General features: G+C 39.7%; 7 protein-coding genes across 18 annotated transcripts in view; 2 read left to right on the plus strand and 5 right to left on the minus strand.

Moving 5' to 3' along the window:
* gata2b (GATA binding protein 2b) overlaps window positions 1–2,533 on the minus strand; it is an 8,651-nt gene extending 6,118 nt beyond the window's left edge. For both annotated transcript variants that reach the window (XM_039799054.1, XM_039799053.1), the window contains exons 1-3: window positions 2,377–2,533; window positions 1,718–2,135; window positions 479–1,060 (exon numbers count right to left, since the gene is read on the minus strand). In XM_039799054.1, the coding sequence (XP_039654988.1) occupies window positions 479–1,060; window positions 1,718–1,943 (808 nt within the window). In that variant the 5' untranslated portion in view covers window positions 1,944–2,135; window positions 2,377–2,533. The remainder of the gene's footprint in view (window positions 1–478; window positions 1,061–1,717; window positions 2,136–2,376) is intronic.
* A 12,252-nt stretch (window positions 2,534–14,785) lies between these two features.
* si:ch211-157b11.8 (fibroleukin) lies at window positions 14,786–18,767 on the minus strand. The gene is made up of 6 exons (XM_039799056.1): window positions 18,185–18,767; window positions 17,074–17,269; window positions 16,608–16,685; window positions 16,413–16,525; window positions 16,014–16,276; window positions 14,786–15,455 (listed from the first exon to the last, which is right to left on the minus strand). Exons 1-6 carry the CDS (start codon window positions 18,464–18,466, stop codon window positions 15,113–15,115), a joined length of 1,275 nt encoding a protein of 424 aa, XP_039654990.1. The 5' UTR covers window positions 18,467–18,767; the 3' UTR covers window positions 14,786–15,112.
* A 4,516-nt stretch (window positions 18,768–23,283) lies between these two features.
* Window positions 23,284–31,668, plus strand: LOC120557902 (ras-related protein rab7-like). Its single transcript, XM_039798595.1, has 6 exons — window positions 23,284–23,648; window positions 27,630–27,693; window positions 29,174–29,300; window positions 29,485–29,728; window positions 30,873–30,976; window positions 31,145–31,668. Exons 2-6 carry the CDS (start codon window positions 27,641–27,643, stop codon window positions 31,238–31,240), a joined length of 624 nt encoding a protein of 207 aa, XP_039654529.1. The 5' UTR covers window positions 23,284–23,648; window positions 27,630–27,640; the 3' UTR covers window positions 31,241–31,668.
* A 4,450-nt stretch (window positions 31,669–36,118) lies between these two features.
* Window positions 36,119–41,297, plus strand: arpc4 (actin related protein 2/3 complex, subunit 4). The gene is made up of 6 exons (XM_039798001.1): window positions 36,119–36,246; window positions 39,911–40,029; window positions 40,128–40,239; window positions 40,387–40,482; window positions 40,699–40,869; window positions 41,140–41,297. The coding sequence occupies exons 1-6, from the start codon at window positions 36,244–36,246 to the stop codon at window positions 41,143–41,145; spliced, it is 507 nt and encodes a 168-aa protein (XP_039653935.1). The 5' UTR covers window positions 36,119–36,243; the 3' UTR covers window positions 41,146–41,297.
* A 395-nt stretch (window positions 41,298–41,692) lies between these two features.
* pfkfb4b (6-phosphofructo-2-kinase/fructose-2,6-biphosphatase 4b) lies at window positions 41,693–59,568 on the minus strand. Of its 9 annotated transcripts, none has more exons than XR_005638985.1 (15): window positions 52,319–52,475; window positions 50,954–51,070; window positions 50,767–50,863; window positions 49,955–50,021; window positions 49,730–49,804; window positions 49,583–49,639; window positions 49,107–49,228; window positions 48,817–49,024; window positions 48,563–48,709; window positions 48,373–48,477; window positions 48,129–48,258; window positions 47,834–47,896; window positions 45,307–45,371; window positions 44,944–45,027; window positions 41,693–42,795 (listed from the first exon to the last, which is right to left on the minus strand). XR_005638985.1 is itself a non-coding variant. In XM_039797998.1 (14 exons), exons 1-14 carry the CDS (start codon window positions 52,431–52,433, stop codon window positions 42,751–42,753), a joined length of 1,428 nt encoding a protein of 475 aa, XP_039653932.1. In that variant the 5' UTR covers window positions 52,434–52,475; the 3' UTR covers window positions 41,693–42,750. The 9 variants fall into 9 exon arrangements, 4 of the variants coding, with proteins under 4 accessions (XP_039653932.1, XP_039653934.1, XP_039653930.1 ...); XR_005638984.1 differs by having other exon boundaries at window positions 41,693–42,810; XR_005638983.1 differs by having other exon boundaries at window positions 44,944–45,371.
* Window positions 59,569–61,298: 1,730 nt separating this feature from the next.
* si:dkey-197j19.6 (neural Wiskott-Aldrich syndrome protein) lies at window positions 61,299–66,194 on the minus strand. 3 transcript variants are annotated; one of them, XM_039798171.1, is made up of 9 exons: window positions 66,060–66,194; window positions 63,078–63,224; window positions 62,821–62,907; window positions 62,642–62,726; window positions 62,434–62,509; window positions 62,264–62,348; window positions 61,950–62,097; window positions 61,623–61,828; window positions 61,299–61,504 (listed from the first exon to the last, which is right to left on the minus strand). In XM_039798171.1, the coding sequence occupies exons 1-9, from the start codon at window positions 66,156–66,158 to the stop codon at window positions 61,364–61,366; spliced, it is 1,074 nt and encodes a 357-aa protein (XP_039654105.1). In that variant the 5' UTR covers window positions 66,159–66,194; the 3' UTR covers window positions 61,299–61,363. The 3 variants fall into 3 exon arrangements, with proteins under 3 accessions (XP_039654105.1, XP_039654104.1, XP_039654106.1); XM_039798170.1 differs by having other exon boundaries at window positions 61,596–61,828; XM_039798172.1 differs by lacking the exon at window positions 61,623–61,828 and having other exon boundaries at window positions 61,381–61,504.
* Window positions 66,195–67,018: 824 nt separating this feature from the next.
* Window positions 67,019–70,098, minus strand: part of LOC120557642 (MAP kinase-activated protein kinase 2-like) — a 5,720-nt gene continuing 2,640 nt past the window's right edge. The window contains exons 3-10 of the mRNA XM_039798173.1: window positions 69,982–70,046; window positions 69,811–69,890; window positions 69,607–69,733; window positions 69,344–69,419; window positions 69,079–69,203; window positions 68,123–68,208; window positions 67,953–68,033; window positions 67,019–67,848 (exon numbers count right to left, since the gene is read on the minus strand). Of these exons, the coding sequence (XP_039654107.1) occupies window positions 67,615–67,848; window positions 67,953–68,033; window positions 68,123–68,208; window positions 69,079–69,203; window positions 69,344–69,419; window positions 69,607–69,733; window positions 69,811–69,890; window positions 69,982–70,046 (874 nt within the window). The 3' untranslated portion in view covers window positions 67,019–67,614. The remainder of the gene's footprint in view (window positions 67,849–67,952; window positions 68,034–68,122; window positions 68,209–69,078; window positions 69,204–69,343; window positions 69,420–69,606; window positions 69,734–69,810; window positions 69,891–69,981; window positions 70,047–70,098) is intronic.

Below are 70,098 nucleotides of genomic sequence, written 5' to 3' on the forward strand. Positions count from 1 at the left end.
CATTTGATAGGATCATCAAGAGTTGTGAGATAATAATATTATAGATCTGCTTAAAGTTGGCTCAGATTCATAAACCGCGTGTGTGTTTGTGTGTGTGCATTATCAAGACTATTTACAGAGTAGGCTAGTAGGCTATCTGAATTATACATGTGGCATATAAAAACAAAACGATTCAAATGGTTCGCTGTAACGTCAATAAACTAATCTTTGAGTATACCAGATAGACAAATATTATGTGCAGTATTGAGTGCCACAGGATATTTAAAAAATGCATTACGTTAGGCTACTTTGCTTGACTACTTTTAGTTTTAGCTTAGTTTAATTGCCACTGACTCGCTATAGAAAAGCAGACCTGTGATAAAATCGTTATATAAACTCAACTCAGAGACATCTAAGTCCAAATACTGTCTGAATATTGTCAGATTGAATTTCTTTTGTTTTGGGGCTGTAGTCTCTGGTGTGTTTGCAGTGCACTCACCGGTGCAGGACCGTGTCTTGCCTTTGTTCCTGGAGGTGTAGTTGGATGATGCTCCCAGCAGGCTACCCTGGTGAAACAGACTGCTGCCGTACTCATGTGCTGCTGGGAGAGAGTAAGGATATGTCGGAATGGGATGGTGGGTGGAGGGGGTCTGAGCGCTCATGGAGGCCAGGCTGCTCCTCAGCGGGCTGGAGCCCTCCATCTTCATCCCCTCCGATAACGACACTTGGTACTTGATAGATTCCTTCTCGTCCATGGTGGCGGTGGGAGACGCGGCCCCCGGGTCTGGTGATACGTCCTTTGGTGGTGTAGGGGGGAAAGTGTACAGATGCGGGCTGGAGTGGGACGGCGGCGTTAACGAGGATGCGGAGACCGTGTTTGAGTTGCTGCTGCACGGGTAGACTGCGGAGAGGCCGCCGGGGGACGCGGAGCCGGGGTGGTGCAGGCTGGGCTTGCTGAAGGGGCTGACGGCCCAGGCGTTGTGGTGGTGAGCCGACAGGGCTGCTTTCCCTCCGTCCAGCCAGGAAATCCCCGGGCTGTGGATGAGATGAGGCCGGCAGACCTGACTCCCCGTCAGACGAGCTGAGAAAAAACAAACAAAAGCAGACCTATTACAGCTACAGGTGATGAAACTCATGAAGATATGTGGTATGTATATGTGGTAAATTTGCATGCTATCGCATGCAAATTTGGATTCAAAACTAAGCGAGACTTGTTGATTCACTGGACACACTGGCCTGATTTAAACGTGTAAATAAATGCACAAAAATAGACCAGAATTAAATCAGTATGTCCTAGACCAAAAAACAAAACAAACACATTAGCCTAATTTAAGTATATATAATAATTAGGCAGCCTAATTTAATCTCAAGATATTTGTACTGGGATGAATGCCTAACAAATCTCGAATCATAAAAATTGTAGACTAATGTAAAATGTGACATGTGAACCAATTTATCTGACCCATAATCTAGCAGTGTATTTATGCAGTAGGCCATAAATGATTTTACATTTTAATTTACGTTTCAAAGGGCAGAAATCTGTCAGGTGTTTAATAATATGATATTAGGCTACTGACCTGACGGGCATCATAAGGACAAACCTAAACCACGTAGGCAATTGATTTCAGAAAACAAGTAGTATAATATGGCGTTACAGCTGATACTACAAGCCAACGACGAGTTTCTGTCTTGTAGCCTAAAGTTAAAGTTGCACCCTTGTGTTATAGCTCCATCTTACCGTGCGCTTGGCTGTAGGACACTCTGGCCCTGGCAGAGTTGTGGTAGTACGGGTTTCCTTGTGAGTCCAGGTGATTAAAGAAAACATCCACCTCATCCGGAGGCAGGAGCTGCGCCGTGGGCTCCATGTAGTTGTGCCCCAGGCCGTGGTGGTGAGAGTCCGGGTGTTGTCCGTTCAGCATGGCATGGTGATGCATCCAGCGGGGCTGATCAGCAGCCACTTCCATCTTTGTGGCTTTCTGTAGCGCGCTTAATGAGTAAACGAATATCCAGGGAGAGTTCACAGGGTGGTCTAAAGTAGGCCTATGTGTCTTTTACGAGATCTCCACTGTGTCCATTTACAGTAGACTTTGGATTTGTTCCTCTGACTTAAATTCCTCTTTTCTCCTGGACATCGAGTCGAGTTTGACACTGGAAACCTGAAACACGCAAACATCAGATGTTAATATTTTAAAGGCAGGGGCGATGAGCATCAGTTCTCTAAACGCAAAGCTCCTGTGGTGCATGTAGTGATGCAATTTAAGATGAAGAAAATCATCCCACCCACCATATTTACTACCACATCTTTTCTACTTACTCATCAACAAGCTATAGGCTACGCCTTTTCACAAATATCACTCAATAAGATGCTTCACTCAACATGACAATAGCACGCCGTACCTTTGCCAATGCTATATTTATCCACAGCGTCCGATCAGCTCGCGCCTCTTTGGAAAAATGTCCCTTTTTTTGTTGCTTCAGGTCCTCTCCAGTTCTCGCTGGTGTTTGTCAGAGTGAACTCCGTCCACTGGGACTATAAGCAACACGTATACTGTGGCTGACAGCGCGGGGCCAGGCTTGTCAAGCTCATGGGCGGAGTCTCTATTAAAGCTTTGACTCAGCCAATTGCACACCACCTCTACAAAACCTCCGAGGCGCCCCACACACACACACACACACCAGAAGATGCTTCTATAATACTGATATGGAGAAACATAGCCTGGCTGCTCGGGGCCAGGCCTATGACTTTGTTGTAGGCTACTTTATGGAATTGAAAGTTTCATCACCAGTGTATTATTACCTGCAGCATGATATAATATCCATTTAAAATGAATAGGCTGTTTTCAAACATAGCCTATGTTTGAAAACAGCCTATTATATAGCGTAGCCTATATCCCATATCCCTATATCCCTAAGCCTACAGCCTAGTCTACGCGGGGCCTATTTTTCATTAAGGGCACAACGTTGCAACCACAGACAAATGATTATACAAATACTATAACTGGTAAAATTGAAATTAAATAAAATTGTCACTGACACATGTAAATGAGCCAGTTTTGCAACTATGTCAGTATATCCGTCTTTTAGTCTTTCTGCATATTTTTGGTGTGTATAGACTGTATGTGAGACAATGGTTCATTACCAGCACAGTTACACCCACTGCCTCGAACTCTTAACTTTTAACAGTGAAATAAATGTGAAACAGTGTCTTAAAGATGTGCAGCAATGTCCCCTAAATAAAACACCCAACTTTAATCTGCACAGAAATGTCTTATGAGAAAACAGTGTGTATATTTCTTCTTGTTTTTATACAAGGTTAATGTTGCATTGTGCACTGTCCCTGTATAAAGGCAAGGTATTTCTGGCCGGATTCCTTCTGCTCTTGGTCGTTTATGTTCAGGCTACACTTTTTAAAGATCTCTCTCTCTCTCTCTCTCTCTCTCTGTCTCTCTCCCTATCGTGCATGATTGACAGACTATAATTGGAGAGGGAGCCCGTGCAGCCCCAGCCGGCCGACACAGCCGCCTGCTTGACGCCGTTTCCTGACGTCAGTGCATCTTAGTGAAGAAAAAAAAAAAATCAGGACATGAACTTTTCCTAGAGAAAGAGAGACGGGGTTGCCCGGAGTCTGCTGCAGTCCCAGCGGATGAACTCGAGGAAGGACTCTGCAACTGATATTTACACTGGCAGCATTAATAATACATCAATAGCCTACATCCTCCTGACGCTTCTGTGATTTCGTACAACAAGCCAACAAGCACCGCGTGACAAACTATTGAGGTGGACTTGAGATGAGTTCAGGTTTGATTTGCTTTGATTCTATTAGAAAACCAAATGTCCTCAATGAGCAATGTTGCAACGCAGAATCACACCCAACCAGCAGACACTTTCGTTTGCTCCCACTAATGTAAACTATTTCGGTTAACTTGAAAATCTTAAAAATAAGGAGCTTGCCAGTGTTTGTACGAAAACTATTTTGCTGGAGGTCCAACAGGCCAGGGCCTGGGATGTGATGAAGTCTGGAGGGCTGCAGGCTGCAGGAGGAGATGTCCGTATTAACCATCACCCTTTGCTCTTGATGTGCATTACAGCCCCCCTTATGACCAAAAAGGAAAACAATAATAACGAACATGTGAGGTAATACAAAATGAACATGTGCAGTTGATATAGTAGTACTACTAGGTAGTACTGGTACGGGGGGCTGCCCATGTACAAGACAAAGAAAGCGATTTTCAAATCTATCTATCTATCTATCTATCTATCTATCTATCTATCTATCTATCTATCTATCTATCTATCTATCTATCTATCTATCTATCTATATCCATCTATCTATCTATCTATCTATCTATCTATCTATCTATCTATCTATCTATCTATCTATCTATCTATCTATCTAAAACATTTATAACAACCGCCCTTATAGTCCTATTTCCAACAGAAACTTTAATGATGATTAATATATAGATAAATCGTTTTTTCTTAATCAGGTATGTTTAAAGAACTGAATGTCATTCTTTACACAGAAACAACGATTCCTTTCCAGGAGAAAATCTACCCTATAGACTGAAGAAAGTAACATACCGGAGGGACAAGTGTGGCAGCATTAGAGCTCATCAGCATGATAATGTGGAAATACACATGCTTTGAGTGTGAGCCCTTTTGATCTGGCGTGGCGATAAAACCTTATCGGCGGCGAACATCCACTTCCATTTTAGGATTTGACATTAATTCAATCCGCCCTTCTTTTTTTTTTACTGTTCTTTTTCTCACACGAGGGCAGGAGAAAGGGAGAGGTCGCAGCCCGATTCAGCTCTGAGAATCTCATTATAGGACTGTCATTGAAAGGAAGTGGTTTTACCTCACAATAAAGATAAAAAATGAAATGTCACTATGGTATATTATAATACAAAAAATGACAATAGTTTATTATTAGCCTATTAATCTTAATTAAAGCCGAATTAATTCGAAGTAGCCTAGCCTATGATTGGTTATTCATTGTATTTGTATTAGTAGGCCTATTAGTATTAGTATGGTTTTTTGTTGTTGTTGTTTATTTACATTATTTTGTAGTATTATTATATAATACTACAAAATATTTGCTGATGTTTTTACCACTCACGTGTTAAATTTTATTGATGCGCGTGTGTGTTTAGTCGCTCCCCCAGATTGAAAAAGAAATCCAATGCTGTTAGGATCCTTGGGTCCCACTGATTATAACCCATCCCGGGGTAATTTTTCATCGGTGCTGGCTAATCTTTGTTCTTTGTGAAGATAATAAATAGCCTAATCGTTATCAGCGAGCTGCTGGAGGTGTCGGGGAGAATGGGGGCTGATCGGCCCGGGAAATAGGCTCCAAAGTGCCGCGGAATAAATGGCATTTCTTATCTCTCTCTCCCAGATTATCGCCGCCTTTTCAAACTCGCACAACAAATACATCTAATGCAGGGAATGCATCATTTACTGAGGCAGATCTGTGTAAATGATAGATAGATTAGAGGGAGGGTGCTGCATGGAAGGGGGGAGGGGGGGGGGTGGGGCATGGTGTTGGCTATTATTTACAAGTTTAATGTTCTGCATGTGCAAAGTCTTTATTCTGTGTATTTAGACAGCATAAATACAGCTCGCTATTCCATTATATTTAGGTTATCTGCGGCAGCCATCTGAGGTTCCGGTTCTTTGTTGTGGTATCTTATTTCTTTCATGTTGGATTTTACTGGATAAGAGTTAGACGCAGCCGCTTCACTCAGGGAGACAAAAATATTTGAATAATGTTTTCATGTGTTGGAAATTTTGCAAATACCAAATGCGAACAAGCGGTAGGCTTTTAAACCGGCGGTCAGGGTACAAACAGGCCATGTTAGATTAACTTGATATTTGAAACTAATAGGCCAGAAGTGTAATTTTCTTTTCATTTTTTTTTCACCATGGTCTAAATCAGCACATTATGTGTTTGTTTGGTTTCAATCCTGAAGTATTTTGTTCCTTAAAATAATGAAAACAGTAAAGATGATTTGATAAGGCCGTTGAAGTCAAATTTCACTCAACCCTCTTATTTTGTCAAACTAGGCTATTTATTAATTTCATCAAAACATCTATAGGCCAAATTTCACTTAAGGAACATGGGAAAACTTTGAAAACTTGCATTAAGACACAGAGATACATTAAGAATGAAAAACACTTGATAAGGTGAACATGTTGCCCCTTTAGGCACAAAGAATGAAGAGTAACCTATTTATTGTAGTGTTAAAGCATTGTGTATGAGTGTGGGGAGTGACCAGAAAAGGTATTTTTTCCATTATATACAAACTGGATGCTTTTAATAACTTGGCAGCTGCAGCAGCCCTGGGTGCTGCTGATGGTCTCCAGGGTAACAGAGATAACAGCGCAGTCATTTTCCATATCTTACAGTCTATTATATTCAAGGATTAGTTCCCGAAAAGGTCAAACATAAAGTCAAGCCAACCAGGAGTGCTCCTCCTCCGCCTCCTCCTTCACCCTAATGTGACAGAGCATTTCCCTTTCTTTTTATATATATATATATATATATATATATATATATATATATATATATATATATATATATATATATATATATCATAGTTAAACCAGTGGGATGACCTTTGCTGACGTGCTTTGATAGATGCAAACCTCCCTCAGAAGACAACAACAAACCTCCATGGATTTTCCTTTAATATTGTAAGGACTCGTGTTGGTGGTGAACAGTGATTTGCTTTGGTTAACCATCACTGTGCACCCTATTTATATTTTTCTGTTACACTGTCTTATCCATCTGAAATCATAGTTCCTTCGCCTCTTTAATTCACTGACCCAAACATTGCTTTCTCTTGACTCAAGAGACAAAGATCTAGATGAGAATGACAACGATGAGATTATATAATACCTCATCAGTGGTATGCAGGGAACTGCAATATCTTAAATCCTGATACAGATCCAAAAGATTTGAGCAAAACCCCCCTGGGCCGTTTTCACAAAACATCCTAAGGCTAAAAGTAGCTCCTATAACTGGCAAACAGTTTACTTTATTTGTTTTAATTTATTTTATTTTCTAGTTGAATTGATTTAATTTTTTTTTAAATACATCAAAACAGTACATATATGTATTTGATTTAACTATTCATTTATTTTAATCTGTCATATATTTAAATAAATGTTTTAATTGAATTTAACATTCTCTGACTGCCTCATCTGTCAACCAATCACTGCAGTGGTAGTGGTAGTATGATGAGTGAATTCATTCAGAAACATGACGTCATCCAGAGGAGGCAGTGTTGAGGCAACAGATCAGTCAGGAAACTTTGAAGTGGTGTAAAGTAACTAAGTACGTTTACTCGAGTACTGTACTTGAGTCCAATTTTGAGGTATGTGTAGTACTTACTCTCCATTTCTGCAACTTCTACTCCACTACAATTCAGAAACAAATATTGAACTTTTTACTCCACATTCATTTGATAACTTTACTTACTCGTTCATTTCCAGATTCAGGAAATACACTCAAGAAACACATTTTAAAGTATAAAGTAATTCAAATTTGCTCTACCTTCACCAGCTGCAACGTTAAACTGATCGACACATTAATGCATCCATACTTATAATCCAATAATATAATGTTTATTATCCTGAAATGGGCCATTTTTTTCAAAGATTATTTTTTTGGGGCATATTTAGGCCTTTATTGACAGGACAACTGAAGACATGAAAGGGAAGGGAGAGAGAGGGGGAACAACATGCAACAAAGGGCCACAGGTCAGAGTCGAACCCTGGCCCCCTGCGTTGAGGAGTAAACCTCTTTATATGGGTGCCTGCTCTACCAACTGAGCTACCTTGACACCCGTGGGCCAGTTTTTAATGCAGGACTTTTACTTGTAACACAGTATTTTCTACACAGTGGTGTTGCTATTCTTACATATGTAAAAGTTATTCCGCCTGAATATTATTAGGATTTATTTTAAGTCCAGTCCGAGAGAGAGCCCGGTCCAACACAGTTTGAGTTATAAATGGCACATTTACTCTTGAGGATGGGTTGGCCATAACTTTTACCCTGAACTCCATCTTTCCTTTTATTATCACTATAGTTCAATATTATAAATAATTACATTATTCAGTATTTACACTTTTTTCTAAACTGGACTCTACTCTCCTGTTACCGTTGGTTTACACACATCTCACTAAAAATGTTCCAGTATCTTTTGAATGTCCCTACTTGTTCTCTTACTTCACTGTGTGTAGTCTTGAAAAGGATCTTTACAAAGTCTTTAGAGGTCAGAGGTTCACTACTTCACTTCCTGCCCAAAGAGCAGCAGGAAGTGAAAGTTTACAACACCTTGTCACTAACAACCTGTCAATCAAACTCTGTTTCACTAGAGCTGTCCAGGGAGTTGTAGAATTCAAAACACCTCTTTTCTTCTCAACCTGTGAGTTTTGATCAATTTCAGACGTGCCTTTATTTTGTCTTTACGTGAATCCAGTCCCTGTGGGTGTGTGTGTGTGTGTGTGTGTGTGTGCTGGTGAAGAAGTGTGCATGTTCAGATGTGTGTAATAAGGACTGTAAAGGCAGGCACTGTTCAGGGAATAAAATATGATAACTGGCCAGAGAACTGGAAAAGCTGCTTATGGTCACTTGAGTTTGAATGTTTTCTGAAAACCTTTGTGCTAATTCATTGAGTAGAGTAGTTGAGAAATTTCACATTAAAAGAGAAATTTTTGACCTGCTGGTGGCACTAGATACAACGTCAGGGGATAACTAAAGTCTGATTGACTGACTGACGTTGACATCCATAGAGCCATGAAGCTGTCACTGTCACTGAACACCGTCTCTTGCTTTTCCTCATGTTTTCTTTCCGTCATCCAGACTACTTTGCTGGGTGACAGCTTTTGCCTTCACCTCCAAGGAAAATGATGTGTCCACATCTTAAGTGACAAAGTTTTGAATGCAGTATATAAGAGCATCCGTGTGCTTTATGTTGTCTAAAGGTTGAGTTTCTGCATGTACGTGTGTGTGTTTTTGTGTGTGCATCTCTTTGCTCTGTGTTTGATCCTCAGTGATTGTGAGTCTATAAATCTCCTGACTTTCCTCCTGCTGTGAAGAAATGTCTGCTGCTTTGCTTAAGCTGATTCTCCAGTGCTAACCCGTCCTGCCTGTCACTCACACACACACACACACACACACACACACACACACACACACACACACACACACACACACACACACACACACACAGTGAGACAGCGAATAAACAGGGTGTGTGTATGTGTGTTTGCGTGTGTGTGTGTGTGTGTGTGTGTGTGTGTGTGTGTGTGTGTGTGTGTGTGTGTGTGTGTGCTGGGGAAGAAGTGAAGTGCAGTATGAAGGATGTGGTAAAGCCGCCTAATGGTCAGCTGTGTTTCTCTTCTCTCCGTCGCTTTCTCTCTTGCACCTGCAGAAAGTTGTGGCAGAGTAACAGAACACAAACACACACACACACACACACATCATTTTTGACAGACACAGTGTTTGTTGGTTTATTAATTGTCAAAAGTCTTCCTGGTATTTCATGTGGATTACGATGAGCTGCTTCTGACCTGGTGGTTTCCTTTCATGTGTGTTTGTGTCAATCGGCATTATCAGATTAGATAATCCTTTGATTTCAGAGTCTGCCTGATCAGCATCATTCTCAATCTCATCACCTTTCCTCTCGCTACAGTAATTATTCCTTCTCCCCTCCACATCAGAGCGTCAGTTTGATGGATTATAATGCAAACAGTCAACACCAGACACTCTGATACTACGGGAAATAGAGAGGGCAACTGATGTGAAGCATTATCACCAAATGTTGTTTTTCTGGATATGTATTTTTTCCTTTTACCTAAGTAAGAATTGGCCACAATAATATTTTAGAATAGGCACAAATTCACTTTTACAGTAAAGCTTGTTTTGTTTACAGTACTTGAGACTATAAAATGTCATGAAGAGAAACTGTCCTGATCTGCTTCCCTCACAGTGAACAAAAGATTGACCTTGAATCTCCAATAACTGAGTTTTTGACAACTTGGGAAGCGGGTAGCGGGAACACGTTGCAAACACAACACTGACATATTATCACCTTACTAATGATCATATTTATAATAGTAACAGGGGAAATTTGCAAAGAAATGCCAATAAAGACAAAACTGGAAAATGGCAATTTATGTCACCTGCACTCTTAAGACTTTCTGGTTTGTTGTTGTTCACATTCAAGGATAAGGGCACAACAGACTACTGTAATCATATTTTTTCTCTTTATTTATCTCTGCAGTGTCACATGAGTGTGTGACAGCTGCTATTTACAACAGCTTGGGGGAAATCAGTACATTAGCATCAAGCATATTCGGCATGTTGAGTATTTATTAAATACATATTTTAGTTCATTCAATATGTTAGGTGTTACAAATCTCACTCACAACACAGCCTCTAGTGTCTCTTCCCCTCCCTAAAAAAAAACCCTTTTTCACTTTCTTGTGCAGATCTAGAAATGACAAGAGATGGAGTGAGGCCTGCCACATGGCGCCCTCTGTGTCCTCCTCTCCCCTCCCTGCTCACCCCAGCTCCTCACCACATCAGGATACACTTGTTCTGGTGAATTCCGGTTTCAAACGGAACGCTGCTTTGCTTTGGTTTTCTGCAGGACCAGTATTAAAAGCAGGCACATGCTGTCTCTTGGTGGCCCTGTGGTCAGGGAGGGGGAGCCTCTAACGGCCTGTTGTTTTCACACACCTTTAAACAACCCCTCCTCATCCTCGACAGCCCACATGCACCCCTTTATCACCATGAGAGCAGATTTAAGAATGAAAAGTGTATTGTGAATAGGGTTGAAGGGGATATTCCGGTTTCAGAAAATTGACAGTTTTCATACCGTGTACTTATCTATGGTATTGAAAAAATATTTTCAAAAGGGAGACTTTTTACACATACTATCATTAAAAAAACTGGTTCCAAGTTTCAATTATAATAAAGGGTTTGTTCAACCAAAAAAAACTTTGATTTTCACTCCTTTAAGGGTCATTGTAACTGATAATAAAAATTGTCTAATACAGTGAAAATATTCTGAGACAGTTACCGTACTGTGAAAATCTCATACTCTTGCAACCATATTTGTGAAGTTATAAAAGAGTCTTTACATTTCGCAAACACTTCTCACGGCAATAAGTTTTTTGACCTTTGACTTCAAACCTCAATTACGGTGCCCCTAGTGTTAAAAAGAAGCACCGCAAGGAGTTTTTTTTGGTTTTGTCTTGTTTTTGCAGCATTTCTAGTACGCTCAAAACCACTGAAAGGAATCACATTTTACTGAAATACATAGCCTTAATACATATACATATGACATAATTTGACATTTCACATGACAGAGTTATTTTTCAACTGTTTTTTCACATAGAGCACAATATCTTTTGCTCTGTAGTTTCTATGCACAGAATGTTTCTGCCTCTTTGTGTTTGTGACTGAGTGGGAAAATAATTCCCAGATCTCCTCTTTGTTAAGCAACATTGCCACCTGGTGTTAAACAGAGACAGACTGGCTTACTTACACTGTTTCATTGTTAAAGTAGTCACGATGAGAGCTGATGGGCTTCAAACTGTTTATCTGTGAAAGCCGGGCAGATTTTTGCCCTTTATGAAATACCTGACCATCTTTTCGGTCAGCTTAACTAGTCTACCTAGGTCCTCTCTGTAACTGAACTAATCTTTGGAAGGACTGGAACTTATATTTTTACTAAAGGGAAATTGCAAAGTATATACTGAAGTCAGACTCTGTCTTCTCACCTGATATTGTCACTATTTACCCCAAGTGAGGCTGATTACTGATCAGTAAAGCTGATCATTATTAAAGTTGGATAGATTGATGGATAGATATCGTCTGGATAAATACATTATGTGATCAAGAAACTAAAACAAAATGTTTTGCAGTAGCCATTTGGAGATTTGGCTTTTGTTCATATTATCTCTTAAAGTCCTCCTCTTCCTCCAGACACGTGTTAAAGTATGTAAAAATACTCTGCTATGGTTAATATTTTGTTCACCAAGGTTTTCTCACATAGAAAGTAAAAAGAAGTATCTGAAAAGGTGCTGTAAGCATATCTACTCTTTCTCCCTCATTGAGAAAATATGGATCTGGCCTCGCGTTCCCGCCCACCACTGCTGCATGTACGTACGCTAAGTTGACTGGTGATAGAGCAGTGTGCATCAAGATGTCTAGAAACATCAGAGAGATTTAGCCATTCGCTCTCTGCAGTGACAGTCCGCTCTGCGCTGGAGGCTTCAGGTTTCTTTTCCGACTTTTGCGTATCAGACAGCGATTGGCTTACGGGATAGTGATGTACCAAATCTAGCTTGGCCGGATACGTTTGATTCTCAGATTTCAGGAAAGTGCACAGACATCTCCTTCAGTAGAGGAATGTAAAAAAACACCTCTCTAGTGACACACTTTGCACATTTACAAATCAGTATAGTCAAGGTCTCACATTTTAGGGGACATTTTCTGTGACCATCATGACTGTTCAAATTAGCTTGTGCATCAAATACATAATCCCAGATAAGACACCTTGTGAATGTCTGCCTCTGGATGTGTAGATAGTGCTCTCACCATACTCAACAAAGTGGTTTAAAGATGAGTTAGACGTATATGTTGATGTTTTTAATCTGATGCCTTCATGTGGCATACAGTAATGAATGACATAGGTTACAGGGGAACTTCCCTCAGAGGAGCGCAACGTTTCTTAGAGGGATGTGCTGGCTAACCGCTGCCCAGGCTGGGCTTCCGGCCCTGGGGTAGAAGAGCCTGCCCGTACCCCTCACACCCTGCAGTGCCACCGCTATCACCCTACTCCAGACACTGTGCCAGGATACTGTGGTGACACAACCCTGGGCCTCTGTTCCTCCCTTGTCAACAAGACTGATGGATGCAGAGAGGAGAAAAGAAGAGGACTCATTGATATTTTAAGGTGACTGCAGCTCAGAGTATGAAGAATACAATTTATTTATTTATTTTTTAGGAGATGAATTGAGATTTAGGGATAACATGAAAGAAAAAAATAAGGTGAAGATGAGTCGAAAATGACAAGGAGTAGGTACAAGTGATTTATTTTCCTATCAGTATTGAATTGTCTTTTTTTTAGGTATTGAGCTGCATTTGAGAGATTCATCATGATGAATATTTCTCAAAGACAGAACCTTTACTTTGACCAACAGGACAATGTGTTCATTGTAAACTTACCTACTGCAAATGTTACAAGTTATCTTCAGCTAAAATAAAGTTTTTTTATGACTGTCCGGTATGATCAGAGGCCACTAGAGGGCACTACATGGAGCCTTTCACTTTAACCTTGTATTGTTTTCTCCAGTAATACAACACACATGCTCACACACACACACACACACACACACACCACACACACACACACACACACACACACACACACACACAAAATCAAATAAGAAAGCTGATATGTATAATGGCTTATATGGGTGATTGATCTTGATTACCTATGATTAACTGTCTGCTGTGTGTTTTGTGTGTGTGTGCGAAGTATATGTGTAAGATAGAGAAATGGGGAAAAAAAGCTTGTGGCTGCATAACAATAATCAGGGCGGAAAACTGTCTTTTTATTTCTAATGTGCACTTGTTTTAATTTACTCAAGCACAACATGCACCTCCTGCTGAGTGTGTGTGTGTGTGTGTGTGTGTGTGTGTTTGTGTGTGTGTGTGTGTGTGTGTGTGTGTGTGTGTGTGTGTGTGTGCGTGCGTGCGTGCGTGCGCGGACGTGCACACATGAAGACAGCATGTCCCAGTGTGTGTATGAGTAGTGTATGTGAAATACCGTGGCTGGTCTGAAGTCTGCCCGTGGTGAGTCTGTGTGTTTAGATCAGAACCCGCTGAGCCCCCTCACTGGTTATTATTAGACACCCTGCTTGTTGGAGGGACTGACAGCTCATCGTGAATGCTGCTAAAATAGGTGCAGCCATCTACGCACACAGTGAGACACACACTCACTGACCATCCCCACACCATCTCCACACACACAAACAAGCATCACACGTGCACGGCCAAACTCAGCGCTCACACACCAACTCTAAACTCCCATCAAAGCCTTTGTGAAGCACAGCCAGAAAGGGGGGCCGCCTGCCTGACGCCAACTCCAAAAAGCAGGTGAGTGTGTGTTTCTGTGTGTGTTTGACTTGATAGTGGTGGGCAGAGGGTGGTTTCGTGGTATGGCAACAGAGTAAAGCTCCTACCGGTCAGCATCAGTGTGTCAGGCTTAAACCTGGGATAGTATGAGCAAGGTAAGGTGAGAAAAATGGCTTTTCCAAAACTGTGTGTCTCTTTGTTTAGTGTCAAACCATGAGCTTTAGGTTTGGCTCTATTGGAGACAGAACACAGGGGCCTGTGAGTAGACAGATCCAACTGTTTGACCCCCCTGCACTGTCACAATGACCTCTTAGCCTCAGAGTTAGACATTTTCTCTCATCATCTAACCTAAAACACATGTAAGCTGTTGCAGACAGTATGTAAAGGATCACAGAGCTCAGGCAGGTAGGGGCACATACCAGCTCCTAGTGTTAATCCATGCATTCTTGTAGGATCACTTTTATGAACAGCTTGTGTAGAACTTTATCTTTATCATGGTGTATGTGTGAATTTGCCGGATCACCATAAAATCACCCTTTCCGTGTAAACAATGATTGCATGTAGACACATACCTCAACAGGAATCCTATTTATTAATTAAAGTACCACAGAATGTTATTTTTAATGTACAATAAAGATTCTGGAAAAGTATAACAATCACAACTTCTACAAGCAGTACTTTCACTATATATGTATTTGTATTTATGGAGTAACACTATAAATATGGTTTTGCAAAAGAGAAGCCCTTAATAAACAGACAAATATTGTAATATGGAGTGAAGCTTCAAACTGTTTGCTAGTGGATGTGTACACATTACTTTGTTTTACATTACTATGTTTCTTTCTTTAATCTATTAGCTGCCATCAGCATGTAACTACTGAGCGACATGAAAGAGGCTCAAGGAGAGTGATGTCCACACAGTGACTAAAGAAAAGTGTGGTTGACATGATTATCTGTGAGAATTGTCATCATTATTTAGGATGTTCCTACAAAGTTTTTGGGTCTCGTCTTCATCTCCACCCTCTTGAAGGAGTAGCGCTCTCCAGTTCGTCCATCTGTCAGGATGTACCATGTCCCCCAGTAGATCCCGTTGGTCACCCCACTGTAGCGCCCACGGTAATACCGTCCATTCAGGTTAGCTGCCAAGCAGGCATCAAACCACCAGCCTGCACCGTAGTAATGACCACAGTTTCCAGCTGCATAGCGGTCGTGGTCTCGGTCAGACGTGCTGAAGGATCTGCCATCATGGTTGTAACGTTTGCTGTAGCTCAATGCGTTGCCTGCATCACCAGAGTACTCCCGTGCTGTTAGACGATACCTGGATTAAAGAGAAATAACATATAACACATTTGTGGGGGTTGTGCATAACATCCACGTCTTTATACTGTATGTGTACTGGGGAACTACAAAAGCACACACACACACACACACACACACACACACACACACACACACACACACACACACACACACACACACACACACACACACACACACACACACACAACCAGGCAGGCAGTGACCCTACTGGTATACAGAAATACCACAACCCAGATTTCTGTGGGCGGTGTTCAGTTGGAAAATGTGATGTCACATATACTTCCATGTGCCAATCAGAGTTTAGCAACATTTGAATTAAAATGTTATGGCTATTTTGGTGTTGTTTGCTTATGTTGCAAGCACTGTCAATCAAACCTGATCAAACTACAACCACACAGCCCAAATTAAGTGAGTGTCAAGCTCTTTATGAATAATAACCAAGACATTTCTTTCTAAACTTTGATTGCTGCCAATTTTCAGGGGCTTTAAGATAGTTAATTCCACCAATCTAGCTGACGCAGAAAGTGCGTATTTGTTCCTCTGCAGTGTGGTTCACCTCTGTGCCTCTGAAGCCACTTTGAAGTTGCTGTAGGTAGCATGGCGTTTCTGCTGGTGCCAGTCCTCCAGCTCGATGCGGAGTTGGTGCTGGCCAGTGGAGGTAAGGGCTTGCAGCGCTGCGTTCCCCAGCCAATGCTCTCCCTGCGGACCGCCAAAGCCCTCCCGGTATTCCTGCCATGTCCTGTTGAAGTCCACCGAGCCGTCCTGCCGATTCTGGATCACTGTCCACCCACCACCTGCCATCTCCATGTCACATTTAGCCTGAGCCAAAACAAAGACTTTGATATTATAAATCCTACATTTCAGTGATCCATAGATAGCATACACATCTCTAAAAGAAGAGGAGTAGGGTGGGGGTCCGTCTGTGCGTTTTATGAGTGTGGTGAATCTGAAATACCTCCAATGCCGGCCTTTGCAGGTCAGGCTGGATGGTGTAGATTCCATTCTCTTTGATCCCAAGCCTGTAAATCTCTGCACAGTCCTGGGGATGTAACCTGTCCAAGGGTGCAACTGAGAACCACACACAACATTTTTATTCATTTTTATTAATCAGCAACAATTGTACCATGTGATGACTTCTGATGCCCATTACCTGTGGGTGAATATTGTGTGATGCTTTTCAGGAAAAGCAGCAGGTCTCTCTCCCCCTCTCTTCCCACGGCTGCACTCTCTGTCAACCCCACGAAAGATTGGGTTATCGGTGAGACACAGGGGTTGAAAATATATAGAAGCTTTGTCTTAATATACGACACAGAGGGGCTCCAGTTTGTATGATGACTCTTTAAATCTTCACTGTATGCGCATGTACGAAGAGTTTTTCTCATCCTTCTCAGTATAGTTAAATTCCTATGCACTCACCTATGACCGACACTTAGCATGCCTTATTGAGGTTCTGTTTACTATGTGTGGGGGAGTGACTGCACTGGCATTTCTGTGTGTGTGTGTGTGTGTGTGTTTGTGTGTGTGTGTGTGTGTTTGCGTGCGAGCGTGCGTGCGTGCATGCGTGCATGCGTGTCTGTGTGTTGCAGAGGTGGGGGATATAAATGTGTACTACTCACCAAGTCGTTTGGCCATCGCCCCAAGGGCCTGGCTGTGACAGTGGAGGTCACACTCTGTCAGTACAGCTGCCATTAGTGCCAGGATGGCCCCTAGAGAGTTGCTCTCCTGGCCCCCGTGACTCCAAGGGCCCCCTGTTTCCTGGAGAGAGTGCATGCAGCGCTGCAGCCGAACGAGACGCTCTTTCACACCTCCAGTCTGCAAAGACAGTGCTCACAGGTACTTCTTGATGTGCCAGTCACTCAGCCATCGATCATGAGTAAACACTGTCAAATCATATTTATACGCCAAGGACATTTCATAGTCATACATGTTGTTGAGTGAAATAATGCTGTGTTTTTAATTAAAGAAAATTAAGCTGTGCATAATCATGCATGCTTCAGTTGGGAAGATGGCATCTGAAAGGCTAATCCACTCAAAACTCACAGCTCAGTGACATGTTTTGTGTCACACTCAATCTGTCTCTTACACTTACATCAGCCATTGTAGTCACTCACTCACACGCACCTGTTGCTGCATGAGCTCAGCACAACCATATGATGAGGACATTTTTAAAGCAGCTCTAATTTTATCCCTTCTTTGATTGCTGACTGCCATTGCTTCATGGCTGTTAGGTGGTGCCAAGTTTAGTGTGGCGACTTTCCCGTGAGAAAAGACCTGCTGACCTGTTCCTGATAGTACACTGCTCAGTTCTCCCTGGCACGTGCATGAGTAGACAGGGGTTCAGCTCTGCTTCAACTCGTCTAAAAATGTTTCTGAAACATCTCACTGCTACATGGCTGAGATTAAAAGTTATATTAAAGTAATATCTTTTTTTTTTTTTGGAATAACATTTTTATTTGTATTTTAATTTTTTTAGATAATTCTTTGGGCATTTTCAGCCTTTACTTTTGACAGGACAGCTGAAGACATGAAAGGGGAGAAAGAGGGGGAATGACATGCAGCAAAAGGCCACAGTCGAACCCAGGCCCGCTGCATTGAGGAGTAAACTTGTATAAATGGGCGCCCGCTTTACCAACTGAGCTATCTGGGAACCCTTAGAATAATATTTTAAGATTAGTAAACAATAAGTCTCATTGGGACTGCCACTACACTGTAAGTGATGTCACTCACCTTAGGCTGAACCTGGGGGAAATCCTGCCTGTGCTCCCCCCTCCGAGGAACATCTGAGGTGGCTGGAAGTGAAACCCCTATCCTGCAGGCCGTTTGACCCTCACAGGCCCCAGTGCCCACTCTTCCCACCATCCCGGGCTGGATGGGTGCAGCTACCAGACTGTCCCTGCAGGGAGGGTGCGTGCAGGCCGGAGATGCATCCGAGGACAGCAGTGCTCCCACATAGAGCGCCAGCAGAGGAAGCAAACCGAGAGAACTGAGTGGAATCATGTGAAAGTGCATAAATGCAGGCTCGTCCTGACCTTTGTCTTAAACTCTTGAGCAGTGGTCCACTTTCTCCTCCAGGAGGAAAGCCTTCTTTCTCTGAGCTGTAAGTTGTCCTTTTGTTGTTGATGATCCTCAGAAAACTTTCCCTTCACTTTCCTTTGTATCTCAACAACTGCCTCTTCAGGTGAAAAGTGCTTGCTGACCTGTCCTTTTTGTTTAGATCTTTCTATAGTTGTACTCGTCTGTCTTGCTTTCTACTCTTTGTGCTTCATTCATCCTCTTCTTTCTTTTTCCACCCACCTCAGTTCACCTCACTCCCGGTCCTCCTCTTTCTCCTGCTCTCTGTCTGTGAGGTTGCTTTGGCTCAGATTCCTAGATAACTGCGGCACTCTTTGCTGTCTGACACGGACTACTGCACCCACCCCCTGGCACACACACACACACACACACACACACACACACACACACACACACACACACACACACACACACACATACACACACACACACACACACACACATACATACATACATACATGCATACACACACACGTGGTGAAACATGCAGAAATAAACTTTCACAGATTAATGGACCTTTTATTAATGCTGTGGATGAGCTCCTCACCTGCCTTTACAATTATACCTGTCTCACATGTTGTATGTATATGCTAGAATTAATTCCTCTTGAGAACCCGATCTGAACAGACTTTGACTTCCTCTTACCCATCAATGTGCATACTCAGCAATGTTTGTAGAGATGATAATGTAGCAGATGCTTAAAGTATGTGGCTCCTTCCCTCCTGTGCACCATTTTCTCACTTACGTCCTTTTGTGTCTCAGTGTTTGTGTTTACAAACGGAGTTCCAAAGAGGCCATAAAGACTCTACATTCAATAGGAGCCAGAAGGCAGGAATTCCTCTATAAACACCAGTCATCAGGATTCTGCAGAGGCACGCTCCCACTAACAAGGAGCCCAAACACACACGTAGACATACTTAACACATGAACATGGAGCAGAACGGAATCAAGATGAGATCTCTGTTAGGCTCAGTCAGAAAAAATAACCTCATAATGTCAAACGGTTGTTGTGATGAGCCAGTGGCAGCTCTGTTCTTTAAAAGAAACAAAGGAGTCTGTGAGCTTAAATTAAGATGTTAAAGAAGACTCAAAAGAGAGTAAAGATTTGGGATCCTAATTTTACGTTACTGAATTCAAACACTTTTCTCTTGGTACATAATTATTTTAAGATATGTTAGATAAATGATCAATGCAACACTGAGAATGTGGTAAAAAATAAGATCTTTATAGATGCTACAATTCTAAATTTCGTCAATAACAAATGTTATTATGTTCTTTTTTGTACTGAGTACTCAAGTACAGATACAGGTGGTGAGGACATAGATAGAGTTAATGAAAATAAGTGTCTTGTGATAATAGATGACAAAATAAGCTGGAAATCTCACATAAAACACACTAACTTTCAAGAAGCATTTCAGTACTGAGTAAGACAAAACACGTTCTGGACCACAAATCACTCTACATTCTTAACTATTAACTGGTATTACCATATCTAAATGACTGTGCGGACAACATTTAAAGTTTTTTAATTTCTATATGTGGAGTGAAGCTGTGGAATGGATTGAGTGCAGTGCTAAAGGAATGCACAAGCATGAACTAGTTCCAAAAGTGGTAAAAAAAAATATGGTTTTCACAACAGGGAGGAAGATGGGCTTTGACCAGTTGTTCTAACAGATGATTTATTCATTTACATTATTTATTTTCTATAGTGGCTATATACATATTTAAATACTTTTTTTTTTATATGGACAATATGAAGCCAATATGATGATTATTAATGATTAGTGGAGAAGGGGTAGGATTAAATAAACGTTTGCGTCTAACTATTACTATGGACATGTTAAGTTAATATTGTTTTTTTGTTTGTGTTCTTTTGGCTTTTATTATATTATTTTTACATGTTCAAAATAAAGCCTTTCATTCATTCATTATTTATTGATCAACAGGAAAAAAAAGTAACTGTAACTGAGTTAGCTTACATGACTGATTTATATCTTTTGTCCCTTGCCACATATTCAAAAGATACCCCAAAAATACAATATAACAACATATCTTATAAAGTAATTATATGCACATTATAAATAGTATGCAAAAGATACTACAGCACACATTCACCAATAAAAAAAAAAGCCACAGTAAAGACCAATTAAAAATATATACCTGATTATTGTGAGCTAATATAGATCAGTATAATTTAGCTGCATCTGAAGAAATGGAAAGCATTGTCTTACTATATCTCAAATTTACTTAATAATAATAATAATAATAATAATAATAATGATAATAATAATAATAATAATAATAATAATAATAATAATAATAATAATAAATGTGTAGCTGATAATCGGTTTAAGTCATTTTTTATGAAAAAAAAACTTAAACTGAAACTTCTCTGATTCCAGCTTCCTTAATGTGAATATTTTCTAAAAAACAAGACAGGATGTCATCTTGGGCTTTGGAAAACACTGATCAACATTTTATAGACCAAAACAACTAATTGATTAATCAAGAAAATAACCTACAGATTAATTGACATGAAAATAATCGTTAGTTGCAGCCCTATAACACAGACAAATACATTCATTTCATGGAGATGTTCACCCAGCCCTAACCATAACCACTACAGGCCTAACCTTAACCACTGACCCCAAAATCAGCTTTTGTCCCCATTTGAACAAACTGTCCCCAATTCATTTGTGTTTAGTCTAAAATGTGTCCCCAAAGGTAGCTAAGTCAAGAATTAACACACACACACACACACACACACACACACACACACACACACACACACACACACACACACACACACACACACACACACACACACACACACACACACACACACACACACACACACACACACACACACACACAGGCTGTAAAGGCTGACCTGCATCCCCATCTTTGCATGTTTCAGTTGTTCTTGTGTTTAGGGGACAAAGACATTTTCATACATTTTCATGTATCACAGAAGCAGCTCATTCACCCTTCTTTGACTTTAACACTTTCTCAGCACAATGTCCACACAGAGTGCTACACCGCTCTACAGAGGTCCAAAACATAAATGTGCCCTAATGTCTGAGACAACCAGTTCACTTGGTTCATTCATTCAAAGTGAGTTGACACTGTCCTCTAGTGGTGGATCATCACAGCTCTCCCTATTGGCTATGATTCACTACAATAAACCACACTGAACCATCACATCTCTAACATGTAATCTTGATCATATAAAGATAAAAAGCATCACTGATGGGGGGGAGTGATTTAAATAAGAGGGTCCTGCAGAGCTATGAAGTAGCTGCTGATGAAGATCCTGTGATGATCAAAAGCTCTAGAAATCCCACTAAATGGACCTTGAGACTGTCAAGAGTGAACTTTAAACCTCAGCTTTAAAGGGGGACTCCAACGATTTTAAGTTCAGTTATGTGGTGTGTTCATGTTGAGTATAGTCTATGGCTGTGTCTCATTCAGCATACTTCAGTCAGTACACTGCTAATGTGCACTGACCACTTACTGCCGTAGTGCCCACTTTCAATGGTTAATATTGTCCCAAAAGGAACACTTACTGTACTGTATCTCGTATTTTACAAAAAAAGTTCACCGAAATGTGTTTCTGAAAACATTTTTAAGCAAGAAATAGGCCATACAGTTGCTGAATCTGTCTGTTCTTTTGATCGACAAAGGTCAGTTTAAAAGATTTTCATCAGATTTTGAGAGGTGACAAGCCGACCCCTCCTCATTTGCATAAAGTATCCTGGATTCAACTGATTAAAAACTTGCCGATGTCTCTGGTCCCTCCCAAGGGGGTAAGCCTCACCCCACAACGTGTAGCTCCTATGGCGCCATTTTGATGCTAACAAGCCATCACCCGCCGTTAGCATTCCATTGCTGCCCCTGTGCACTTTGCGCGATAACTTTACTTATCATAGTTTTATTATTTCTAAAAACACGACAATGTATAAAAGGCTCCATTACCTTGTATCTCACGTTATGGCTAGTAGACGTTTTTGTAAATATAGGCTAACGATTGTGCATAACCATGCAACTTACTGTTGCATAGTAGAGGAATTACCGTACAGTACAGCATATTTAGGACAGAAGCACCACTTTTAAGATTTACCCGTATTTTCATTTTTCGGTCAAATGGCCTTTTGAATGGGAGTGATAGGGGCACTTTCATGCTAGCCTCAAAATAGCGAAAATACGGTAAATCTTAAAAGTGGCGCTTCCGTCCTAAATATGCTTTTAAACGAAAGTTTGACTCGGGTACATTCACAAAAAGACCCTAGGTTGCATTTTGGCGAGAGTTACGCATTAACTGCTCCTCAGATCTCTGCATGGTAAATTGAGACAGCTAGCTAGACAATCTGTCCAATCTGAGTTTTCTCTAGCACCGCCCATGACGATTTTGATTGGTTTAAATAAATGCCATTAAACCAGAGCAAGTTTTCCTCCCATCCCCGAATGCTATGTGAAGTAGCCAGACTCTCTGTTCCTTTTACACCCACATTTGGAAAGAACATATGCTAACACATCTCTATACCAATGATGATATGACATGATATACCAGTATATCTCTTTACATACACTTTTCTGTAAGTGTTGCATTGCTGACAACCCCCTGAAAACTGCAGCTGAGTCTGATATTGCATTTATTTCTGCAGAAAAAAATGCAGAACCTTTAGTCTATAATAAATAGTAATAATAAAGGAGTCATAAATGGGCTGAGATTTAGTTTCCTGCGTCTGACGTAGCACGCAGGCGTTGTTTTGGAGGAAGAAGTGAAAGGGGAAGAGTGAAGCTGGGGTAGATAGCTCGCTGGCAGACAAGCTTTCAAGCAAAGTGCCAAATTTACACAGCAGTTGTAGGTTATCTGCCTCGTCAATTTACAACACGGTTTTTGTTAGTGTTTACGCAAAGGGCAACACATTTTTCTAAGAATTTGAGACAAGGTTTTGCCAAATTAACGCTAGCTAACGAGTTCAGTGCCAGCGAGCTAGCTAACGTAACGCCTAGTTAGCCACTGACGCTAACTGTCCTAAACAATAACAGCTAGTTAGCTCGCATCCTGGTCGGTTCCCGACAAGAAGTCGCCACTCCGGTGTCCTGCAAGTTAAAAGTAAGTTCTTGAGACGAGAGCAGTCTATTCATATGCATAATGTTTGCTTACTCATCAATTCGTTCGGTGTCCTATTATAGCCAACGATAAAACAGCTAACGTTAACGTTAATGGTGGTGCAATGTTTTTCATGAAGCTGGTTGACAAAAACAAGGCCGGCCTGTGGCTCCTCTGGGTCGACTCCCACAAGGAAGGAGAACCTGGGAGAAGAGGTCGGTAGTTCGAACAAAGGACCGTAAAGAATCTGTCAAATGTTGACAGAGGGAATATCGGTTTCTCTAGCTAAATACTTCCGTTTTTACTTGGCGTTCATGCATACGTAGAAGGACCTACAAACTAACACGTTCTGTATGGTTCATAACTTATATGTCGAGGTGGATTTGACACCATGTCTTGTGTATCGAGTTTACACATGTCTTCTGTCAACAAGTCTGTATGAGAGAAATATCCGGTGTCTATACCTTGTGTTGCCAGGCAGACGGGACGTTGGCACCATGGTTTCTGCGTCAACATGTTTTTCTTTCGGTTGTGACTTGTTACTCACAGATCACGTACACGCCCATCAGTTTCTTGTTTGATTGGGTACTTAATTTAAAGATCTGATTTTGGCCCATTACTTGCGCCAAAAAGCTTGCTAAAATTGCTTGATAAGTCTAACCTGAAATCTACTGCGGTCCATGTTGTATTGGTTTTCAAAATCCTATTTATTACACAAGATTCAGATTTTGAACAGTGAGACATGTTACTGCTCTGTGGTATTGTTTTTAATGATCACTTGTAATAGTTGGCAACTGGCAAGCATATTCGAGTTTTCTCTAAAGTACCTGCTTGGTAGTTTGGATCAGCTCTATTTTATGATTTACTCATATCCAGTGAGTTGGCATGAATTGGTTGATTTTTCTGAATATAGTTCAGTACAACTTATGTTCATACAAGCTTGTCAAGCAAATTTTCATTTGAAGTGAACCTTCCTGTTGTTTTTTTTTCTATTTCATACAATCCTGAATTACATCAGAAGGTTAAAAATTTGTAAATGTTGGGAAACAACTTCTTTGACAGCATTATTTTATAGAAATCTTTTGCTGCACGTTATTGTATACTACTTTCAAACAATGTAGTATTGTGCTATAATTACATTTCATTAATTGTTTTCCATTCTATTAATATGCTTAGTCTTGACTATACTGTCTTGACTCTTTTTGTTAACCCTGGGTCACTGAACCATCTGTTTATCTCATGGACACTAAACCAAGATGCAGGTTATATATTTAAGCAGAGAAATAAAGATGTTTTGAGCATTGAGAAACATCTGAAGCCGTTCAAATCTATATGTAGTCCAGAGTTTGTTTGTGTCTGAGGGTGTGCATGCATATTCCATGTTAGAAGTGATCTTCATTTTGGTGTATTAGTGTATTTCTTAAAGCTTGAGACAGAATAACTTGGAATGTTTTTAGTGAGAAGAAACTTCCACCTGATTTCTGAGCCTCCTGTCAGAGATAAAAGTCTGCACTCAGGAATCAATGTCTAACGCTCTGCTGTTTGTCAAAGGTTCAAGACCTGAGTTGAGTTTCTTTTGTAATCATGTGACTGTGGTCTGAGCATGCCTAGACTTCAGTGATGCTGTTGTTCATGCTTCTGTCAGCTAATCAGTCACTGTGCTTCAAATTTACAGTACGGCAGTCACTGGAGTGCTGTGCTCGTTCCTTGTAAAAAATAATGTCAGTGTACTTTCCAGCTTCAACTGGAACTGAAATGTTTGTGTTTTATAGGTGTAGTTTCAGGATTTGGATTCATTTTATTCTTTGGTTGAGTCAGTTGAATCAAAGTTGTGTTTTTATTTATCTTTTTTGTCTTTAAAATAAAAAAAATAATTGGGCCCGTTTATCGCTGCTTGCAGCTTTAATTAAAGTATTGCTTATGTTGGCTACACCAAAAACCTGTTTGAGTTGGAGGATTGGTCTAAAATGTCTTTGTGCCAGATGTTTGTTTACTTATGCATAGAGCTGATGGGAAGTAGCCATGTTTTCTGTTAAACTGTTGTCTATCAGGTTGTCATGCTTCCCTGCCAAAACATGATGAAAGTAACCATTTGTATTCTCCCAAATCAGGGACAGAGTTGTTCATTAAAGACATTTTCATTAACAAATTGCAAACAGTATTACAACACATCTTCCTATATAGCTCTTTATGCTTTGTACTGTAAATACCCATATATTAATTTGGCCTTAAGTCACAGTTAAGATCATCTTTAGTGTTATAAAGATTTGATCATAAGCTACATATTCCCAAAAGACAGCTGCTACTGCTGCCATTCTCACTGAGAGTATGCACACCTACAGTAGACCTTCCACATTTTTCTTCTTGTCAGTAGCAATGTGCTAGACTGTTTACACAGAAAGAAGATAAAGCAGCCTCTTATGAAATCAAGGTTTATTTTAGCCTTATTTATTTTAGTCTGTTTAGCCTATTTGAGTAAGGTTTATAGATAACCCCTCAATACTTGAACATAGCCACATTTTATTTTATTTTACTACCCCACTGTTTATTTTGTAATATGAGTTTCCTCCATTAAAAGTCCTTATATTTTTGTCTGCCATGATGAAATATTTGAAGTTAGCGAGAATACTTCAGATAGGCAGAAGAAGGAACTGAAGATTAGCCTCTACAATTTTTAAATGTCTCAGACACCAATGATTAGGATTGACCGTACAGCTGATATTATTTTCACAGAATGCACCTCGTTGCTCCTTTGTGGCATTTCTACAATTGCACTGTTAACTTCCTCACTTTTGTGGTATCGTCTCCCACCTGCAACTTAGACATTTTCTAAATGAATTACATCAGCCAGACGGGAACAACACATAACTTGCTCACTCATTCATGTGTTGTGCAATATCTCAGATAATAATGTTGACATGTGGAGGACACACTGCATTTGTCCATTCAGAAAAATTACACGGATTGTCTAAGGTAGGCATTCAGGTAGCATCCGGCAGCTCCAGTGATTCGATGCACCGTGCAACGCTGTCCTTGTGGTTTCTTTTTTACCCTCAGAGGTTTTTAAGCGATCGAGGCAGGGATGTTTACTGTACGGTACTCTCAAAACAGACTGACAAGTCTGATCGCCAGTAACATGATTGGCCACTGTGTTGCGTTTTTCCAAAGGTTGAATCTGTCTCAACTTTTCCCCGCAGGCTGCTGCAGGTTTGTTTGGCACCCCTGTGCGGCCTAAACGCACTACCCCCATTCAAAATAGGGCTTTGACTTTTGCCCAAAAATCATATTCGAAGTTTGTTTGTTTATTAATATTAATATTTGTATATATTCAAATATTTATTAATAATATTTGGACCATTTAATGCCTTCACTAATACCTATATTGTTATCAAACTTAAGTTGTAGATGTTCTGTACATCAAAAATTACATTTGAAGACCTTACATAGAGTTTCAGGTTTGTATTATTATTTTTTTTTTAAAGTCACATGCGATACAATTATGTGTACATATAAAGACAGTAGGGCTTTAGATAAATAGACAGTGTCTCCCAAATCATTACGCTGTTGTAAGTGCTGGTCATTTTACATAATCATCTATATTACCAACACATGCTGTAGTAGGTTGTCTTGGCTTGGACTTGTAGTACAAAGAATGAGTCAGTCCTCTAGGATGTAACTTCCTGTCCTGCGTGAGAGAGAGAGAGAATGATGTGTTCCTCGTGATTTGTCCAACAGCTTAGAAAGCACATGACTGGAATGAATGGTTCTAACCTGATTGTTCCAGATGTATAAAACTAACACACATGTGTAGGCTAATGTTTTCCAAAGGGCCTGTGTGCATAGAAACAAATTTACCTTTTGTATGGATTTCAGTGTCCCTGAACAATAGGAAAACAGTAATTAGGTTGTGACGCAATGAAGAAGTTTGAAAGGCATTGTTGAGCACTGTCTGTATGCTAAACCTTGTTGTTTGTCTTTCTGCAGCTGTCAAAAAAATGACATCCAGGAAGAAAGTGCTCTTGAAAGTCATCATCCTGGGGGATTCCGGGTGAGTCACAACAATATTTCTCTCCTACATGTCAAAACCAGCAATTATCAGTTAGGTCTGTTCTAAAAATAGTTTGGTGGGAAGAAACCTAAATGCCAAGGTATTATTTTAGTTTTGAGTTGAATCATTGAAGATTGTTTTTTTTATTAGTTTTACTTCCTTAATGACAGGAATTATTACTCTGCCATCAGCTGTCTCTAGGCAGAACAGCCCTACTGTTTTTCAACTGGAGACCTAATAACACTTAGGCCTCTTTCACACTGGCTGCGTGGCGTTTTCTATGTCTTTTCTCACCAGAAACGTGTCTGACGCAGCGCTGCTGCTAGCCTTGTCTGTACAAATGTACAGTATGTTTCCCATTGATAAAATCGGCAGTATTGACGGCAAAATAGGCTACAGAATATTTCGTTCTATTTTGACAGGTGCAATATTTGAAAAATCGATAATTATTTATTATAATTTTTTTAAATTACATTTATATCTGCATTTATGTCAAAACCTAGAGACTTTCAAACATCAAAATGTCATTTATTAAATTTATTTGTGTCAAAATGACATATAAACATATTTTCCTATTCTATTCTGGAAACGCTTCCAACACGCTTGCGTGTCGCGTGAAAAATAGGCGTCAGTTCTATTTCGGCGCGGCTTGAGTCCGAGACGTGCGTGTCACGCCGGTAGTGTGAAAGCTCTGACCTGTTAACATGGGAGCCGAAATAAAAACGGACACACCACGCAGCTGACACGCTCACGCCACGCAGCCAGTGTGAAAGAGGCCTTAACCACTGCCATTAGCTTTCATGCTAAGTACTGCATGGGGTTGTCTGTTAACAGTAATTGCATTGCTATGCAAAGACTATTAAGGGCACTTGATGTTTCACAGCCTTTATTAAAAAATGTAAGTTTAATAAACTGTAATAATAGATACTGAAGCTGGGTGATATTGGAAAAAATAAAATCTCTACTGAAAATGTAGTCTCAGTGCTGTGTCAGCGATGGAGTATGGTCTGGCTACACCGCTTATCTATTCAGGGATAGGGGGAAAAAACTCCCTGGCTTGTTTGTATTTATTTAAACCAATTACAACCGTCCTGGGCGGCACTAAGCCTCAATAGCGGAGATAGTGCACCGGATGTCAGGCTTTATCCCAGCAATGTACATCCGTTGAGCCAGACTACTTTATAGGTGACAGAAATAATGGGGGCTAATCTCATTGTAATTTAAGTGTCATTGACATTATCACATGGGTAAAGTGGCTACTTCTCTACAGACTGAAGTAGATACACTTGGGAGGTGGTTTGAGCAATCAGATTTCAATCCGTCTGTAATGCCTGCCTCTTGGTTGCATATTGATTACATCCATATGGTATATTTCCCAGCTCTAAATGATTCTAGGAAATCTCATTACTGCATAATTCATACAAGCCATCAGGCAACCTGCATCACCTGTATCCTGCTGTCTGTTGTCTTTTACTCTCAGTGTTGGAAAGACCTCCCTAATGAACCAGTATGTGAACAAGAAGTTTAGTAACCAGTACAAAGCTACAATAGGAGCAGACTTCCTGACTAAAGAGGTGATGGTGGATGACCGGCTTGTTACAATGCAGGTACAGTACAATTGCAGCTGGAAAGGTTACATCTTGGAGAATTAAACTGTTATTTGTTACTTTCTTTTACTAGACCCACACCACGGCATCACTGTTTTGCATTATCTCCACGGTTGTTAATATTTTTTAGCAGTCTTCTCCTATTTACCAAACTTTTTTGTCTCCTTGTGGTTGTCTGTGGTAGATCTGGGACACAGCTGGCCAGGAGAGGTTCCAGTCTTTGGGTGTTGCGTTCTACCGTGGAGCAGACTGCTGTGTGCTGGTGTTTGATGTCACCGCACCCAACACCTTCAAGACACTCGACAGCTGGAGGGATGAGTTCCTGATCCAGGCCAGCCCTCGAGATCCTGAGAACTTCCCCTTTGTGGTGCTGGGCAACAAGATTGACTTGGAGAACAGACAGGTTGGTATCAGTGGACCTCATTTTAAATCATTACCCATGAGGCATTCAAATGTCAGATCCCTCAAACTCCAAGGCCCATTTCCAATGTCCACCCTAACAGACTGTCTACGCCTACACATGTTTCAGCTGTGTTTTGCTTCCGACATGCATGCTTAACTACATTAATAGGTTTTCGGCCCATGAGAGTGCTGTTGAAATGCTTCTGTGCACAACAGCATGTGGCTTTTGGTGGCTGGTGTACAGAAGGAGTGAGGACTGAGCCCTCAACGACTCAAATTTAAAAATAACAGTCATAACCAGCATAAGTGCCTGTGTGCAAGTGTAGACAAGCACAAACTGCTGTATGAAGAATGAAGGAGCACTTAGTGAAAACACAGAAGTCACTTTACCTGGGCAAAGTAATTTCTCTTAGTAAAATTCAAAGCTCAGTTATGTAAGTTAATAAAGATCAGTGTTTGTTACTCACTCTCTGAGAATGGCTTAATAATAGCATATTATTAGTGTTAGATCAGATGCAAACACCATACCCTATAACAAAGAACTTTGCACAGTGCTTGCTGCAAGGTACATTTGTTCTTGCTAGCTTTTTTGGACTTCTGTCATTCCAGTTTTTAACATTAAAGTTAATGTTCACACAAAGTGTCCATATAAACATCAAAAGGTTAGAGACCCATTTGCAGCCTTGTGCATCACACTCTTTTGGGGGAAGGGGTGCATTTTGTGGTTATGTTATAGTGACAGCAGAGATAAAAAGGGGAAATACGGAATAGTATGTATCTTAACCACTCTGCCACTAGACCCCCACTTGTGCTTCAGTCTTGAGAATCCATAACGATGGACATGGGAACTTTATAATTTTCATGGCGTATGATGCTCACCTGGTAGAGCGCACGCCCATATATAGAGGTTCACTCCTCGAATCAGCGGCCGCAGGTTCGACTCTGACCTGCAGCCCTTTGCTACAGGTCATTCCCCCTCTCTCTCCCCTTTCATGTCTTCAGCTGTCCTATAAAAATAAAGGCCTAAAATGCCCAAAAATAATTTTTAAATATTTTTTTTTTTTTTTTTGAAAAAAAAAAAAAAACCACCCTTTCTTTTTCCCTCCTTTTTTTTTTTATTTTCTCTTTTTTTTTTAATAAAAAACCCCCCCCACCCCAACGCCCCTGGCTCGTGTCAGAGTAAGAACAACATCCCCTACTTTGAGACCAGCGCCAAAGAAGCTATAAATGTAGAACAGGCATTCCAGACAATTGCACGTAACGCCCTCAAACAAGTGAGTTACAGTTCCTTGAAATGAAAATGAAAGACGAAAGAAGATGTGTGCTTCATTTATTTGCATATTATGATGCAACAATAATAGCTGAATAATTTAAAACCCAGTCTTTTTTTCTGTCAGCTTATTTCCTATGCTGATTATTTTCTCTATTTTGCTGCCTTTCAGGAGACAGAGGTGGAGTTGTATAATGAATTCCCAGAGCCCATAAAACTGGACAGGAATGACAGAGCTAAACCTTCAGCAGAAAGCTGCAGCTGCTAAGGGATAACTTGGACCATCTTCTCTCTTGGCTTTCTGAAACACCCCGTCACCGGTTACATCACCTGCACCTCGCTCCCAGGGAAAAAGACTTCCCTACTGGTCTTCCTCCTTCATGCCATCGGTTCATTCCATCGACACAACCCTTCACGCAGTATGCTGCACATGGATGTACCCCACACACGCACACACACAGACACACTTAGTACAAAAATGAATACACTAGCGTACACAAGCTGACAAATCCAGTGCCCAAAGATCACACAAGAGAAGAATGACACCCCTTCTGACCCCACAGTCCCTGACTCAATAGTGAGCTATCTCCTGTCCCGACCACCCATTTTTCTGACTCTCACACTGAGGGGGCAAGATGGAGCTAGTTCAAAGAGTGCAATTGAGAACTCTAGATATAATTGCCCATATATATATATATATATATATATATATATATATATATATATATATATATATATATATATATATATATATATATATATATATATATATATATATATAAATAAATAAATATAAATTGGTGTTATTTCTCAAGCCAATCTGAAACGCATATTTGTTTTTTTGCACTTTCTTTTTATGTTTTTGCCTTTTTAAATATTATAGTGGGATGACTGATTTTGGGCAACGTCTGCTACCACACAGCTTTTAGTAAGCTTCAAATTATACCTCCTCACTTGTTTTTCCTGTCAAATATATCAAAAATATATCCCCTGAGAATCTGTTGAACACTTTTGGTGATCGTACTGCCTTTTCCCTTCAAGGTTGTGTGTTAATTGGTTCATAACTGCCTCACACTACAGAGGAAATGTACCTAAGTAGACATTAAGTCAAAGGTGATAATGCAGTCACAGTGTAAAACATGGATTAATTCCTTGATATATTAATATTTGCCTTTTATGTAACATTACTTGTACTGCTACTATTACTGCTGTATGTGTTATGTCCTTTAGCAGACATCTTTCAACACTATGGAATTACAACACGTGTCAACAATACAGCATACACCTGTCTTCTGTCATGTCTTTGTTATTGCTGTTCTCTCTATCTGCTTGTAGCTCAGGTTGGCTAAGTACTTACTATTTTTAACTGATTGTGCATTACAGTGTATAGATGGTAAAGGTAAATGACTGATTGATTGAACTGAAATGGATGTTCTCTCTTTCCATTTTAAGAAAAGATCCAACATTTTGACCTGGTATTTCTTCTCCTTATAGAAAAAAAAATCACTGCGATGCCAATGATGTTGTCAAAGAAAATTGGGACGTCAAATAAAACTCTTGAATATATCAATGGTCTAGCATTATGTGTCCCAATTTCTGTTTGTTAAATCTCTTTGTTTCTTTATGCATCCACTTGCATAGTGAAGATATACTTATCTTTGTGGCTTTCCTATGTTCCTAAGAGTGACTTAAAACATTTTTGTGATACTAAACTTGGATGAACTGCAGTGTTTGAAAATGTGGTAAATGGTGGCCGGGTTGGCTCAGTGGGTAGATCAGTTACTTGGAGGTTTATTCCTCGATGCAGAGGTCCAGGGTTCAAATCTGGCCTGTGATAATTTCCTGCATGTCTTCCCCCTTTCTCACCTAGCTGTCCTGTCAAAATAAAGGTGGAAAAGCCCAAAAAATAATCTTAAAAAAATAAAAATGTGGTAAATGCCCCCACACAGGTGTGTTTACTTCTTTTGGCTGATCAGACCTCTCCTCAGAAGTGTGAGTGTTCACAAGGTGCTTGATTGACAGCTCCCTAACTCTCCTGTTAGTGTGGCTGCATCTCAGCCTGTACACTCACTCCTTGTTCACCCATTACATATATGTATTATTAATAATATTTTATATATATACACACGCACTGTGTTCCAAATTATTATGCAAATTATATTTTACACTGATTTTTCTAAATAGTCGATGCAAATGATATATATAATATAATTTTCAAGTCACCAACCGTTAGGTTATCAGTCGAATTTCATTGAACAAACCACCCAATGAAAACTTGACAAAATTCACTGTTCCAAATTATTATGCACAACAGAGTTTCAAAACGTTTTATAGGTTGTAAAGAACTGAAAATGGTCATTTGCTGAATTAGCAGCATTAGGAGGTCATATTTACTGAAATCAAAAGCTATTTCAATAAAACACATCTTAACAGGGCAAGTTACATGTTAACATAGGACCCCTTCTTTGATATCACCGTCCCCATTCTTGCTTGAAACTTGTGAGTTTATGGACAGTTTCTGCTTGAATTTCTTTGCAGGATGTCAGAATAGCCTCCCAGAGCTGCTGTTTTGACTCCCACCCTCATAGATGTTTTGCTTGAGGATGCTCCAATGGTTCTCAATAGGGTTGAGGTCAGGGGAGGATGGGGGCCACACCATGAGTTTCTCTCCTTTTATGCCCATAGCAGCCTATGACAGAGGTATTCTTTGCAGCATGAGATGGTGCATTGTCATGCATGAAGATGATTTTTCTACAGAAGGCACGGTTCTTCTTTTTGTACCATGGAAGAAAGTGGTCAGTCAGAATCTCTACATACTTTGCCAAGGTCATTTTCACACCTTCAGGGACCCTAAAGGGGCCTACCAGCTCTCTCCCCATGATTCCGGACCAAAACATGACTCCGCCACCTCCTTGCTGACGTCACAGCCTTATTGGGACCGCTACTCCATCCATCTGGACCATCCAGGGTTGCATGGCACTCATCAGTAAACAAGACTGTCTTCATGTATTTCTGGGCCCACTGCAACCATTTCTGCTTGTGAGCATTGGTTAGGGGTGGCAGATTAGTAGGTTTATGCACAACTGCAAGCCTCTGGAGGATCCTACACCTTGAGGTTTGCGGGACCAGCAGCTTCAAATACCTGTTTGCTGCTTTGTAATGGAATTTTAGCAGCTGCTCTCTTAATCCGATGAATTTGTCTGGCAGAAACCTTCCTCATTATGCCTTTATCTGCACAAACCCATGTGTGCTCTAAATCAGCCACAAATCTCTTCGTGTAACTTGCCCTGCTTATACCCTAATGGTTGGTGACTTGAAAAGTATATATATATATATATATTTATATATATATATATATATATATATATATAAATATATATATATATATATATACATATATAGGGATGGGCATCGTTTGGATTTTAACGATTCTGATTCCAATTCCGATTCTTCCTTTCGATTCCAGTTCTTATCGATTCTTGATTCCGATTCTTTGAGTGGGAGTTGAAACGGGTTAGATGCTTATTTCACAAATAAGAGGAAAGTTTTATTTTGATTCATAGGTGGGTTGCAGTTTTACAGCTTTTACAATGCAAAATAAAGCCACACTAGAGCTCCGCTTCCAGTGCTGCACGGCTGCAACACAACAAGCGCCTGGCTGCTATGGAAACCAAAACTTGCGCATATTAAATTTGGAACCTGTGATCAGATTTCAAACCAAATCCTCCAAACGATTCCAAACGATTCCAATAAAGAAACGATTCCGATGGAATCGTAATTTTTGAAACGATTCCGATTAGGAATCGGTTCTCGATGCCCAACCCTATATATATATATATATATATATATATATATATATATATATATATATATATAAATATAATATAATTTGCATCGACTATTTAGGAAAATCAGTGTAAAATATAATTTGCATAATAATTTGGAACACAGTGTATATACCCATCCTACATAAGAATTACTCAAAAGTTCACTTTATAACAAGTAGTAAATTAAAATGTCATACAGCCACAGCATAGGTTCACCTAATTTTAGTGTCATTGCAAAATGCTGTGGGTCTGCATGGCCTTGAAGAACACAGCCATGCATCCAATGCATTGTTATGTGCCTTAGTAGGAAAAGCACAAGTGTACTAATACCATAAACAAGTGAATCATGACTGTGAGCCAGCATGCACAATACCAACTAATTACTGTTCCTACTGCAATATATCTTCTATGTCCAAGGCCTGTAGACCTTTTTTACAGCAGACATTTTGGACTGTAATAGCAGGAAAAGCATTGATAACATTAACGGCTGCATTCCAGGGCCTGGGTTTGTGTATCTTATGACTTACTGGGACACTTAATTAAACTGAGCCATCATTAATGTTGTGCCTATGTGTTTCCTATATGAAACATGTCTATTCCCATGTCTGTTTAAGCTAATACAGTTCAGTAGTTATGTACCAAAATAATATAGTATGCAGATACTCTGCTTTTTCCTTCACTGAATCTGCTATCCTGCACGTTGCCTTACTTTAGTATACTTAGAAGGGCTGCAGCCAGGATTTTAGTCCAAATTTCCGCAGCACAACTCCATCTAGCTGAGAAATTTCTGACAAGCCACTAGCAAAACTATACAATGTTTTTTTCAGTTATATTTACTGTAGCCTATATTTGATACTCTTCAGTCCTGTTTTAGATTTTTTTTAAAGGCTTTTCTAAACTGTCAGGATTGCCAGGCGCTGCAAGAAAAAGACTAGGATCATCATTAAAGGAGTGGCATTAAAGATGTATTTTTATATGATTTCACTTGACAAATGGTTGGTTGATTGATTGATTGATTAATCAAACAGAAATTGCATTTGTGGCAAGTTTAGAAGAAAAAATTGACTGTGGGCAAGACTAGTACTGTACAGAAACTCAAACTGGAAATGAAAAGAAACTTAAACACATATTTGATTACAGTAATAAGCAGGTAGAAGGTTATTGCAAGTTCTTAATTATGTGGTGAGGAAAAATATTATAATATAATATTATAGTATTGCTGAAAATCGCACAGTTTAATTACATGCATGTAGATTCACAAGATTTACTGCTCTTGCTAATTTTGCACAAAACTGCGGTTGCTTTAATTAAAGAGGCAGCTCGAAATAGGAAGCAGAGTTAGTTCCGTTATGTTCACGGAAAAGGAGAATGCGGAAAAGCCCTCATAAGTGTAACGTTAACGTTAGCTACTTCCGCCTTTAGCCGCCTCTCATCACACAGAGAAATGGTAAGACAAATTAGACATATGTGCTGATATAACAACACAGTTTAATAGTTACATATATATATATCAGACCTGGTCTGCATTCATGTTGGAAGGCGCAGCTTGGTTTCCCTCTAACGTTAGTCTTATTTGGACTAGCTAAGCAGGTAGTTAGCTAGCAGGCTAACGTTAGCTGGTCTGTTTCCTAGCAAAAAAACATCCGAGATAATAGAATCCTACTTCGTCATAGTGCATACAGATGTTGATAGAATGTTACTATTATTATGACGTGTGAAGTTGGCCGTAGCTCCGTAGTAACACTTTGTTGCTAAATAACGTAGAATGCGAACTACAATGATGGACACGATCTGCTGAATTAACGTTAGCTGACTCTGTTACCAGCGGAACTGATACACCCAGATGATGTTGTGTTGCATCGCTGCGTTGTCCCTCCCTCAGCTTTTATTTTTTTTATTGTTAAATTAACATTTGTTTATATGGGTCAACACTACCAGTAACGCCAACACTTGTTGAACTAGCTAACTGAGCTCTTGTGCGTCCCAGCACAAGAGCTCAGTTAGCATGTCCAGATGTTGTGGTGGAGTTGCAAATTCCCTCAGCTTTTCAACATTTGATTAAATTGGTGACAACTTATTACAATTGTCCCTGCCTTTCTCAACAGATTGTGGTTTTATGTTCTCAAGCGTGGCAAAGTTATTGGCTTTATGCTAGTAAAAAAACATCGCTCTGGAGTATAGCTTTATCAATATACTGGATTTCTGATGGCAATTAACAATATATTGTCTGATGTCTTTTGACGTAAATGCATAATAAACAGAAACTGAAAAAGGTCCTGTTCTCCGATATTCACTGGTCTGGGATTGCCTCCACACGGTTCTCACAGACTCGGCCGTCAGCATCAGATACCGACGCTCTGAGGAAAAGATTGATCAGTTTTGTGTTGCATTAAGCTATTCAAAAAATGTATATCTTAGTAAACATCTACACATTTGAATACGTCTTCATGGAGTTTTCCCTGTGCCACATTATGAATTCGCACAGGGCAATATTTTGGAAGGAATTTTATTTCTATAGCAATGTTCAGTGATTTTTATATTCACATTCTGGCAGAATTGTTTTGATGATTTGCAGATTGTGATACTTTGTGGCATTATACACTCACCTTAAGGATTATTAGGAATACCTGTTAAATTTCTCGTTAATGCAATTATCTAATCAACCAATCACATGGCAGCTGCTTCAATGCATTTAGGGGTGTGGTCCAGGTCTAGACAATCTCCTGAACTCCCAACTGAATGTCAGAATGGGAAAGAAAGGTGATCTAAGCAACTTTGAGCGTGGCATGGTTGTTGGTGCCGGATGGGCTGTTTAGAGTATTTCACAATCTGCTCAATTACTGGGATTTTCACGCACAACCATTTCTAGGGATTACAAAGAATGAAAAACATCCAGCATGCTGCAGTCCTGGGGGGCGAAAATGCCTTGTTGATGCTAGAGGTCAGAAGAGAATGGGCCGAGTGATTCAAGCTGATAGAAGATCAACTTTGACTCAAATAACCACTCGTTACAACCGAGGTATGCAGCAAAGCATTTGTGAAGCGACAACACGCACAACCTTGAGGCAGATGGGCTACACCAGCAGAAGACCCCACCGGGTACCACTCATCTCCACTAAAAATAGGAAAATGAGGCGACAATTTGCACGAGTTCTCCAAAATTGGACAGTTGAAGACTGAAAAAATGTTGCCTGGTCTGATGAGTCTTGATTTCTGTTGAGACATTCAGATGGTAGAGTCAGAATTTGGCATAAACAGAATGAGAACATGGATCCGTCATGCCTTGTTACCACTGTGCAGGCTGGTGGTGGTGGGGGTGTAATGGTGTGGGGGATCCCTCTCACCTTCAGAACTGCCTTCATTCTTTGTGTCATTGATTCAACAAGGTGCTGGAAGCTTTCTTTAGAAATGTTGGCCCATGTTGATAGGATAGGGTCAAACACGGTATTAGTACGGTGTTCCTAATAATCCTTTAGGTGAGTGTATGTGACATGATCGATTAAAAGTCTTTGTACATTACATATTATTCTGCAGTTCTGTAATTTCCGCAACTTGTAAGGTCATTTGAGTAAAAATGTCATATTTTAAACTGTTCAATTTAGGGTTTGGGGAAAAAATCGATGCAGCATAGCATCGCGATATTTTCTGTGGAAATACCGTATCGATACACAGATGCCAAGTATCGACCTATTATTATATATGTGTTGGTCAGTTTGTCTGCTTGACAACCCCATTTTGTTGCAACAAAATTGAAGTGAGATGAACAAACAGAGAAATGTATCTTTTTAGATAAAACAGATGTTGACAATTTCCTTTTTGGGGACATATTTTGAAATTGGGAAAAATTTGAAGTTGGAAAAAAGGTAATAAATTGTGATAAATAGCAGAATATTGCAATATATTTAAAATCGCAACAATATCGTAGCGTGACATAAGTATCGTGATGATATCGTATCGTGAGACCTCTGGTGATTCCCACCCCTAATTCAATTAAACTGTGTGACATGTTGTGGCTTAGCCTCTGCAGTTTGAATGCATTCATTATCCAGAGTTATCCAAACATTGTTTCATGTCAGGAGCACTTTCCTGGCATCATGGAGTTAAGATGAATTGCTGGTTGTGTCATGACTAGGGTTGGGTATCGTTTGGTTTTTTTTCGGTAAATCGATACTTTTAAAACGGTTCCGGTGCCTAAACGGTGCCTGAATCGGTACTTTTCAATAAAGTAAAAAAAAAAATAAGAAAAAAAATAAGGGTAGTAAACAACAGTCAGTGACTTGTTTATTGCTAAGGACATGGTCAAAATTAAAGATTTAATAATAATGTAATAACTATAACAATAATAAGTTATTTCACCAGTAAATTGCTGTTGAACCCCAGATGGGAAAAGGGTATTTTACAATTACTGTGAATGCACCACGAGGCTACCTGTTTTAAGTGAATGCACCGTCTGTGTTGTTTAATTCCGACAACGGCAGCTGCAAGTGAACGCACCGTCTGTGTTGTTTAATTCCGACAACTGCAGCTGCAAGTGAACGCACTGTCTGTGTTGTTTAATTCCGACCATATAAACATACTGTATATCTATGAATTGCGACAACGGCTGCTGCTGCGCTGCAGAGCAGACTGTTACATCCCGCTGTTGAAGTCCTCCACAGTGAAATCCAGTCACACTTTACACAGTTTAACGTTAGCTGTCAAAATTTTACCGGTGTTTAATCCAGCTGCTAGCTAAAGGTAGGCTAACGTTACATGCTGTCAGGTGTAGTGTAAAGTCAAGCACCGAAATGAGGCACCGAAATTTTCGTTCTTATTCGGTCTCGTTACTACCGTTTACGTCGGCACCGGTTCCCTATTGGCAGTTTCGGTACCCAACCCTAGTCATGACCCAAAGGGAACAACCAGAAGCACTCTCGGTCGAGTTAAGGCAGTCAATGTCTTTATTCTGTAGAAAGTTTTCAGGTGAAGTGAAACTAGGGAAGAGTGCATATTTAAAATCTGTTGATCCACACAACTTCTCACAAGTTGGTCTCAGTTCTGCCTGCCTGTAGATTCAGACATTCTTCTTAAGAACTGAGTCTCATCTACTCTTTTTCGCTTTCCTTCCTCAGACGGCAACCCTGCGCCCATATCTCAATGCAGTTCGTGCGACCCTGCAGGCCGCCCTCTGCCTGGAGAATTTCTCCTCGCAAGTGGTGGAGAGACACAACAAGCCAGAGGTGGAAGTACGGTGGGTGTGATTTTTGAAAACGGCACACCCAGCAGCGCATGGAATCGGTTTCACCTCTTAGTGCCTGTGGACTGATTTGTGATTTTCACACTTTTTAGGAGTAGTAAAGAGTTGCTTCTTCAGCCTGTGATCATCAGCCGTAACGACAAGGAGAAAGTTCTGATTGAGGGCTCCATCAACTCTGTCCGAGTCAGCATCGCTGTCAAGCAGGTCTGTCAGGCTGTCGTCAGTGTGCCAATTATGTGTTTAGAGATCCTGATACAAAACAGATGGTCGCTTAGCAATTGGTGATTGATGTAAAGATCAGAACTGTATCTGTAATCCTGAATGTTTCTTCTAAATATTCTGCTGCTGCAGGCAGATGAGATTGAGAAGATTCTGTGCCATAAGTTCATGCGTTTCATGATGATGAGAGCAGAGAACTTCTTCATCCTGAGGAGGAAACCAGTGGAGGTAAGTGGGCGTTGAAAGTTGTCACATTTACAGGGTTCCCACACATACTTATTCAGTTATTCTTTTCTTTATATGAAATGTAGTGCCCTGAATGACCTTAAATGGTTAGAGCTACATGTAGTGGGAACCTTGTTTGTTTCTTTTTTTTCTCCCCATTGTCAGTTATTGCTGTTTAAAGTTTAAAACACTGTTTTGTCATCCATCTTCATTTCGCAGGGCTATGACATCAGTTTTCTCATCACCAACTTTCACACAGAGCAGATGTACAAACATAAACTGGTGGACTATGTCATTCATTTCATGGAGGAAATTGACAAGGAGATCAGTGAAATGAAGCTGTCGGTCAACGCCAGGGCTCGTATTGTTGCAGAGGAGTTCCTCAAAAATGTAAGTTGTAGTTTTTCTGCGTCTCACTGCTCGCATCGATGGCAGCATTACGCACAAGTGGTTAAGTTTTTGCATCGTTTTTACATGAGGGTGTCTTGAGTTTTGTATGGTAGGACTTTGATTCAGTCACGTATTATGCTGTTATTTAACGGCTAGAATGTTAATATTACAGGTGATGAAGTTACACTATTGGTAGAAAGAAAGTTAATATAATTCTTTTGGTCTTTTAGATTTACTGTAGCTCAGACATTGTTTTGTTTTTTCTTGCAGTTCTGAAAGAGAGGAAAACCTGGAAATACATTCCTTTCACCAATCTTGGCCGTCACTGTGGAGCTTTCACATCACAGAGCTGAGAGGAGACAAAATCTGATTAGCCAAGACAAGTTGAGAAACATAAGACGTACAATAAAGATGTACAGGCCAATGGAGTTTTGCCCTTTAACCTTAAAATGCCCCTTGCTCAAAAATATTGATTTTTGTACATAACCAGACATTAATTAATTTCTGACTTCAGAACATTAGAAGCTAGGGCAGGTCCTTAAAAAGGTATTTGTAATCAATATTCATGAGCACAGGTAAAGGGATTTAACTGTTATTTTTAAATATATATTATATGCACATAAATTTAATTTGGTTTTGTTATGACAGACCTTAAACCATGTGGGCAATCAATTGGTGTATGTTTTTTTTTTTGTAATAAGCCCTATTATAGATGAAAATAATTAAAATAAATATACTTGCTGAAAGTGAAGATAAATAAAAGCATTATTCTTCGTATTTTAGTGATTTCTTACGTGTTATAAAATGGCGCAAACAGCAGCTCTGTCTTTACCCCAAACATTTAAGGTTTATTGAGATTTTGACAGCTTGAGACAAACAAGGCATTTGGAATTATAATTTCAGTACAGTAATAAACAATATTAAATGTACAATTCCAAAAAAGGTTCTCCAAAAAACTGACGTACAATACGTGTTGATTTACACACACAACTTACATCACACAAACATGCGTGTACAGTCTGCACAGTACCTTTTTGTATACTCAAACGGGCATTCATTTGAACGATAACTCATTGGTCAATCAAACGCTGCCTTTTTGTATGACCGACTGAAGATTTGTCATAGCCTTGCACCGTATGTCTTAAAAAACTGAAGCACAAAGCACAAAGCCAAAAATCCTTTTTGGTTTTAACATAAGAGGAAGGCCCTTATCCCAAGATCTCTGATTAGAGAACATAAGCTACATCTGTGTTCATTGCCTTTCCAATGCTGTTTCCATCCTTTGTGGTGAAAGGATTCCATCTTCCCCTTTGGAATGTTTTAAGATTTATATTTATAAATACACCGTCGTTAGTATACATCTTAATATAATTCAACATTAGCAAGGGAATAACAGTTTAAAAATGTAAAACGTTCATTTGTTTTCTGAAAACTCAACAGTCAGGGTTTAAGGACTTTGATCGAGAGCATCTGACCTGAAGTAGTTAGTCTTTTCACAGATTTTTTTGGGGTTATTAATAGTTTTTCATACAGTACAAACATCTTCAGAAAAACTGGAAGCATATGGCAGTATACCCAGTGCACAATATACAGTAGATATTAAATATAGTCATGGAAAAATGTGCTGAAAGTTAAGTGAATAATATCAATGCAACCATAACTGTATAAAAAAATATTGGCATTTTCCTCTCTAAGAGTTGAGCTACAGTAGCAGTTTAGTGTAGTTGACAAAAGAACAGATGTATAAAAATGGATAATATTTAGTAAAAGTGCTTTACAGTTTAAGTCTGGGCAGTTGAACAGCACCGCTCCCATAATGCAGTTCAGCGGTCCGAACACAAAGTGGGCTGATGTCTCAGCTGGAACAGGGAGTGCAGGAGATTAGAGGTGAGCTGGGACTGTCTGCAGAGCGTCTCCTGTGGTGCGCTGCACATTCACATTCTGAAACAGTAATGAGAGAGAAAATAATCCTACATTACTTATCAGACATTTACAAATTTACTTTTGCTCATTGAATAATAGCTTGATATTCACGTATCGATCAACACAATGACTCGGATACAATTAGTTAAATGAAGGCAAAATTCATGCTTTCATCTAGTATAGGATATGAATGGACCTTGTGAGTGCTGTTAGTGGTTTGTACTGTAAATTACAGCTTGTCATAAAATACATCTCTTAAAAGGTAGATTTACATTATGGACATTAATACATGCTCATTGTTCATAAGTATTCATACATTACTGCTTTACTGAGACAAATCATTCAATGTCCTACTCATACCCTTACTCTCTGTGTGTGTGTGTGTGTGTGTGTGTGTGTGTGTGTGTGTGTTCGACATAGAGAGCTGTACTTCTAGACACATTCTAGTCATTGTCTGAGTGACAACATAACTGATCACTGATGTATTCAACAGAAAAAAGTAACCGGAGAATGTTTATTTTTCCAATTTGGATTTTTATATTTATAATAACCTTCACAAACACAAAAAAATCTGTTAGTTTACATTTGATTAAATAATTTAAGCATGTGTGTTCTCCAACAACCAGTTAACACTATTAATGATGGTATAGTAAACAGTGAACGTCTTGATTCGAGCGGAGGTTAGTGATTCAAATTTTGTTGGGCATTTCACATTAACCCTTCACATTTAAACAGTAAACAAGTGTTAACATAGATACAAAGATTAGCTTAAAATAACTTACTGCAATGAAAATTATATTGTGCGTCAATTCATATGCAGCATGTTGAGGTAAATATATTTGTCATTTGTATGCAGAAGTATAAAAAACAGGCTTTATTTTAATTAAATCAGGGTAACATTCATTGTTAAAAAACAAAAAACTACATGGTATTTAAAGACAGATTTACACACGCACGCATGCACAGAAGAAAGCAAATGAGAAAGCTGATATTTACAATGGCTTATACGGGCTACATATACTTCTATACTTGTGAGGAACCTCATTGACAATGCATTCCCTAGCCCCTTACCCTAAACTGAATTTAAACCTAATTTTAACCTTGACTCTAAAACCAAGTCTGGACCCTCAAACAGCCCTTTAAAAGGTCCAGCCCAAATGTCCTCACTCCCAAGGTCTAAGTCAAATTGGTCCTAACAAATATAGACGCACAAGAGCGCTAACCCTAACCCCACAAAGATGTAAGGGGAGAAAAAACTCCGCGCCCTGCAACTAGTCAAAACACAAGCAAATGGAGAAAACATCTTAACCAAAATCACAGCATACATTTTTCTATGCTGTTCCTCAAGGTTTTGGTGTCTTAATGTGGTGTTATGGAGGAATTTCCGACCCATTTTTATCAATTTTCGAGTGGTAAAAAAAGGTTAAATTTAGCACCAAATCTGTGTAACAAATGGTATCAACCCAAAAATTGCTGCAACAACTTATGAAACATAAGTGAGCATAGCAGCTATGCCATACACCTTCACAATATTTTTTTTTAAAGAAGATTTGTTAGGCATTTTATGCCTTTATTTGATAGTGGAAATGTTGGAAAAGAGAGCAGGGGAATAACATGCAGCGAACGGTCCGGCCAGTTGGGAATCGAACCAGCGACTAATTGCCCAGGGCATTTGCACCCATGTGGTATGCACCCTAATCACACGGCTATTGGATCGCCCTAATCATTTTTTATTTCTGATTTATGACTAGAACAAGCTGACACACAGTGCTGAGCTGCATCTCCAATTTATCTTCAGGTTCCCAGCTTTCAGATGATGTACACCACTTCTATGTGGCGTATACTGTTGACCTTTAATCTACCCCTGAACATCCATCCCCTTTTAAAAAGGGGGTGGAATGCTAAGAGGTTAATATAGCCAGCCTCTTTTGTTTTACTAATTTCCATTGTGTTCTGTGAGATTTGCAGGGTTGTGTTTTCTTAGCATTTTGTCTTATTTAATGTGTTTTCTAAAGTTGCAGTGCGTTGAGCTCTCAGGGCCAATGTAGGAAAAAGCCCATTTCTGCTCCGACTGAAAGGCAAAAAATGAAATGAGAGAAAAGTCACTGCTGACAGGATGGAGGTAGGAGTGTCAATGGTAAGTGATGTCACAGTTGTCTTGATTGCTGTCAGCGATCACTGGGAGATGGAGACTGAACACGGTTTCCTCTGCCATGTGTGAAAGATTTACATTCTCTGTGCAATAAGAAGAGAGGGACGGATCAGCACTGACTGTGAAGCCTTGCTTCAGGAGGGAGATGCAGGATAAATATGATGGAAGACATACAATGTGCCTCTCCAGAAACCAAAGAAAGTCACACACAGCTTTTACAGTTAAAGTGTTCACTGCGAGGCATTCTCCTGCTTGAGTCCCCGGTACAAGATGTGCAGTGAGGTGAATCAACCCTGAAGCGGATTCAAGTTTTCTACGTCGTCTGCTGAGAGACATTTCTGTGTGCTGCCTGGGATACCTACCTCTGGCCTGTCTCTTTGTGTGTTCACAGAATCCACGCCTAAATAGACAGACTCCACTTTACATCCTGAGAAAGAGCACAGAAAGTAAGGCTTATTAATAGCACAAAATTATCTTTGGTCATACTATTTTTCTCTAGGTGGCAAGTTTACATTGGACTTCAAATAGAAATATTTTAAAGGCATAATATGCAGTGTTATCCTAAAAAAAAATAATGTATAGACTAATACACACACAAAAATCATCACTTATGACCCTCTAGAAGTGTGGTAGGGTCTGTATCTGCAGAGACTCTGCCCTCTGCCTGTATTTTCTCTTTTCTTCTTATGTTTCGGTGTGCAGGACGTTAATGGGTGTCGACAAAGAGCCTTTGGGCCTCATGCGGGTGTATAACCCCCAGCCAATAACAGCGTGCAGGTAGTGCAGCCCATTCTAATTCCTAAAACCGCCGCTTCGCCCATCAGCGTCTCATACCGACGCACAAGTTCAACTGTCACACACACAGGGAAACAGACAGGATGAAGCTCTGCATTAACTCATAATCCGACAATGCTGCACCTTCCTAGGGAGGAATCTTTCATTTAGAACATAACCGCCATGAAACAATCGGAAAATATTGGGCGTTTCCCAATATGTGTTCTTCTATTGACTTGTGTGCTTGTGTCCCTGTGAAACGTCATCTCGTGTTGCCAAAGTACTGTCCCAATACACAAGTTCGCATTTCGCCAAGAACAGTTAAAATTCCCGGATGTATTCTTGACACGCCCATTTACCGAGAATACATCGGTTGGTAACTTGTATGAACTTCGCAGCACCTGTATCCCAACATTCATTGCGGCATTCAATGATTGTTGGATTTCCAGTACATAGACAGCCCAAAAACGGGACAATTTTAACAATTTTCGCCATCTTATTCATCACTAAATTCACTTCTGAGAACATTTTAGGCGAGAAATGAACGGTTTATATTTCGAATATAGGCAGTCTTGCGAAAATCTTTGCCGAATTGACAATTGGCTCCAAAGTTTTCAGAGTTTTCGGAGCTCCATAAAATGACGCGGCCGCCAGCTTGCGCCTGCCGGGGCCGCTTGCTCGGCGCTCGGACAGTCACACTCGGAGATCCCGCTGTAAGACGGAGGTCTTTTAGACCGGTCCCGTAAATAAGAGGCTTTTATTTCGCCGTTTCAGATCGTTTGTTTAAATATCACAACACATGTGGTTAACTGTCTTTTCGGAGTTAAACTCAACAAACACACACACACACACACACACACACACACACACACACACACACACACACACACACACACACACACACACACACACACACACACACACACACACACACACACACACACACACACACACACACACACACACAGCGCAGCAGGCAGAGGAGAGATATACCATAGATAGACTGTATATTATTAGTCTATGAGATATACCCGTTTCTTTTCGGGAGACTTGTTTAAATTATGCCATAGGCTATAGCCTACATTATATTTTGTATTTAGTTCATATTTTTGGTGTATTTGTTTTCTGATTTATTAGAAGTTGAATTTCAGTCTTTATGATAAATGAACAGTTGTACATAAAGTGGTAACATGCTATGACATGTTATGTAGACTAAAGGGGAGACACCAACCTTTATAATTTGAATTTCTAATTTCCATCTCCCTGGGCATATACAGTGCACTACAATAATATAGAAATGATAATTCCACATAACACTAATAGGAACACATAGGACACACCAGTGCATATGCCTATTTATTTGTTTAATTTAAACTGACTTAAACTTATACGCTAATAATAGTAGGGATCACGTTCCACTCTTTTGAATAAGTAAGGGGTGTTTGAGCTAAACCATAAACAATAAAATTAAAGCTCAATTAGTTTTATTTTTCAATATTATTGCAATAGTTGTAGCATTATGAGGTTTTCTTGTCCGGAGATTGTTTTAATACAAAGTGGTTATATTGTTGTGGTTTTTATTTCTAGCTGGTATTTTGGAGCCCTGCAGGTAGCCTCTGTGCTGGGAGTGTTGAGCAATAACAGGAAGAACGCATCGTCTCAAACTGTTAACAGCGTTTTCTGTGCTTGTGAACTTGCGAGTTAATTCTTCCAAGAACAACCAGTAAGAACGTTCTCCCCAAGAACACAAGTCCGTACTTTGCATTCTTGGTATTGAGAAACGCCCAATGTTTTATTCCTCTGATTCACTGCATTCTACGGCGTGCCCTCACTTCATTTACTCTCTAGCTCGCTCGACCGCTGTGTTCTCTCTCTGGCTCTGAGCCGGGGAGGAGAGGTCAACTTTGAACACAAACAGTGTTGTTTTCAAACAGTAAGCAATACTCACTTCATATTTTACCTTTAAAATAAAAAAATAAGAGAGTTTTGCTGTTATGTTTCAGACAGAATGATGCAACAAAAAAACATGGATGCCTTTTTGGGTAACTTAACGTGGAAGATTAATAATAGTCAATATTATATGTTGATATAAGCCTAGAAAATTATAGAACTCACCGTAAGCCATGGGGGTCAACTTCAAAACCGTGTGCAAAGGACACTTAAGGTAAGGCAACTCATCTGTGGAGACAGAGACAGAAAGTTATGAAACATCTTTAAAGTTGCAGGGTTAAGTTGTACAGCATATTTTCATTTAAGGCTGCAAATGGTGCTTTTCAATACGTTGTAATTTAGCAAAAGAAATATATTCAAAAAAAAAATTTCAATTAGCCTGATGTATATCATAAATCAGCAAATAATCAGAAAACACTTAAATTTTTTGTTCATATCACCTACTGTAAGTATTTCATACCTGCAGTCTTGTCCAGGAAATATGCGAGAAGACAACGCATGACGGCCTGGTGACAAACGACCAGAATATTCTCCTGTCTCTCCAACTCCATGATCACAGGCTCCAGTCGCTGCACCAGGTCTTCATAAGACTGACGGAGAATCAAAGACTGTTCAAAAACACACAGTTTACAAGACACAAACCTATCCATTCACCTCTAAAGAATAATAATGAGACGTTTGGAGACGAGGAACCACATTCTCACCTCTCCTTTAGGATAGCGGTAGCGGTACTTGTCTTGGTCTCTCAGTGCAAACTCCAGAGGGTAATGCTCTTGGATCTCCTCGTACATCATTTCCTCACACACACCCTTAGTAAAGAGGGGAAAAGATGTGTTTAGCTTGAGCGAACAAATTCTTTGCATTCATTTCTGACAAATACAGGAATCGACATACAGCATCTATTTCGTTGAGGGACTTCCACTGTTCATATGGCACTCCCAGGCACTCCGCTGTCTGAATTGTCCTCTTCATCTGGCTGGTCCACACTTTCAGATCTTTGATGTTCTGGTCCTGGATGAATTTCCTCAGACTTTTGGCAAACTGGAACCCAAGAGACCGAATCCATCCAATGAGAACAATCATTTCTCTTCAAACACCATACTGACATATCTTTTAGACTACATTTAAACTCACACTCAAACACGCACCTCTTTTCCCCTGGCGGACAAGCCAGAGTCTCCTCCGATCCGTCCCTTGATGTTGAGGTCGCTCTCCCCGTGGCGACACAGGTAGATGGAGCGTGGCGTGATGTGAATGTTCATCAGGTAGTAGACGATTCGGCTTTGGATGTGGTCAAGGACGCGGTTCACCAGGTAACGACAGCCCACGTCCATGATCTTTATGTAGGACAGATCCCTGGAGCAAAGAGAGTCAGTCAACCGTCTGCGATCTTGAGAAGGTAGTTTGATCTGACGATAGTCATTTTGTGTTTCCTCACCTGTCCAGAACCTCGTCCAGAGGCTGGTAGGAGGACTCGTAACACTTGATCCTCTTCATGAAGTCCTCAATGACCTCCTCTGTGTTGCAGTGTATGTAGTCTGGGCTGTCCAACTTAACTTGCTACAAAGGGAAGAGGGTGTGAGCAGAGAACACAGGACAATGGCACTGCTTTCAGCCTTTTCTTTTTACACTTGTTTGTTTGTTTGTTTAGATTTGAACCAGAGCTTGAAAGTCTTATTGGTGTACCTTCATATGTCCACATTTTAACTGCTTCTGGCACCCAAACGCGCACATATTTTGAAACTTCGCAATGTCACTCTATCATTTGCAAGGAAGAGCGAATTTGTCAGATATCTTTTTTAAGTATTACTTATGTCGCCAATTTTTTTTCTCTCAAAATAACTACAGAACATTGTTTGCTTAACATATTTTCAATGGTTTGTACTGGATAGAACAAAAAGAGAAAAGGCTTACCACTATGTTTTGTGCAATAACATCTGGGTCCTCACACACAGACTCCACAAAAAATACCTGCATTGACAAGACAATATAATAAACTTAGAGGCCATCAAGTTAACGTGACTGATTGAATTCAATAAAACCTTGCCTTGGTTAACCTACCTTGAATCCATTCTGCTCAGCGAACTTGATGATGGTTCCTCGTCTTTCTCTTGTTGTATTTGTGGCATCAAACACCTGAAACGGCAGAGGGAAAAAAAACACTCCTTATGAGATTCCCGAAGGAAATTTGTCTTAGACACATACAGTAGTGTTATACAGCCCTGATATGTATTGATATTATGATGATTTGCCATGGAGAACCATGGGACAGCATCAAGGACTCACCGCCACCTGTCCTCCTTCCACACTCAGGTACTGCCGAACATCATTAAGTGCTGCCAACGCACACTGGCTGTGGAAGGACACCAGACACAGAGTCAGTGTACTGCAAAGACTTCTAACGTTTGTTACATCGATTATTATTTAGGTAGACACACTTTAAACATTTCAACCGTATCTTTAGATGCTGTGTGTTGTAGAAATTTGTCACATGAAAAACAATATGAAACAACCTTTTTTGATTTTACTGTATGTTATGTTTTTACTTTTGGTCCTTGATGTAAAGTATTTTGGATACCTGCTGGTTGCTGTAAAGAGCTATATAAATACATCTTGAATTCAAAATGTTTTAAATCATAGTATTGTGAATCATTTGTTTTTTTTAAGATGAAGACATCTTGCACCCAACAAGTCCAAGGCAAAAAGAAGATGTTAAAAGGGTTACTAAAATTACCCATCACAACAATTATAATTAGGAATAATTAAAAAACTGTGTTTGTGCACAATAAGTCCAAGTTGAACCAGAAAGAAACTCTCAATATAATATTTGTTTAATTTATGTTTTCATTTACAAATAAGTAGTGTAGGTCCTACAGAATAAAAATGGTCTACAGAATTACCTTAAGAAATATAACTTGTCATCTGGATACAGTACTGAAGTATTATGTAATTACTGTATATAAAGTGTATATCAGGGTGGTCAACCGTGTGCCGCAGAGAGCCAAAAGTCTGCCAGTTTTCAGTCCATCCGATCACCTGAAAACCTGCAGACTGTTGACTCGTCACTGCTCATGGTTGGCCAATCGGTGTAGACTTACCGTCTGATTTTTAACCCCTCTTCATTATCTGGACGGAAGAACTCAAAGGACTTGTAGATCTTTAGACACTCCCTCCGGTACTGGCCAACGTTGAACTCTGTTACAGATGAAAAATGTGTATTTTTCAAAAGATGGGAGTACAGCTGATTTCTACAATGTGTGTATGTGTTGGGGCTGTAGCTGGTACCTTTGGTTGGCACACCTATCCAGTTTAAGTAGCGTGTGAGCTTCTTTGAAATGTAAGTCTTCCCTCGAGCTGGAAGTCCAACAGTCACAATAAGGGTCGGACAGTTTGTCATACACACTGTGAGAGAGAGAGAGAGAGAGAGAGAGAGAGATTTTAATAGATTTAACTCCTCAACCGGCCCGTCAGACACCGCCTACCAAGAGCCTGGGTCTGTCCGAGGTTTCTTCCCAAGAGGGAGTTTTTCCTCGCCACTGTCTCACTGCTTGCTCTTGAGGGAATTACTGTAATTGCTGTAATTGTTGGGGCTTTGTAAATTATAGAGTGTGGTCTAGACCTACTCTATCTGTAAAGTGTCTCGAGATAACTCGTGTTATGATCTGATACTATAAATAAAATTGAATTGAAACTCACTTCTTCTCACACATTTAATTGGCTTTGTGTGGCTTGTCAAAATTATTCCATTCAGTAAGAGTTTAATAGTCTTGAAAGTTGTTCATTATTACACCCGACAGTGAGAACACTTGTTGCAAAGCTGTTAATGAGAATGAGAAAAAAAGAAGGGATTTCCTTTAATTGTTAATTACTTTCTTTATTTTAAATATTTAAATTGTCATTTTTAATACACTTTAAAAGTAGGTTCAAATGCTAAACTCCTGCGCATAAAAAAACCCCATTACAACCCTGAGCTCTTTTGTATACAGTATATCCCTCCTCATGTTTACTGAGACAGTCCCTCACCTCACAGACCTCACAGAAAAGAAGAAGAGACTCTTCAGTGAGTAATGTAGTAATACATGTATACTAGAAGGTATAGGCATAGGCCCAGATGCGGATGCAGGACTGGACTGTTTGTTTTCAAAGAAACAGCAATAAGGAAAGCAGAGCTTGACTCAGCAAAAACAAGCCTGCAGAGAGAGCAAACCAGAGTGAGAGCGAGTGGCTGAAATAAAACACAAGTGCTCACTCTCACATCCACACTAACACAGGTCAACACCCATCAGACATGTTGGCTGTGAGTGGGGTAAATTGATGTATTTGGGTCATGTGTGTATCATGGTCAAACCCAAATTCAGCGAGCTTGCAATAATCCCTCCAATCGCGAAATGTACTTCCATGCCTGTGATGTTAGGAGGGTATGATGGTGCAACACACAAAAGTCAAGAATAACAGTTATTCAGCAATTAATTAGTGTGCTTCATCTGAAACAACCGCGCGCAAATGTCACATAAAGGAACATCTTTAAGACGAACTGGGCCCAGGAACACATGAATAAAATAAAATATGATGAAACAAAAATAAAATATATTAGCAGCATCACATCCCAGTCACATCCTTTGCGGCACTTAACGGCCGGCTGCATCTTACCCCGTCTCTGAGCTATGTGCCCGTTTTTGCACGGCATCCAGATCTTCCTAAGCGGGTTCTGGGTGAGCTCCCGGGGGGAAGTCTCCAACATGAACTCATCGTTGTCTAACATCATGGAAGTTGGATCACTGCTACCCTCCTAATGTTTAACTGAGGCGGCGGGCTGTAGCCCTGGCAGTGTGATTCACTGGGGGTGGAGGTGCGGTTGGATGTCACATATCAGCTGAGAACAGCAGTTGTTCATTACCGTAACGACTGGAGACTGAGCGCAACACAGAATGATGGAGCAAAACAAGGAGCCATGCATGGACAGCATGTGGACAGCATGTGCAGTAACTTTCCTTAACCAGCATTTCAGTCGTGTTATTTTCACCTGAACTATAACGGCCTCAATTTGTATTTTCAATTATTTACTAATTTCATGTTCCAGTGTTACCCCAGGCAGTTATCACAGACTTGTTTCCAATTTAATTTTTCAGCAGCACACAATGCACTAATATGCTACTTTAAGACTAGAAGGCACTTCGTGTCAGTAGCCTAATGACTCAAAAGACAAAATAATCTTATAACTCAAAGTCTACTTGGCCTACTAGCTTTTCGAGAGCTTCGAAATATAATGGAAACTGGCAAACCATAAAATATTTAACTATATTATTTAATATTAATAACTTTCCTTTGTCAACCATTATATTAACAAATGTACCATTATTCACAGAACATGTTCAGGAATGGGAGGCTTTGTTTAAGTTTGTTTTGTTAACTTTTTGTAGCACATTCTGTTTTTGTTGTCTTTTGGACAGTCTTGTGATGCTCAATATTTGAATTAACCTTCTGTGGTATAAACTAATACAATGTATTGAATCCTTTTTATAAATATTCCAGACCATAAGCAAACAAATACTTATTTCTAAGAAAACACCTTTTTAAATGTTACCGTAATGACGCGGGGAGTGAGCAAAAGAAGCTGAAAAAAGCAGATGTTAAAACAAAAACAAGCGTTAAGCTGCTCAAATGCAGCACACATGGGCAGTGAATGCAGCTGAGAAATGAACCAATCAGAGAAGAGATGAGAGGTCCAGCGGCCAATAGGAGAGGCGGCTCTGTGATAAGGAGGGCGTGCTGACTGCATGGAGCTCAGATCGTTTAAGCCACTCACACGACCCAGTCACGGGCCCCACAGACCACTCTCGTGGTAAAAGTCGCCAACAACTTCAACATCAGATAATGTAAATTTAAATTAAATTGAATAAAAAAAATGTATATATATTTCAATTAGTATTATTTTATTATTATTTTAAATATATTCAGTATGCAATGATATAAAAACACAGAAAAGCAGCAGATCTTCACATTTAATAGTCTTGAATAAGCAAGTGTTGATAAATGACTTTAAACAATTGTCAATTAATGTTTATGCAGATCAACTAATTGCAACATCAACTAATCATGTCAGCACAAGACCAATTATTTGTTCTCCAGTACAGTTAAGCCTTCCATGAGGTCTCAGGTGCAGTTACAGCATAACAATGCATTAGTTTTAATTAATTTCCGTCTCTGTACAGCAGTGTTGTGGTCCTATAAGCCAAAATGTGTGTGATTAATGTTTGTACAACCAAAGCAACAGATGGAAAATGCTGACTACATCAATATCCTGCATGAGACAAGAAAAAAAATAAGTCAAGAACAGCAGCCAGAACATCAGCAACTATCTATACAAAACAAGTTCAATTCAAGTTTCACTTTAAAGTAATGACTGAAAACATCCAGACTTGAATATGGACACCTGCATTGTGTTTGTTTTCAGCCCAATGAGACTAATGTAGGGTCAAAGCTGTAACACCAGGGGGCGCTGTGTACTTTCACCAGTGTTTCTGAGCAGTAGACCGGTGGATTGCTCTGGACCCAAGCATCTAAAATAGAAATTGTGTGTGTGTGTGTGTGTGTGTGTGTGTGTGTGTGTGTGTGTGTGTGTGTGTGTGTGTGTGTGTGTGTGTGTGTGTGTGTGTGTGTGTGTGTGTGTGTGTAAGAAAATAAAGAAGTACCTGAATTAAGCAATCACGTGAATACATTTATAAAATTACAAATCAAAAAACTAAATCAAATTCTATAAAGTATCTCTACTTTTAATGTCTTGATGACGTTGTAGCTTGCTAGCCTGCTTTTACTTTCCCTCACTCACCTCTTCTAGACGTAGCCTACATAAAACAGATTCCTCAGCTGCAATTAAAATCTTCCTTAAAAGTTTAAACCTCTACGTCTGATGTGGGCTGGACCTTTGGATTCTGAAACGTGTGGCATATTAGGCTGGGTGCCAAATTGCAGCATTTATCAAGCTCCTGTCACATCTCTGGTTAGCTTTTAGCTTGTGACTTTCTCTCTGTCCTCTTTATTTTTTAAATTTTTGTTGAGAAATGTAACAACTCACAGATTAAAATGCTGAATAACAAGTATTTTAAGGCTGACAAATGCTGGTAACAATCATTTATAGTATGACCAGTTGCAGTGTTTGGCAGTGAAGTGTGATTTGCAGCAAGTTGATACAGGGTTAAACACTATCTTGTCTGGATCATATATTACCAAACACAGCCTAAAATATGCATTGTTGTATCCATTAGGTTACGTTATGTTGTGTATGTAACAGAGGAACTAAATAAAACATAATGTTGAGTCTATAATCTAATAGTGATTTCAAGTTCAAGTTACTTTATTGTCCCCCAATGGGGCAATTTGTTGATTTAGGCTAGAGCGCGTGAGTTGTTTTAGTTTAAAAAGATCAGGACCTTTTGGTTTCTGCTGACCTTCTACACTTCAAACATATGATTGATATTTGCATTAAGATGTAGTTACCCTCCCATTGTGCAGCTATGACAGCCTCCACACTTGGGAAGGCTTTCTACAAGATGTTGGAACTGCAGGGATTTGCCAGACCCTGATAAGGCAATATGGCCTGGCTTGCAGTAGGCATTTGAACTCATCCTAAAGGTGTTGGACGGGGTTGAGGTCAGGGCTCTGTGCTGGTCAGTCGCCTTCCTCTGCACCAAACCTAGACATGCCTTCATCATTTCTTCATGGACCTAGTTTTGGGAACAGTTTGGGGAAGAAGGCCTTTCCTTTTTCAAGATGACATTGCCCCTATACGAAAAAAACTCAGCATACTATTGCCTAAAATACTATTGAATGCTTTACTGTTAAGATGTCCCATCAACTACAACTAGGGGGGTTAGACCAAACCATTAAAAAAAACAGACTTTGAATAAAAGTATGTGGACGAAGAATGAAGCTCAAGAAGACGCTCAAGGAGATAGCTGGTTTTGTCCAATCAATAGTCTGAAACACAAAGATATTCATTTTACACTGATATAAGCCAAAGAAAAACATCAAGCACCCACACTGGAGAAGCTGCAAACAGATTCTTTTTAGCATTTTTGTTTGACAAATGACGATTAAACGATTAAATCAACGATCAAATATGTTGGCATTATGTTAGGATAATTATTTATCAAAGAATGGACAAAATCACTCGAGTTCTCTCAAAGTTCATTTTTACTTGCAAGTAGAGTCAGTTTTACAGCACTTCAGCACACAATAGCGTCTTTTTAAAGAAGTTAGGAGTCAAGTTATTTATTCGGTTCATGCAATCAGTAGCTTTTCTTCTTATCTCTGGTCATGCCCGGCATCTCCTCCACATTATGCACCCTGCCCTCAGGATACATCCTGTGCTCTGTGCATGGACACTCAGCTTTCACGATTAAAGGAGAATTAAGGTCGATTTCAACACGTAGCTATGTTGTTTGCTATGTTGTCGTAGTACTGTCAGTACTAATCGGTGTTGCCTACACCGAGTTATGCTACTGCTAACTTTCGCACCCAGGCGGCTGAAACGGGGCAGGTTTTAAACGTGCTTTTAGCCTTCACAGACCCTTCACCATACCTAGAGATTGCATGGTTTTATTTCATTTAGCCTAATAGCTGGTTTGATTTGCATTGAGAAATGATTTTATGGAAAGTACCCCATGCCAATCTCTAGGTATGGTGAAGGGTGTGTGATGATGGGGGGCTATTTTGATTCCAAAGGCCAAGGGAACTTTATCAGGATGCATAGTTTCCTGGATCCATGAAATAACTGGCCTTTAAAAATAAAAATCTGCCTGCCTCTATGCGAATTTAACTTAGGGGTGTACTTACTTATGCCCCATGTATTTTAAGGAAGAACATTTATTTATTTACGATACATTATTCATTCACAAAGAAAATTGGTGTCCTTAAAAGGTTGGATTTTTCCTATTTTTTTAATTAAGGCATTAAGATCAATTTCCAAAAGATGATTTTTGTAATCCTCTTTTTAGTCAACTTTAGCATGGGTTCATAAACCTATGAGTAACACTGTATGTGTACTGGCTGTTAGTACAACGTGTATGCATTTCTTTCACATCTACTGCAGCCATATTCACTGTGTACACTCGGAAGGAATTCGTTCACATGGCAAGGCACTTGTAATGACATCTCGAACATGTTTAAAAACCTGCCCCGATTCAGCCGCCTGGGTTCGAAAGCTAGGAGTAGCATAACTCGTTGTAGGCAACAACGATTATTTTTCTCGCTACTGACAGCACTACGTGACAACAAATAACATAGCTACATGTTGAAATCGAAATTTAACACATGAAAGACAGAAATACTGAAACAGAAATACTAAAACAGCAGTTTGGATGCAAATGGTTTAACAAAGAACCTGAAGCAAAACCACTCTAAGCATAATTTTTCTAACACATTAATTTTGAGACGATCAACTACAATTAATAAACTAATCTTTTCGGCACTAATTCTTATCTAGTCTAATCCAGAATCAGTCCTTCTGTGTTACATGCGACAGGCTGACAGAGGAGGCGTGTTTCATCTGAGCAAGCAAGATTTACTTCTCCATTGTACAGAAATGTTGCTACTAATGTTGCTATTTGCAAGCATAGCTACATGTACAAAAATAACAAAAAACAACCTTGCACTTAAATGTTCCCAGATGCCAAAACATCAGTTTGATCAGTTCACTGAGCAGGCATACAATGACTGCATAGGCATTACACATACAAATGTAGACGACTACCAGCTCTGCCTGAAGCCTATAATGAGATTCTGAGTGAGCGGGTGAACTTTCCCCCAGATAGAGAGCAGACACAGGGAGGGAGGTGCAGTGAGCCAGCGAGTGAGTCGATGAGCAAGGATGAGAGGGAGCGATTTATTGTGATTATTTTGAAAATAAGGATTAGAGAGGTGGAAAAAGAGGGTGGGAGAAGGTAGATTTACTGCAGCTGGCAGCGTCTAAGGAATGGAGGTAAATATGTTCTAAATGGTGGAATTGTAGGGATATAATCTGTTTTGGGTCTGCTGCACCCACTAAAGCATATTTCTCTCCGTCTGCAGTTTAAACACATATGGGCTATGTGGGCACTCTAGAGACAAAGCTAACTCAATGCTTTCACAACCATTGTCTTCTTGTCATCACATTTACATCACTATTAACAGCGAGGACATCTTAATATGCACATAAACTGTTATCACCATACTAAATAGCTAAAATACAAAGTAGCTGTTTGTATTTTGTTCTTAAAATATAGGCCTAACTAGGCTTCCAAAAATACACAAGTATGCAACTTTCTAGCACGTTTTTTCCTGTTTTTCTGCTTAGCCCCACCTCTCTCTGTGTGTTGGCAGACAGACAACCCAGCAGAGCACATCTCCTACTCACTAACAGCCTGAGCTTTATTCATCCCTAGTAAATCTGCCACAACATTTAAACCACAGTGACCATATTCGTACAAGGAACAGCAGTGGATCTACCCTCAAGATACAAAGTTTATATCAGACACTTGGTAGAGTTTGTCTCTCTGCATGGTGTTTGTCAATATGACAGCACAGTAACACAATGTTAAACAGGCCCTCCAGGCTTCATGAAAAATAGAGTTACGTAATAGCCTATTCTTATAATAACTGGATTATATAGGCTATAAGAATTGATTCAGATGCCATTCATATGCACATAATCCTTTGTAGTATGTGAAGTATTCATCGAGGAACCTCAATAACAGGCAATATTTAGTAGGCTGGGTTTGACAGCATGCAAGCGTTAACACAGAAATGTTCAGGCTGAAATGTTTAGGGCAACTTTCAGGCACCTTTGACAGAAGTCATCACCCGTTAGACCAGGATTTTGGACCCAAATTGACACTGAAGTCTCTTCTCCATCTGTCCCATCCACTGCTACACTTTACTTACAATTGGTTAAAATAAATGTGTGCCTACAAGAATTACTATAACAAAAAAATACATTTTAAAGCAAGTCCAGCATGTCCTTCGCAAACAAAACTGACTGTTTTGGTATTTTATTCACAGCCATTGTGTGAGCCATATGGGGAGCTCCTACATTTGTGATGCCCAATGATAATACTGGATGTCCTGCAGGGGAACCAGGGGTTCCCTGGAGAGTAAAAAAAGAGCCTGGAGGCCAGTGTACCATCTGATCCTAAGTTTACTCTCCTCCTCCTGCCACACATATTGGTCAGACAGTACATTACCTTTGCATCCTAATGAGCAGACCCACAACAACAACAACAACAACAACAACTAGGCTAACTCTAGACATTTCTCAAACATTCTTGAGTCCCAACTTAATCTCTCAGATCTGTTTGGGGGTCTTTGACACAGCATTATAATAAGTGTCATCATGACGTGTTTTACATCCTCTCGTAACTGCCAGTCCATGTTAGCTTACAGGCTAGCTAACCCAGCAGCTGCAGCCAGGCTTAGCAGATAGGGAGATGTTAGCTACCAAAGCATCCTTGGCATTTGCAAACTATTTCTTTGCTACGTGAAAGCTGAAATACCCAGTCGTTCTCAAATGTCACGGCTGTGTGCCGCCCGCAGACTGTGCCGCCTCTCCTGGTTAGGAACTTGGAAGCCCTGTCAGCTCTGAAGCATGCCTACGTGACACAGACTTGTTTACTTCCTTCGCTCGCTAGCCCAGCTGCTCTGCAGCACTCACTGCACACAACGTCGACTGACAAGAGTGTCAAAAATACAGAAGTGTAGAAGTGAGAACTCAGCAGGAGTTTGCACCCTACCTGCCCTGTCCCACGTGTTTCTCGGGCGGCATGAGCCCCTCATGGTCCAGGTTTAAAGCCTCTTCTTCCCAGCGTGGTGAGCAGCGGGAGTCCCTACAGCAGCACAGGCAGCAATGAATGAAGCAAGTGGGCGCTGAGAGAAACGCGCGCTCATCATTGCGCGTCCATAAGCGCGCACAAGCATCCACTTGTTATTGTATTGTTGATAGTATTGCTGTGCTCATGTAGGCCTACCTCTCTCTTTACCTAACCCTGTCTGCATATATATTTTAAGCCCTTTGTGTGTATGAACAATAATCAGTCACATATGCACCAGCCAGCTGTGGCCCTGGACCCCAGACCACACATGACCCAAGATTGTTTTTTTGTTATTTTCATTGATTGTACATTTCTTGGAGAATTTTCACCACTTAAGTACAAAATCATCAACACATAACCCCTCAAGCCCTGTCTTGTAGGTGAATACTGTGTCAAAATGTATGATAGCTTTATTATTTCAGTTTATATTATGCTCAGGTCCAGATGGTTAAATCTTAAGTAGTCTTTTCAAATGTTCTTGTATTTGCCGGTTCTAGAATTAAAGAACAGAAACAACTTGAACAGTAAGCTATATGTACAGACAGTACAGATCTGCTCAAAATTATTGGAGTGAAACAGTGGGACTTTAGCTCTTTTTGTGGCCAATGACTAATAAGAAATCAATGAGAATACTATTGAGACTATACCTGAACCCTGAGCGCATCTTAGTAAATTCATTTTCATTGCTTGAGTTTTTTTTATGTGCAATCCATCTTCTATTTTTTTCATAGGATTAGGATAGGATAGACTATTTATTTAATATTTTTTTTTTATTTTAATTTTTTACCAATTCCACATATAGCTTTTAATCTTGTAGTCTTTGTTTAAGAATTGTGATTTACAGTGTTTTGTTTTAACTTGTGTATTTTTTCACTTAGCTACAACTGATTGTCCACTTGTAGTAGTCGTACACTCATACATACTCATACTATATATATATATATATATATATATATATATATATATATATATATATATATATATATATATATATATATATATATATATATAAAATGTGTAAATAATAAAGCAATCTACTTGGAGGTGACAGGGGATGAACACAATGCACTGAGATGTGGGCCCAGCAGTAACTTTTGCCTGTAATGTCAAAATTACATTTAAGCATAATTCCTTATATTTTTATTTTTTTTTCTAATTTGATTCTCTCACAATGCTGAAAGAGAGTTTATCTCATTCCCACATGTAGATTTTGATTCTAACTAAGTGAGACATCCAATCTGGAACATAATGTGAGCACTGTTTGTCTGAACAGATAAAGGTACAAGGCCACAGTAAACTATCTTTCTCTGCCTATTCAGTTTTTCCCATGCCAATTGAGATGTAACTGGGGGGGTAAAAGTCGTATAGGGAGGAGGCGGCGAAATGGCTTTGAGATGTCTCTTGTGTTTTTTTTATTGATCGTCTTCATGTGTATCAGATTGCCTGTAAGAATTGTAGCGTCATAATAAGCTAAGTGCGTGTGTGCTGTCACTCTGAAGATACATATAAGCCTAGTGTTTCTGTTCACTCATTTGAAGAAACCCTTTCCACACTGGGCTGCTGTCTTTTGTGAAATTTATGTTCTTCCTATATTTGCAAATATATTTTTAATAAAATACAAAAACCTAACTTTAGTCTTTGACTGTCTTATTTGTTTCACTTTACTAAACTTTTAAAGCTTAACTCCTGATGCAAAAGAAAATTCCACAACATGCCGCAGGAGCTTCATAACAGGTTAATAATCTGGCAATGGCCTTGTGTGAGAATAAGAGACAAAAAGCAGCATCTCAGCTGTATCACATTTTTTTTTTATAAAAGTATGATACACAGCACAGTTAAAACTAAAGTTTCTTTAAAAGTGCCCATCACTGTCCGGCTCCATTTGACTCCCATCTGTGCTTGTCCTTTGCTGGCGCAGCTGCTTTTGTTTGAATACTTCTCTCAGTGCAGTCAGAATAATGTCACCACTTTCTGCACTTTTCGAGGAGCCCACCTAACACCGCAAACAAAAGTTAAGATCATTTAGACAACACATTTTATTCAAATGTACAGAACTGTAACACCATGTGTCCTAGTCCTCTTACAGGTTTGAAACTTGCACTCTTTCTGACCCTCTCTGGGAGAACTGGAGCAGGAGCAGATGGAGGAGGAGGAATCCAAGGGGGGATCTGACTCTGGTCTAGTGTGTCTGTGCACTGTGGTGTCTGCTGGGAGGTGGTGCGGCCTTTGATGGAGGGAACCGGTGGCAAAGGCCCTTTTTTCAAAGCTAGGGAGATGGACGCCCCTGTAGCTCTTGGCAATGTCTGAGATACTGGGCCTGCCAAATACGCAAAAGCACTGTCTTAAAAGATCCTTTATTACTTTTAAATGTTTGCTTTTACACTTAAAAACAACATAAAAGGAGCATACACTGCACAACAGTTTTCAAGATAAGGTACCTATTTTCTTCAGCTCTCTCTGCACAGCCTTCAGTCCTCCAAATTGGTTAATGATGCAGTCGACAGCTTCACCGATTTCTTTGTCTTTTAGGTCTTCCATAGTGAGTCTTGACTGCATCAACAGCCTCCTCATAGTAGAGTCCAGATCCTTTAATTTCACAAAGCAGATACAGTACAACAGAGAATGGACTGATTTAGAATGTTGTTCCCACACAGGCTGATGAATACAATAATCATGATGAGAGGCACAATGTTTGTTTGAGTGTCTATTTGGCTCATAGGCTATTAGCATTTTATTGTATAATTTGACTTACTGAACTGCTGGTTGGTGTAACTGTTGTGGATGGTGCGTCCATGAGGAAATGTTGCTTCCTGTCAAAATGGTCAAGTGGCTTAGATCTACAGAAAGAAAAAGTAAACCATCATTTTAATCCTCTGCTCTCTGCTCCTATTTAAGTCTATAGAGTCGTAACATGTTCGTCACCCTGAATCAGGTGGATAACTTGTTGACTTGTTTTTCTTTTCAGCACATGTTATTTCACTCATCCAGGTAATTTTTTCTGCAAAACAGAAGACGAAAAATGAGAGTAAACAAGAGACCAATGAGAATAGACAGAAGTGTTTTAATGTAAGGAGAAAAAACACACTTTTGAAATGATACATATGAGTCATCTATTTGTTATTATTCTAACCTTGGTTTCTTTGGACAGCCTCCACGGCCAGATGAAATTCTTCTGCCTCTGTCTCATTTGCAAAGTTGAGGCCTATCTGGTGGCCCTGTGCAAACACAGTAAATCCACCTTCAACCAACTCATAACTAATACCCTGATGCATGTTGCTTACACTGATACTTTAAAACAGGGTTGCTTACATCTGCAGGGAACGTGTGGAAGAACTTGCGAGTTGCAGTGTACTTGAATGGGATGTACAGCTCCTGCTCCCACAGTAACTTGGCACGCTAGGTTCAAGGAAAGATAAAGAAAAGAAGAAAGGAAAAGGGTTATAAAGCAGCTATTACAGTAGAGTAAAAGTACGGTCACACCCACCAATATATTTTTGCAAAAGGAAATTGCAAATCAAAAGAAACACTACAAGCTGTCCAATAGATGCAACTGCACTCATACTTACCTTGACACAGTACAGACGCAGGATGTGGGTGTGAATGGACTCATCCTCAATGAGACACACCGCGCCACAACCCAAACGACTCCAGCCTGGACTCTTACCCTTGGTCTCTTTGGCCACTAGTACCTGTGCTACTGTAGTTTTGATCAGCTGAAATACACCAGTAGTCATACAGATAATGACAATGGAATACAATAAAATACTAAAAACACAGATTAATCAATACTGTGATTGACAAAAATAATTGAATTTATACATCCTCCTCTTACCAAAGCCGACTAAAAGGATTCTAACTGTGCTGAGCTATTTAAAAGCCTCTTCTCTGCTGGTGCAGAAGAAGACTTTCAAGTCCCCAAAAACGTCTTGTTCGGATATATGGTTAAGTCAGTGCATCACCCCTATAATCAGCACCAAACTGCCTGCTTAAAGTATGAGAAGTTTATTTTTATCTTTTTAAACCAACTCATATCTTTTGTGAGTCAGAGTAACCTTTGAGACATTCTGGTTAAGTTTCAGCGTGTTACAGAAAGGCAGCTCCGCAGAGAGGCTGCTCCTCAAAGAGACTGTGACCTCATTTTAGAGGCTGATGATGCTGGGAAAAGATCCATTTAACTTTCTATGAAATTACAGCCCTAACAATCTAGGTTCACTCATTCAGGTCCATGGGTGCGTAGGCAAATCATCATTATCCATAGTACACAAAACAATCTAATCTTTTCTCTGATAATGATAACCATTGACATCTAATGTTCATTGTTATGCTGACGGCACAGTTCTGTCTATAAAACCAGCTTTCATTTAGGACTATTTTCAAGTATTTTTTTGTTTTCAGTGATAATTTTTTTTATCTTTTCACAAATTAGTGTAACTCTCTAAAGTCCATGAAAGTCAATAAAAAAGTTTCTAAGATTCTTGATCAAATAGGGAATTAATAAGCCTTCAGTACACACTAAAAACTCCTGGGTTATTTCTTCAACTCAGTTTCTGGGTTATTTGCGTTGGGTTAAAATTATGGGTTATTTTTTCAGAGAGTAACCATTTTCTGGGTTATAGGGCTAATATTTTGACCCAATTCCTGGGTTGTTTGGGTTTCTGGGTTATTTTTCAAAGAGTAACCCATGTTCTTGGTTATAGGTTGTCTCTCTCTCTCTCTCTCTCTCTCTCTCTCTCTCTTTATGTATATATGTATATATAATGTATTTTTTGTTGGAGGGGTGTATTTTATGGAGTTATTATCATGTCACCATAGTTTATAATATGAACAATCACACTTGTGTGTTGTGTACATTATGATAAAACAGTATCAGCAGTATTTGTAGGAGAAATAAAGTGACACACTCTCTAAACATGGATATATGTCCCGCCCCTCCTCTGAGAGATCACACCATTACAGAGGAGTGCGATGCATCAGATGAGAATTCAGAGGTTTAGGCACATATTTCATGGCTGTAAAAATAAAAACAATGTCCATCCGTATGTCTTTGTCAAACGCAAACCATTACAATACATTGTTGGGGAGGTTCATCCTTTTTCTCCCATTCTTTTTGGAGCGTCAACCAAAAATGTATTGTTGGTGAAAGGAGGGTCAGGTCTATTTTGACTGAAAGTCCCAAAACTCCTCTGGTGGCCCTTTAAATTAATAACGAACAGTCCCTAAAACAAAGTTTTATTTTCTGAAATAAGACATACTGGCATAGTAACCCAAGTTATTTTTGACCCAACTCCTGGGTTAAAAAGGGACCAACTAATTTCTGGGTTATTTCAACCCAGAAAATGGGATTGTTCTTTTGACCCAGAAGTTGGGTTATTTTAACCCAACATTTGGGTCAAGCATTTAACCCAGAAGTTGGGTCAAAAAGAATAACCCAATTTTCTGGGTTGAAATAATCCAGAAATTAGTTGGTCCCTTTTTAGTGTGTAGGCTGAATCTACATTGCTTTTTACAATCCAACATGAATATCTGTTCATTGTTATGGGCTTGCTTTTAGTGACATTGTGGCGTCATATTAATTGTGTTTGACCACTCTTTTATATTCCCTCTTTTTTCTTTCTTTTTGTTCCTTAATCTTATTATTTACCTTTTTGATCAGCGTTCATTTATTTTTTTTAATTAAGTTTTACATCATGCAGCAGCTGCTGTGGTAGCATGGTGTGCTAGTGCCAGGCAATACAAGCAGCAGATACTAACTGTAAACAAGCCCTCACAGAAAGCCCATTCATATGCCATACCTCCTCTGATAAATGTTACTGATAACACGAAAAACAAACCCAGGAAATACAAGAACATCTACTGTATATGTTCAACTTAACAGATGAAATAATACTTTTCAAATATTGTACCTCTGTATCACAAATTCAATTATTTTCAGCACTATTCATAAGTTCCATTCATTCTTAAATCTTCATTCATGGCAATAACAAGTGTATACCATTCTCATTTAACATGGCTCAACACTGGTTCAAATGTTTGGAAATACAGAAAAACGGCAGATAGAAGAAAATTTGGCTAGCTGGATCAACGGCGACCAAGAAAATGATAGCTGAGCGCTGGCCTCCCCCCCCCCCCGCACTCGCTTTGTATAAAACAGTGGTTGGCGTATTTTCTGGACATAGTATGCTGGAGCTCTCTACAGCAAGGATTAACAAAGCCAAGTCATCGACTATAGACCTATAGCACATATAGCACCACAGCACAGGTATCAGTCCTAATGACCTCAGCATCACAAGAATTAGAGGAAAGCGACTAGGCAAGGTGGGATTCCTGATTCCTGTTTTTGTTTGTTTGTTTGTTTGTTTTTCTTTCCTCGAGACCGCAGAGGGTGGGGGGTTGTAGTTCTTGTTCAATTGTGTTTATCTGTTCTGTATGTTCAAAAATATAAAAACAATAAAGAATTGATCTTAAAAAAAAAAGAAATACAGAAAAACTCAGGTAAATTATCGGTTGCATCTTATGGATATTAATTTGACAGTATGCACTGAACTGACCTTACACTGAGGTCCGAGCAGAGTGAAGAGGACGCCTTTCTCACGGATAGTCAGGAGATCACTCATTACATGACATCCAGATATCAAACTTGACGCCATCACAAGACCCTTGTTTTCACGTTCTGCTCGCCACTTCTGTCACTAGCTCATCCTTTCATCAACTGAACCTAATACATTCAGTCCTGGCTGTAACTGATTTGAATGGCAATATTTCCATCGTAGCTGGTTATCATGCAAATGTATTTGACTATGTGTATACTGTGTGTGCACTGTGGCTTTCCCTCCCTAACTGAAAAACTGCATTGTCAATGTCAAGAAGGCATTTGTTGATAATGTATTCAAAATATATGAGGTCAATGGTACAAGTCACCTCTTAGCGTGCATGAACATTGTGTTTGTAATGCTACTTTATTTATCAAGGATCCCTCATGAATTAGTTGTGAAGTTTTTAATCACATATACACTACTTGACCCTGCCACTGTTCTGTCCTAGCACGTACCACTTCAGAAACAGACATAATATACAACCAATGGTGCAAAATAAAAATAAATAATAACTACATTTACTCAAGTACTGTAAGGGAGACCAGGGGCAGTTGTAACATGGGACGGTTGTAAAACCTTGAATTCCTCCAATCAGAAACAAGTTAGAGTGCTTACACTCACCCCTGAAATGTGATTGCCTCCCCAATCCACTGGGCTAGAGTGCTGTCAATCTGACAAATTTGATTTCCATTGGCTCAGAATACTGTCACTTGGCTGCCTGTTTTGCCAATCGCTGTATTTGGTAAATGGATATAGGCCTATACTTTAAACACACATTGTATGGCAACTGTGTTCTTTGTTGAAATTTTGAGGCCAGTTTAGAAGTAAAAACATACTGAACTCACTGTAGAGCACTTGTTGCTGTAAGTATTTATTGTATTTTTACATGGTTCTGTGAAAAAAAATCTTCCCAGCCCTTGTCACATGACCAATTAATGTTTCCATGATGACTATCCAAATGTTTGCCTTAAGAGCCCAACATGGGTATTGTATTTGGATACACAATTTGTTGCAAATAAAAACAAGTAAACTTATTAATGAATGTGATGTATTTTATTTAACAAAATAACATTGTGTTGTTCTATCCTATCCAATATTTCCTATATTTCTAAGCAGATTTTCTGTGCTTTATTCTGGTAAAATCCCCATCAATCACCTCAACCTTTCAAAGTTGTAATGTCCTTTGAATGTGCATGTTACAATACTCACATTCGTAACCATCAGAAAAGTCCCCTAGATGACTTATTTTCATCAGACAGCAATAATAACTCCTATTATATATATATATATATATATAGATGTCAGGTGTCAAACCATCTGTGTCAAATAAGTGATGATACAACACCGCTGTAAAACATAAAAATGATTATTTATTTTAAATGTTAGAGTGGTAACAATGAAAATAAATGACATTAATTAGACTATTGAGTGCAGTGATGCAAAGAAAGAGAAAAAGTAAGTAAAATACAGTAAGTGATATGTGGATGGGAAAACTTCTCACTCTGGCATACTACTTTTGTCCAATTATCATATCATCAGGCTCTTCAGAAAATGTAACTTCTCTGTGGCTATTACACACCACTCCTCCATCTCCTCCACCACTGCCTCCTTCTCCGTCAGCTCCTCCAGGAACGGGCCTCTTTCGTCTCTTATTGAGCAGAGGGTTGTTGGACGTGTCCAGATCTTTGATCTTCACCTGGTCGTAGTCCACACGCATGGACGCCAGGGCGCTGGTCATTTCCTCCTGTTGGAAGACGGAAACATTTTGGGCTGTAAATCTAGTGCGTTAATGCCACCTTGTGGTCATATTCTAAAAAATAAATCAGATGTAGACAGATTGGGTCCCACCTTCACATCGTCCCACAGCTCCTTGTCCTCTGTCAAAACACGAGAAGTGTGGAGGGGGGTCGGAGGGACCACCATTGACTGCTGCAGTATAAAAAAAACACAAAGATCTTATGAATGAAAGGGGGAACAGCATACAGGTTTATAGGCAAAGTGACAAAGTGATAACTTACACTAATCCAGGGATGGTTTACAAACTGTCCAATGGTCATCCTCTGATTGGGGTCTGTCTTCAGTAACTGAATGATGAGCTGTTTGGCTACAAAACAGTGTTAAACAACATCAAGCATTTCACCCAATAAGTCTTTGGTGCAATATGGACCTATACTGATGTTGTCTCTTTTGTGTTAACTGGAGATCTTGTGCAGGTTGTTCAAAAATAAATAAATAAATAGATCATTTTGCCACTTGGGGGCTGTGGAAACAAGCTGACATACTATTCTCTTTTACAGTAAGTTCTTATGGTAAACTTTTTGAGCAGCTGCTTATTTACACTGCATTTACCAGCAGAGCAACATCTTCATTTATTTGGAGTCTTGTTTCTGGCCACTTGGTGAATATAAGTCTATTATTCACTCTCTTTTTGCTCTGGTTTTTGGTCTCTACCAACTCCTGAGAGAAATATGCGGCTCTTAAGCTGCTACATACTTCACCATGTTCATTGGATAGTTGCTAACTTCGTTTGGGGTTGGGCAGGTAGTCTGCAGTCGGTTTTTTCTGGGCTTTTTTTTCTGAAACAGCTGCTTGTGGCTGGAAACTAGGTGAAAGAGAGTGATCAGACTGAACCAAAACAGTAAAGTCGGGGTCGTAAAACCAAAAGAATGAGTTAAAAGATGCTAAAGCTCAACGATAGAGCTGAGGGGAAGTGCAGTCAGGTGATGATTTTCTGTGGGTTTGTCACTACAAGCAACCCCTTTCACAGTCATTTGCTCCATTTTTAATATAAACATACTGACTATAGCAGCTTTAAATTGGAATACAAATTTTCATTGTGAATATATTTATTGTATGCCATACGGTATGGCTTTTATACAAAGTAAGAAGTTGTAATTAAAAATGTGCACACAACCCTGTTACAGTTTTAAAATATTGTCATTGATATTAATGAATTTTATGTTGAAAGCCTGACCTTCCTCAGAAACGTCAGCCCACTCAGGGTTGGGGAACTCATATTGGCCCAACCTGATCCTCTGCTTCATGCCTGGAGAGATGGCCTGACCTGTGTTTGAGTAGAACGGAGGGAACCCACACAGACTAGAAACAGAAGAAGAAGAGACTATTTTACTTTGCTGTCTTCTTTAACCAAAATGCAAAGGTGAACAATAATATACAATATAAAATAATTATAAATGTCTTATTAAGTTGAATCAGTTGCAGATGCACATGATACTCACAGAATGTACATGATTACGCCCAGGGACCACATGTCGCATGATTTGTCATATTTCTCTGGCCCAAGCACTTCTGGGGCTGAATGCACAAATAGATACAGAAGAATGACAACGCAATGATGTGGAGAATGAAAGACACACTCACACAAAAGCAGATCATATAAGCAGACACACATGGACAACATGAGAGTGAATGACAGCCACCGTGTCTAAAAACTATAACATTTATAATACTGGCACAAATGCAGTGTACAGCCAACACTCACCAACATAATATGGAGTGTAACAGGGAGTTTGGAGGGAGTTGTGCAGTGTCGTCTCCTTAGCAAAGCCAAAGTCAGTCAGTGTCAGTGTGGCGTTACTCTCCTTGGTGGTATAGAGCAGGTTTTCAGGCTGCGTGAGAAAAAGAAAAGAATTAGAGATTCAAAACAATCTATTCATCTAGAAATTCTTTCTGACAGCAGCAGCACCTTCACATCCCTATGAGCGATGTCCATGTGGTGGAGGTACTCTATGGCCGTGCCGATGTCATGCATGATCTCTGACGCCTCTGATGGACAGACATGACATAGATGTAACATGTACGGGACACAGCATAGAGACCTATGAATTTATACTGCTTAATGTGACCTGCAACCCACCTCTCTCTGTGAAGGCCTGGTCCCCTCTGGCCTGAATGTGACTGAACAGCTCCCCTCCCTCCATACTGAGACAAGATTAACAAAGAGATCAGAAGTGGGGCAGCGAGGGGACTCTTG

The sequence above is a fragment of the Perca fluviatilis genome, chromosome 4, assembly GCF_010015445.1.
Source record: "Perca fluviatilis chromosome 4, GENO_Pfluv_1.0, whole genome shotgun sequence".
Classification (NCBI taxonomy): domain Eukaryota; kingdom Metazoa; phylum Chordata; class Actinopteri; order Perciformes; family Percidae; genus Perca; species Perca fluviatilis.

Excerpts from the sequence above, each read along its gene's own strand:
- LOC120557902 (XM_039798595.1), top strand. The coding sequence starts at position 27,641 with ATGACATCCAGGAAGAAAGTGCTCTTGAAAGTCATCATCCTGGGGGAT. Across the intron at positions 29,301-29,484 it reads ACCGGCTTGTTACAATGCAG|ATCTGGGACACAGCTGGCCA; the intron begins GTACAGTACAAT and ends TGTCTGTGGTAG. Across the intron at positions 30,977-31,144 it reads CACGTAACGCCCTCAAACAA|GAGACAGAGGTGGAGTTGTA; the intron begins GTGAGTTACAGT and ends GCTGCCTTTCAG.
- si:dkey-197j19.6 (XM_039798170.1), bottom strand. The coding sequence starts at position 66,158 with ATGGCGTCAAGTTTGATATCTGGATGTCATGTAATGAGTGATCTCCTG. Across the intron at positions 62,908-63,077 it reads TGCGTCTGTACTGTGTCAAG|CGTGCCAAGTTACTGTGGGA; the intron begins GTAAGTATGAGT and ends CCTTGAACCTAG. Across the intron at positions 62,727-62,820 it reads TCCACACGTTCCCTGCAGAT|GGCCACCAGATAGGCCTCAA; the intron begins GTAAGCAACCCT and ends GTGTTTGCACAG.
- pfkfb4b (XM_039797996.1), bottom strand. The coding sequence starts at position 52,433 with ATGATGTTAGACAACGATGAGTTCATGTTGGAGACTTCCCCCCGGGAG. Across the intron at positions 50,864-50,953 it reads GATAGGTGTGCCAACCAAAG|AGTTCAACGTTGGCCAGTAC; the intron begins GTACCAGCTACA and ends CATCTGTAACAG. Across the intron at positions 48,478-48,562 it reads CCCTCAACGAAATAGATGCT|GGTGTGTGTGAGGAAATGAT; the intron begins GTATGTCGATTC and ends CTCTTTACTAAG.
- arpc4 (XM_039798001.1), top strand. Across the intron at positions 40,240-40,386 it reads TCAGCATCGCTGTCAAGCAG|GCAGATGAGATTGAGAAGAT; the intron begins GTCTGTCAGGCT and ends CTGCTGCTGCAG. Across the intron at positions 40,483-40,698 it reads TGAGGAGGAAACCAGTGGAG|GGCTATGACATCAGTTTTCT; the intron begins GTAAGTGGGCGT and ends TTCATTTCGCAG.
- si:ch211-157b11.8 (XM_039799056.1), bottom strand. The coding sequence starts at position 18,466 with ATGCACTTTCACATGATTCCACTCAGTTCTCTCGGTTTGCTTCCTCTG. Across the intron at positions 16,526-16,607 it reads CACACAATATTCACCCACAG|TTGCACCCTTGGACAGGTTA; the intron begins GTAATGGGCATC and ends TGTGGTTCTCAG. Across the intron at positions 16,277-16,412 it reads TGCAAAGGCCGGCATTGGAG|GCTAAATGTGACATGGAGAT; the intron begins GTATTTCAGATT and ends GTTTTGGCTCAG.